This window comes from Nuphar pumila, chromosome 4 (genome assembly GCF_984573655.1).
Source record: "Nuphar pumila chromosome 4, dmNupPumi1.hap1.1, whole genome shotgun sequence".
NCBI lineage: Eukaryota > Viridiplantae > Streptophyta > Magnoliopsida > Nymphaeales > Nymphaeaceae > Nuphar > Nuphar pumila.
This window is the reverse complement of record NC_143252.1, coordinates 24,014,641-24,086,729: the sequence shown is the minus strand read 5'-3', so window position 1 is coordinate 24,086,729 and position 72,089 is coordinate 24,014,641. Positions and strand designations below refer to the sequence as shown.

The window sequence follows — 72,089 nt, the reverse complement described above, 5'->3', positions numbered from 1 at the left end:
TTACAAGTCTAAGATTTTGAGGGTGTTGCACTATATGTCATCTTTCTCACTAATAGAAGCTTTAGTGAGTTGATCCCATAGGGGTAGGTCACCCACATGAAAAGTTTCCACTTGATTCATCCAAACTCTCTCTCTCTCTCTCTCTCTCTCTCTGTTAATGCAGCATTAGTTGAGTGAGTCTTATTCTCGGCTGTTGCCATAATCCCCACCTTGATTTTCAAAAAGACAAGAAAAAATATAAAACGTATTCGGAGATAATTGTGTGTTACGCCAACCACGTGTATTATAGAATGGCTTATCATTGATTTATGATTTGAATTTTCAAGAACATAAGATTTCACTCTTGGGGCGTGGTTCTTGCATACCACACCAAGGAAAGGGGTTTCGTGCGAAACACCCCCTCTCATGGGAAATTACGCATGAATCAGCGTTTTGGCACAAAACATGAGCCCTACCATTTGAATCCAATGGGGCATTCATTTCAGCGCATACGGGAAAAAAAGGCTGTCGCTGTCTTCGTGTGAAAATGAGCCTCTTTCTCACGTTTTGGGGAATAAGAATAGTGGTCCATAAGAGACTGATCATCAAAGGCTGTTGCTCTATATGTGAAAATGAGACTCTTTCTTACGTTTTGAGGGAATATGAATAGTGGTCCATAAGAGGATATTTGAAAGAGAGAGAAAACCCTCGTAAGAAAAAAAAGTTTTGCCTATGAGAGTTTTTGATATGAGAAGTTTTTTTGCTGGTTTGTTAGGAATGAGAAAAACAGAGTGAAAAAATGAGGAGTTAGAGAGTGGTGGTGAGATGGATGGTAGCGGTGATGGTGTTGAGATGAGTGGTAAAGTGTAAAATAAATTTTTTCTTTGTACAAAAGATTCTTCCGACCCTCCTTTAATGTGTATTTTTTTAGAAAAACTCTTTCAACCTAAAAGTATCTCTCATTTGAAAGGGTCAATGTTTTTCTATTTTGCATCACTTGTCCTGCATCTTTCTCGCATCCAAAACGTGAAGAGAAGGTGCTCAGTAGAAAGCAGTTACAGCCATATGGTATAAACTTATCATCAGTTATGTTCAATGTTCATCACACATCTTATTTGAAAACCGTGAGATATGTGAGAGTAAAGCCCACAATACATCCGTTGAGTGAGATGTGCGGTGGTGATGAAATATAGCGTATGATTTAACTGGTCCAGCTCTGAGCATGGTACTCACCAACTAAACATAACTACCTGTTACCGCCCATCCATGCTGAAAGGCGCACACACACGCACATCTCTTGTAAGTCACCTCAAAGTAGGACCCAGCACAGTAACAATGCCAATTACCGAGATGATTTTGATGAGAGGGGTATGTATGCCTATTGGTGAATCTGACAAAGGGACAGGGTTTTATGTAGCAGGCAAGGATGGCTGTCCTGGCCAGACCTGTCTGCGTCCTGATGTCACATCTGGAGATTGCTTCTAAATACCAAGATTCCTCTAAAGAGAGAAAACGAGTGAAAGGAGGCTAAAAAGGTGGTTTCTTGTTCATCAACCCCCAACTCTCCACCAGAAAGCCCCAAAACGGCACCCCAACAATTCTCATACCCTCTGTCCGCCCTTTGTAGATCTCCCTGATAGTAGCCTGCAGATTTGCCACCACAAAATCCAGATTTTGATTCTCATCAGAGAACCCAGGATGGGCCTTTTCCATCATTAGATGACATGGGTTGTCAAGGTATGTTGTGAATCTTGCACACAAATTTCATCTTTTTGGTTCCAAGGGGATTTTCTGCCATTTTAACCCATACCCATATGTTCTAGCCCTGAGATTTGTTGAGATTGGGTTGAGATTCGCCATTGGTTGCATTTCCTATAAGTCTTTCTACAACTTGGGTGTGGTTTGAGCTTTGGTACAGCTTGTGTCTTCTTTGTCTCAGATACCCATCCGTTTCTAGTTCTCAGATTTGTTGGAATTGGGTCGGAATTCACCTTATTCTTGCATGTTGCCATGTGGCTTTCTGAAAGTTGGTTGTGTTGAATCTGGATGGTGGGATTCAACTCCTGTCTCTTTTCTTTTGAGAAGATTTTTTTTTTTTATAACTCCCGTCTCTTTTCTCATATACCATTTTTCTCTAACTCTCATTTTTGTAGATTAGGATACGATTCACCATATTCATGCTTTATAAGGATTTCTAGGACCTGGGTTGTTGTTGGATTTGGCTTGGTTAATTTTTCTGCTTTTCTTCTCAATTACCCATTTCTTCTAGTTCTGACAGCTTCTGGGATTGGGCTGAAAATTTCTAGAGCTGTGCTTCCCTAGGTGTCTTGCAGCGTTGGTTGTACTTGGATTTGGAATAAGATTGCTGGTTTGTTTGGTGGTTGATACATATGCAGGATGGTAGCTGCAGCGATGAGGATCGTAATGCCATGTTGGCAGCCTTCATCTGCCGACAGGGAACCACTTCGAAATGGAGATGTAGCGGGCACCAGTGCCGGCCGAGTGGATGGGCTACTGTGGTACAAAAATTATGGACAGCATGCGCATGGAGAATTCTCAATGGCAGTTGTGCAAGCTAATAGCGTGTTGGAGGATCAGAGCCAAATTGAATCAGGCCCTTTGAGTTCGTTCGATTCTGGTCCTCATGGGACGTTTGTTGGGGTATATGATGGACATGGAGGCCCTGAAACATCCTGCTTTATAAATGATCATCTTTTCCATCATCTAAAAAACATGTTTCATCTTTATCTCTGTTTTCTGTTTAATTGTTTCTGTGCTCTAAGCTTGTTTTCTTATTTAATAGATATGCTTTTCGTGTTTCTACATTGTAGCAAGTTTTTGGATCAGAATGAGTTCTTCTGTTTTCCCTTTTTTTTCTTTTTTGTGCATGTTTGCAATCAGAAAGCCTGGTTCTACATGTTCTAAGTGAAAAATTATACTTATTTGTGATAAACAACGTCTACGAAAGCAATCAATATCTTGTAACATCTCAACTATGTATCTGCTAGATCTGCTGCATGACCTTTTCGAACATAGAGAATAATACAAATTTTTATGCGACTTTTATACTTTGCTCTGAGGCTTGGATTTATAAAAGCAAGAGCAAGACTGAGCTTGCTATAGGTGAAAGTTCTTGTCTCTTTGAAACATATGGATGTCCTCTAATGGTAGCTTGGTCTTATTGGTTTTGCTTTGCTTTGTAAAGGACAAGCGAAGGATTAAACTTCTCGTACATGTGTTCTCATAGGTATCTAATGGCTAATTTTATTCTTTGATTAATTTCATGTTCTTAATAGATGTTTAGACCATAACATTATTCAGGAACTCTTGTATGATATTGAGCCGAGTCCTTAGTCAGACCATGATTTTAAGCTTTAAAAGATTCTGTTTGCTGCAGTTTATGAATGTGCTTAATTGACTTTGCTTGTTCAGGGTTCGTATCAGAGCAGCAGACCATGTCTGCAGAAGTTATACAGAAAGCATTTTCAGCCACTGAAGAGGGCTTTACTTCTGTTGTCACAAAGCAATGGGACCATAAACCCCAGATTGCAGCGGTTGGATCCTGCTGTTTGGTTGGGGTTGTTTGTGCTGGCATGTTATATGTGGCCAATGTTGGAGATTCTCGTGCTGTCTTAGGGAAATTGGTGAAGGCTACAAAGGAGGTTGCTGCAGTTCAGTTATCTGCAGAGCATAATGCTGGGATTGAGTCTGTGAGGCAGGAATTGCATTCGTTGCATCCTGATGACTCACAGATTGTAGTACTAAAGCACAAAGTTTGGCGAGTGAAGGGCATTATACAGGTAACTTCTTATTCCTTTTCCATCGATGCCATACTCTTAACGATATTCACCGTAAAACAAGCATATCTAAACAATGTTAAGATTGCTTCTTTCCCTTATAATATTCATTAAAAACTTAAAATTTCCTTCAATGGACTTTATCTTGAAATTATAAATGTCCATGGGATTCTCCTTGGGCTTGCTCTCTAGTGGACATCCTATTAGTGGGAACTTCTCCTAGCTGCTGATTAATTGCAAAAGATTCCATTCTTGTGAGTACTATTTCTCATGCACTTGCTAGGAGGGAATTATTTTATTGGTGAAATTCATTGACTTAAATTATACTGATGAGTCAATGTGCTGTAACGATTAGAGAGAATCACAAATTTATAATGTGAACTGCACACAAAACTTTGTTACATTCAATTGTATTTCACACTCATGCAACTTGCGTCCAAGTACTGTACCTCATAAAAAAAAATGATCCATATTTTACATGCTCTGTGAAAATCTTATTTGACACTTCCTAAACTTCTCAAGTCACAGTGCTTGATTGAGATCCCCTTGTTCTTGCTCAACATTACCTGGGTCAACTGTAGAAAAAAATAAATCATGAACTAAAATATATGATCCAACTTTCTGTTGCCCATGACTTCTGTCAGTTTTACAGGTGACAGAGTAATAGTCCTCTATGCTTGGAAACAGAAAGTACTGAAATTAAATTTTCCAGCGCTAGCTCTTGACATTATTGTGTGTTAACGACATATCTCTGATGTGATTTTTCTCATGTTGGCTCTCTGTCAATCCTTTCCTATCATTTTAGAATAACACATGTTTACTAGTGATTCACATAATGAGTTAATAGGATTAGATGTCAACATGTAGTAGTACATGACGTTCCTTGCCTAGTGACACTTTTTTAACCTAAGCTGTGCATATCTTGTGTCAAGCAACAACTTTATGGGTTGGTTTACTGGATATATTTTTGTCATCCAGGTGTCAAGGTCAATTGGAGATGTCTATTTAAAGAAAACAGAGTTCAACCGTGAGCCACTGTATCCAAGGTTCCGTTTACCTCTACCCATGAAAAGGCCAATTCTCAGTGCTGAACCATCAATATCAGTTCATAGGCTAGAACCAAGTGACAAGTTTCTCATATTTGCATATGATGGGCTGTGGGAGCACCTTAGCAATCAAGAGGCAGTTGATATCGTTCACAATAATCCACGCAATGTAAGATAATGGTTTATGTGTGCATCTGTTCTTACTGCTCTTATGCTATAAGTAATATTGACAGTGGGTGTAAAATTTTTATACAGGGAATTGCCCGGAGACTCATTAAAGCTGCATTGCAAGAAGCAGCAAAAAAAAGAGAAATGAGGTATTCAGACCTCAAGAAAATTGATCGTGGAGTAAGGAGACATTTCCATGATGATATTACAGTGGCGGTGGTATTTCTTGATCACCTGTTGATCAGTAGCTCGAACCACACACCCACGTTTTCCATTAGAGGTGGTTCATTTCCTTTACATGCCACCCAGTCCGCACCATTCTAAATTCATCTTTTTGACCCCTTGTGTAACAGAGAATTCTTTTATGTCGACTAACCTAGTTTTTAGGTAGCATCTTCCAATGGGAACAGCAAAAAAGTTTAGGTATTTCTAGGAGTTGCATAGCTTTCTAAGGAGAAAAGTGTCTGTAAATTGTATTAGCATTGAAATTTGAGAATTTGAGAATTTATCAAATTTTAAGTGTTGGAAGAATAAGACATACACCTTGTATCTGATTTGAGCAGAAATAACAAAGTTGATTTTGCATATTCCAAGTTTTATTTCTCTGGTCCTTTTGCTGCAGAAGCTTTTTGTTCCTCCTCATTCCTCTTATCTGCAGAAAGTCTATCTCAGATTTGCAGTTGGTAGTATCTTTTCTCTGTCCGAGGTTACAAGGAAGACCCATAAGCTACCAACATGTGCATATGATTGCTGTATTTTTTTGACTTGATCAAAACGAGCTGAAGCACCTGCTTCAGTGAATCACCAGAAAACATGAAGCCTGAGTGCATGCATAGTGGCTGGCTTGAGTGAAGCTTTATCAAACTATGGATAAACTCTGAATTGTTGAATTAAATTCCAAACTACTACTACCCCCTGTACATTTATGTATATTATTGCCTGAGAAATGCATCTTACACATGAAAGCCTGATTTGTTTAGGCCTATGTTACAGGGATTCGGAGGTCAGGGTGCGGTCAACCCGACCTTGGGTGCAGTCCACACTCAGGGTTATTTTGGTCCAATTTTTTGAACTTAAAAAAAATGCCGAGATTTTTTTTTAATATATGTCACAGGGATTCTCTAACTAGGTGCCACACCCGATGCGGTCAACCTGACCCTGGGTGCAGTCAATGCACCTAGGGTCATTTATGTCTAACTTTTGAACTATATATATATATATATATATATATATATATATATATATATATATATATATATATATATTTGCCGCACCCCGCACCCAGGTTTTTTTGGAAGTACCGCATCCCGCACCCATGTGACATAGGTTCAGGCCTTCTTTTTTGCTCTTTGTAACATGGCATTTTTTATGTAGCAGCGCTGCATGTTGGTCATGCAGCAGCATGTTGAGGGCCATCCATCCTAACATTCCTCGAGATGGACACCCCGCTTATCTCAAGAAATGTCGAGATGAATATCTCTCTGATGTGCCGCTGCTTGCCCAACATGCAGCCGCTGCACATTATGTAGTTAAATCTTGCGACAGTTTCTTGAATTGTCTTATGATCTTTGCCACTAATTTTTTGTGTTTTTACATAATTCCCCCTATACTCTATCCAGCTAACAATGTTCAGCCTCCATTAATATATTGATCCATTTACCTAGAAAAGTAGGACAAGTTGGTAATACACTACATTTTTCCAATTTATCCTACTTTTCTGGTTTAGTGGGTGCATCTAAATGACCCTGAAGACGGCCGTCGGGGTCACATTAGATGTACCTTTAACCTGTGGGCTCCGTAAGGGTTTGGGTGTCGGCAACCCCACTTGAGGTTTACCTTGCAGCGGAGCGAGCACAATAAATGACCCAGTTCTCGGTTAGGGTTCCTCGTCATAAAAAAAAAGCTTGAGGACCACCTTTCTCATGGGATTAGGCAAAAGGAACAGAACAGACTTCCCGTGGTAAAAGGAATACTCAGTTCAGACATTAGAGTGCAAAGGGCTAGCTGCTAGTTTGTAGCAAACAGGAGCTCTTGGATTCTGACTACTGAACCGCTGCATAAATTTATTTGAAATGAGTCGCATTCCATGTGCTGTATGTCTGCACCAAGGGGCCTCATCCTTGTTTATACTTTTCAACCCATGTGGTCAGCGGGGTCCTGTGTCAAGCTAACGACCCAGGATTGAATCCCACTGGCACATGGTGGCCGCTGTTACTTTAACACGGTCGGGGCATGTAAGGCTGGGTGATCGTATCCTCAACCCCGAGTTTTACCTTGCGGGAGGTGGGTCCATTGGGTGACCCAGTTCTCCGTGAGGGTTCATTCGACATCAAATATATATGGGTTGTCATGGGGAGCAGACCCTATCTTCAACCGCAAACACTCATAGTGTCTGGGTCATTTGCCTTGCCACACATCCCATGGGGCCCATGCCCCATCGGATGTGGCATCTGCCCACCTTGTTTATCCATACCTCTCTCTCTCTCTCTCTTTTCATAGGAACCATGGGAAACTGTGTGAGGGTTTTGTGCTCGAAGGATTCCAACACATCTCCCTCCTCAACCTCTCATGGTCAGATGACCTCAAGGAGAAGGATGGTTTCCTCAATGAACCACCTCTGATCCCTCCGACCTCCGCAAGAACAATGGGTGGGATGGCGTCTCTTTCTGTCTCTTCCTCCGTCTTTTCTTCTTGGCGCCGAGGTGGACTGCATTACCTTGCAATTACTGAGGCTGTGCATGCCACCTTCACTATGTTATTGCTCCCCTCTTTTGTTGAAACACTTCTACTACTCTCTCTCTCTCTCTCACACACACACACATATGACCTGTTGAAATAAATTAATCTATAATTAATTATATTAGGAATTAACTTGTATTTGTTGAAAATTTTATATGGCTTTGCATAACTTTTGATGAAATTTTTTAATATTCAAATATGGCCATGATTATGTTCATGAACGGTTGTTCTCGTATTGTATGAAATTATAACTTTTGCAAGATTTTATCATGGTTTTACGAGTTTTGATTGCAGGATGAACTCATCTGGACACTTATTTAAGTAGTGTCAATTTATACATAGGAAAAAACCCTATCGTCAAAACTTTGGATATACTTCCTTTAATGTCTCACAAATCAGGCTAGGAGTATAAGCCTAAGTGAGTTGGGGTAATGCAATATTTCTTATTCTTTTTCTACGGTAGGGTATTTTGAAGATGAGGCCTTCAAGAGATAGACCTATCCAAAGCACCAGCATAAAAAAATCACCTGAGGACCCGACAGAGACAGTGGAGCATATGACACACATGCTTGCAGTAGACCCGATATTGTCTCTCTGCTAGTTAGGCAATTTGATATGTGTGGGGACAACTAGCCCTGTTAAGAGATAATGGTTAATAACTACACTCATTAGTAGCCTTCGATATAGGATTGGTTATATAAACTTTGATATTGCATAATCAATTTATCTTATATTTGTGCCATATGTCCATGTACTTGGTGAGCAAAGCTTTTTCGATGCTCTTAGTGGTAACTAGCATGAGCGCATTATATTAAGGCCAGACCTCTAGTACGTCTTTCAATGTGATACGAGTTAGTATACTAGTAAATATGCATATAACGAGTCAAAGTTGTGATTTGCCAAACAAGTTTTTTTGTAAAAATTGTATTAGGAGAACGCTTGTAATTATTATGTTTGCTAAATTTGGTTTTGGTATCCCTAAAATCTGTACAACTTTTAGAGTCATTTTAATTAAAAATATTACCTAATGCGGGATGACTTTATTAATTAGGAAAGTGTGTGTTATGGACCCTTTTCTGCCCCAAGTCCGACCAGAAGAATTTGCCCTAGCCCAGGATCCGCCCAGCTAGAGTCCCGCCCAACTGAGACTGTACAAAGGGAGTCTCCTTTTTTTTCAAGATTCTCCAGAGAAACCTGCCCAGCCCAAAGTCCTATCTAGGCTACAACTCTGGTAGGATGCCCCTTTAGAATCCCATCTAGGATGGGATTGTGCATATACCCTTACCCTTTTACCTCGCTATATTTCTATAAAAATGCATGTATAGATACTTAATTTCTTAATGAGATTTATTGAGTTCAACCTCTCAAATTTGTTCTTGGTTCTGATTTGTGTGATTGTTTCCTGAGGGAAAGACATTGGTCCCTCACCCGTCTATCCATCCCTACTCATTGTTGATCAGTCAAAAATGTGTTTCTCCCTCTTAGCTGACACCCTTGCCACCCAATTTCGTCATCCACTTTGTAGCCCATGCCAGTAAGGTGAGACACTCCTCTTTGTGTATGTTGGTTTTCTACTTGGTCGAGTCCCTACCCTAGACTCGCCCCTCCCCTCTCTCTCTTCCCATAACTATGTCCCCCACTAAGACATGCCCTAGGTGTTTCCCTCTGTGATCATGTCTGTAATATCGTGTATTTTTCCATAGTTTTTAAATTTGAAACTCTGAAATTTTGGCCAAGTATTTTATGAATTCGATAAAAATTATGAAAAATAACCTCAAATATAGGTGACATCAGCCGGGTCTGGGTGTGGCCCAGGGCCCACTGGCAAGACCAAAATGAGATAAATAATATTTATAAAACTTTTTATTTTTAACCTTTAAATTCACATAAAATTTAGGCAAAATTCATAGGAAAAAATCAGGCAAGTATGTTGTTAGATGCATTTCGTAATTTTGAGAACATTGGTAGTTTGTTTTTCTGAAATTGGGTTACGGTTGGCCCAAAAATCGCATTTTTAAAAAATGACCCGCCTCTATTTTTAAAATATTTAGATTGAATCAAATCAGATCTGATCTATTTGATCTGAGTTAATATGGATCTAAACCAAGTCCAGGGCCCATATTAACTAAGATCTGGTTCAGGTTAGGATCCATATGAATTTTAGATATATATTTGGAGCTTAGATCTGGATCCAAAATCTAAAAGTAACTAATTTAAAACTTTAAAATCAATTTAAAAGTTAAATTAAAAAAGAATTCTACTATGAGAGGACTTCAAGTGGGGGGACACCCTTTAGAATATTCTTCAAATTAATTAATTATTAAATAATTATTAAATAATTAATAAAAATATATTAATTAATTAAATTTCAATTTTTTATTTATTAGATAAGGTGTAGTTCTATATTTGGTAGAACTCTACCTAGATAGTTCTTCTAGAGGGGGTGTCACCCTTTAGATAGACCTCTAATTAAAATAATAATAAAAAGATAAGATAATAAAATGATAAATAGGAGAGGTTAGAGAGAGATATAGTTCTACATTTGGTAGAACTCTATCTTCTAAAGGATAGAGGACTCTAGAGGGCATATCACCCTCTACAAGCATCTTTTAAAAATTAAAAAAAAAATAGAAAAAAAAAATAAAAACTAAAAAGAGTATATAAGGGGACTCGATTTCGCCCTATCTCTAGAATCTATATTCCAGAGAGAGGGAGCCCAACTCGTGGGAGAGAGAAAAGGAAAGAGAAGAAGGAAGAAGAAGAAAAAGAAAAGGAAGGATGAATTGATTCGTCCTTTTCACCCAACATCCAACGACTTTTCAGCCTATTTTCGTTTCTAAACTAAGGTACAAGTTTTTCTCTAACTCTTATAGAAAGAAAACGATGTAAATCAGGTTTAATGTTTACATATTAGAGGAAAAAGGAAAATAAAAAATTTAATACAAATATATATATATATAATGTCAATTATACATGTATATTGGTTGAATCCTTGGTGAAAATCAATTTCCTTATGTGCGCAAATCTAAAAATATATGTAAATATATTTTCAGATTTATCGACACCTATGATTTTCATTTATCCATGAGAAAGAAAACAAAATGTAAATATGTTTTTCGATACTTTGTTCATGAAAATATGCATGGAATCACTGATTACCGAGTGTATATATATATATATATATATATATATATATATATATATATATATATATATATATATATATATATATACCAGTCCACCGATTTTGGCAAGGTCATGTTTTAAGAACTCGTGTTTAAGGACAATGTTGACATATGAACATGTTGTTTATTTCTGCATGAGTTTGTTCCCTGCTGAATATATTTTTGCTCTGTTGATTTATCAAAAAAATATTGTTGACCGGTTTAATGAATCTAATTACATATTGTTCATAGTTGTTTTCAGGTTATAGCTATGCTATGTCACATGGGTGTGGGTGTGGGTGCGGGTGCGGGTGCGGGTGCGACACGGGTGCGGAGCAATTTCAAAAATTTTGGACACGGGGACTCGGCTATATATATATATATATATATATATATATATATATATATATATATATATATATATATATATATATATATATATATATATAGAAGCAATAACGTAGCAACAGAAAAAATTTATTAGCAATTTCATTGTCATTTATCAGTACATGAATATATGAAAATATCAAGTTTTTCAGTAGAGAAAATATGACTTGCATATGAAAATATACATCTTACAGGAAGAGGGCACATTCATGTTTCAGTTACCTTTGCTCTGGCTAAATCCTGGTTGTATTGTATTTATATTCCTTTAAATTGATAAATTGAAAGATATTTCAAAGTATTGGTCATGAACACTGAGAAGCAACTTTCTAGTAGGCAGCTCACCCTTCGTTGGAGGAATCACTCTTCCCCTTAAAGATCACACATCCCCAATCAAATGGACTGCAGTTGCATAGACTGCAGTTGCATAGACTGTGCAATGCAGTCTGTGACTGTGCACAGTCACAGATTGTGCAGTTGCAGTTGCACAGACTGTGCACAGTCACAGACTGTGCAGTTGCAGTTACACAATCTGTGACTGTGCAACTGCATTGCAGTCTGGTTATATATATATATATATATATTTTTTAAAAAGTTATATAAAAATGTTTTTTTTTGTTTTTCGTCTTAAAAATGGACATTTTTGGACTCGGTCAAAGTTGACCGAGTCCAAAATGTGGACGGACTCGGTCTTGACTCTTTGACCGAGTTTGACTCGGCGTTGACCGAGTCTGGGCCGAGTCCGAAGCCGCACCCGTGTCGGGGCGTGTCGACTCGGGTGCGGCGCCTCCCTAGTCGAGTCCGTGTGACATAGTAGCTATGTTGTTTCTAGACTGTTATTGAGTTCAATTTGATGGACTGAAAAATTAGATTTGTTAAATCCTATAGGGGACTGATAATAAATTTACTTTTCTGATTGAAAATCGAAAAGGTTATGCCACACCATGAACTATTTTTAAGCATGTACTTTTTTAGTGATATTGGTGGCTGGTTTCTGGCCCACTATCATTAGTTTGAGTCTCACTTTATGAAACTCTGTTTTGATATCCTATGTGACTGTAAAAAAAAATAAACTAGGACACGCCACTATGCTGATCAGATTATCATCATGTGATAGATATATTTTGTTTGGTTGGTTACACATAGCTAATTATTATGCTGATATATAAAATTTGTTTGTGTCGATTATGTATATCAAATTGGTTTACTGTTAAGCATATAAAAATCTATTTTTACGGTTATGCTCATCAAATTGTTTTGTTGTTAAGTATGTAAAAAGGTTTTGCTGTTATATATAGCAATCTGTTTTACTGTCCAAGATTGTTTATGATATGCTGTAGACTGTCCACCATCAGAATTGTTTAAGTGTTGCTATGAAGATTGTTATTACATTAGTATGTGCAGGTCTTGATGACGGTTTTCAAAACTGGAAATTTTTCTCAAGTCTTGGATGTCATCGGACCTGTATATGTCTGTTTATTTGACTAGCAGCATATCTGAACATATTAGAAACTTGTGAACTGTTAGCAACCTTGATTCTTTTTAGCCTAATGTAATTGTCATCAGCATTGACTCACCTTACAAAAATTTGTTTTATGCTGTTATTTTAGACTGCCTATGACTTTGCTGGATGCAGCCTATTTTCAGCTACATTTGGCAAGCTATTAGGGGCAGTAGTGTTGCACCTTTTGTGCAGCCACCTATTGTTGTTCGCAACACCTTACTATGCACTTTGGCAGCATAGCATGCTATTGTTGCTTGCTTTAGCACAGCAGTGGCATGCGGCTGACCGCATGTCATGGTGCTAGATGATACATATGTTGAATATTAATTGTGCATGTTATACATTCAATTAGTATGTTTGCATAAATATGTCATATGCATCAGAAATTTTGAAATTCATTTTGATGTTTGCATAAATATAATCATTTGCATATTTGAGAGGTTATGCATGAATTGGATCATGTTAATGTGTGTGGAAAGCATTTGTTTGCATGCGTATGCAAATTGATTTATATGTGCATTCTTGTTGTGTGTGATCGAATATTTATTGCGGGCATGTTTTGAACAAGTGTGTGCATGTTTACTAAGAATTTTGCATAAGATGCATATATCTCTTGAGATGCTTGTGTGGTCAATTATGAACCACTGCAGGCCTTGTGGGTCAAGAGCATGTGTTGCTCTAAAATTTATTTTTATGCATTGCAAAATTTGTCTCTAGAATTATTGACTTTTCAAATTAATTGCACTTTTAAAATATGACGGGCCAGGACCTGAGTTAGGTCTTGCATGTCGATTTGCAAAATGGTTTTTATGTAAAAAACTTGAATTTGTTAAAAAATAAATAAAAGTGACAAACAATGTAACTAATTTTCTTTCTAGATGTCTCTTCCACAGTGTGGGAATCTTAGATGACAGTTTTGAGCAAATTGTGAGGATACTAAAACTCTATGTGCATTTGTGCCCCTCAACCAGATGTGGTGGTTCACCTCTCAGCCACAATTTTAGAGAGATTTCAACCACTTTGCTTCAGGGTGTTGTTGTTGACATAACTGTTGTTATTAGTATACCAAGAAAGTGACATCAATGGATGCTAATTTTTCTGATGTCTCAACATTAGATGTTATTTTTTATTGTTCTGATGGATGGTGTTGATTTTTTATATCAGTCGAGAAACAAGTGTGAAACTCAATAATAAAATATAAATTGAGTGTTAAACTACAACTGAGAACCTAACTTGATCTTCAAGAATTATTGTGCCTGTTTTGAGTACCCATAGGTTTAAGAAAAAGTAAAAACTAAACTTGTATGCATTTAATAGGGATATGCATACAAAAGTAACTTCGATAATAACTTAATAAGTTATTCATGCATCTTTATTATTCTGTATTTGTTCATGCATTCATACTTATTCTGTTTCGTATGATATTTGTTGTTGCATGATACTTGTTAAATGTTTGAATGATAAATTGATTGTGAAATTGTTGTTGTTATATTCCTCTGAAATTGTGCATGAATTTGGTTTATATTCTTTCCTTTTTATTTGGATTTTTAGAAGAATTCATACAAAGAACTATGTTTCTTACCCTGTATTTCAAAAATATTTTTCAGGACTGGGAGCTGAGTGATGGGGTGATTTGCTACATGGAGCCTACAAGTTTGAGTGACATGTTCTAATGTTCTTGATAGAGTGGCTCAATGTGATAGGCTATTTATTTATTTTTGTTATTATAGCATTTATTCTATTGAGTAATAAAGTTGTTTATTCCTTCATTGATTCAATGACTATCTCGTGTACTTTGGTATTTATTAAATTTGTGACTCTGAATCCTTTGGTTTTGTTTCTGTAATTGTTTTAAAAAAATCACTTTTCAAGAAGATAAGTTGGGGTCGTTATAGTGTCCCTGCCTGATGACGTGCCTCAGTGTTCCTCTCTTCTTTTGTTACTGCTCAGCCAGCAAAGTGTCCCACTGCTACATGACACAGCACATGACCTGCAGTGTCTCCTCTGCCGCTATTGCACCATCACCTCAGACTGCATGCCCCTATAGTGCATCTGTTGCTTGGTTAGAGCCCAGTCATCTAGGTGTTGTCCCTCACTTGCATGCCTCTCTCATGAGTCATGCTTGCCTCATGTTCTGGATCAATAAGACTGAACCCAGATGGTCCCTCTCTATGAAGGAGATCTTCATGTCTCTCTTCCTTCCTTCTTCCTCCCTCACGCCCCTCTCTATGGAGGAGATCTTCATAGAAGTCTAGTAGGGTGGTCGCATCTCTTTGGTGTTGCATAATGTACGAGGAAGTCATTCAGTATAAACGATTTCATGAGGTTAAACATTTTTTATGTAGGTACACTGTAACTTTGTACATGCATATGTTGCTAAGATACATGTTGTGAGATGATACCCAGATACATATCAACCTAGATTTACATAGAAACTGATATTGTGTCGTATATGAAGTTTTTAAAAACCCAAATCCTTTTTAGAAAATTTGTTTTCTTTTGTAAAACAGTTGATTTTTTTATGTAGATTCATGATATATGTTGTGTTTTTGTACTTACAGCATGATTAAATGTTTGTATGCATGAATTTGATGTGTTCTTGATGGATCAAAATAATTATATATGTTTTCTTAATGTTTTTGTTGAAAATCATTAAGTTCTTATTTGATTCTTGAAAACTATATTTTATTCTGTGTTTTGTTTTGACCAGTCATAATAATAAATTTGGTTCTCCCAAACCATGAACCCATAAATCTTGATAAATTATAGAGATGTTTCATATATATGAAAGTAATCACAGTTCAAATCTGAAACTCAAATGGGTCATGGAATGGGAGATATGCTCTTTGCAAATCGACACAGAAAATATATCCTGATAGGGAGTCTATGGAGACAATATATTTTGTAAAAATTATCTCTCTCAGATTACTAAGGATCTGGGGCAAAGATTTTAAGGTGTATTAGTTTAGATACACAATTAAAATTTAGGAAGTTGATTCTTCATGGTTTGTAAATAAAAATTCAAGGAAGTTGCTCTAGAATCTGTAATTTTTTGGAACATGTTTTGTTAAATAACAGAAACAACAGATGTTACAAGATTTTTAGCTCTCTGTTGGTTTTGGGTTTTTGTGGGCTTGAATTAGACATATCAAAATACCCACAGTAAAAATCTTTATATTTAATTTATTTTGTATGATTAATGACTTTTTTATTAGAAAGACAAAATTGGACAAGATTGTTCTATTAATAGAAAATAGTCTATGTTACAGAAATTTTAATTCATATTCTATAATGAGTTAAGGTTTGTGTTTTTATCTGTATACATGTAACATATATAAGAATCCCTTAGTAAAATCTCAGACTCTAATTGGTCCTGAATAATTTATGACAGAATTTACAATAACAGGTAAATTTTGTGTTATCAAGATGGTTCTATAAGTGAACCAGATAGACATGTGATGGTTCCAAAAGTAAACCAGATGGACATATGCCATATTGATATACAATATGTGAGCTTATTAAAGCATGATGTTATCTTTTGTAAATTCTTTTTTAATATAAAAAAATAAATTCTCTAATGATGTTATGATATGCAACATTATATTTTGATATGCAGCATGATGTTATGATATGAAACATGATATTTTGATATGCAGCATGATTATGATGTAATTATAATATGCTATAAGACATAAAAAAATATGTATGCATATGTGAATGCTCATGAGTGAAAAAGAACCAATTTAGTGTCATAATAGTACAAATATCACTTTATGACATACTATTGAGCAACATGTGGGCCAATTGAGGTTGTGTGCTAGTGCAGTATTTTGGTAAAAAAATTTATTGAATGCAAGTTTTAAATTATGTTATGATGCATATGATTAAGGATACATACTTGCACATATTGGCACATGATGGGTATATTGGGTATACTGATGTGTCTAAGCGGGTTGATCCTACAATCAAATGATGCATGAGATGATATGCATGTTTGAGATGGATATAAAGCTCATGTGGCATGAGTGCATGTTACAAATATTATGGATCCAAAGCCATTCTAGGTAGAAAGAATATATGAAAATTAAAGATGTAAAAGGATACACAAACAATATGCTAATAATTTTTTCTTTTGGTTGCCCTCTAATGATTGTGGGATCTTTGGATGGTTGTCGTAGGAGATAAAGTGGTACTAAACTTTGTGGTGTTGTTTTCTCTAAGACCCTGATATGGTGGCTCGTGTCCTCAGCCACAACAATATATGACTTTCCACCATTGAGACCTGCAAATGGTGTGGCTGACTTCAGTGGTTAGCATCTTGGTATATCAAGCAGTGTCATTTAGAGTAGAGATTCTCTAATGATGACCGTTTAGAATGGTGATTCTCTAACGATGGCCGTCTAGGGTGGTGATTCCCTTACGATGACCATATGGTGGTGATGCCCTTGGTTGACTAGGGTTAGTTTTGTAATTATTGATGTTTTTCATGTTTTACTTGAATTTTTCTTCTTGCTAACAAAAATGATGCATTAAATTAGTTTGTTAAACTTTATAAACGCATTCAATTAGAAAAATGTTATTCTATTACAAACATTAGAAGTGATCATGGAGGAAAGTTTGAAAATTTAGAGTTTGCAAAATTTTGTGATAAGAATGGATTCTCTCATAATTTTTTTGCACCTAGAACTCCTTAACAAAATGAAGTTGTTAAAAGAAGAAATAGAACTTTAGAGGAAATGTTTAAAACCATGCTTTGTGAAAATAATCTTCCTCATTATTTTTGGGCTGAAGTTGTAAACACATCATACTGCATCATAAATCGGGTTATGATAATGCTTATCCTTAAAAAGACTCTATATGAGCTTTACAAGAGAAGAAAGCCCAACATTTCATATTTTAAACCTTTTTGTTGCAAATATTTTATTTTGAATAATGGTAAAGATAATTTGGACAAATTTGATGTCAAAAGTGATAAAGGAATATTTCTTGGATACTCATTGTCCACTAAAGCATATATAATTTTTAATAAAAGAACTCATGTTGTTGAATAATCAATTCATGTTGTATTTGATGAATTTAACCTCTCTTCAAATGAGAACAATGTTGATGATGAGATAGGTATTTTTTAGAGCAAGGAGGAAAGTGAAAACATGAACTCAGATAAAAGTGCACAAAAAGAGATAAACCCACCTTTGAAAGATTTGCAAGAGAAGAGAATTCAACACAATGATTTTCCCAAAAAATTGAGGTATGCCAAAGATCTTGCAAAGGAAAACATTATTGAAAATCCAAATGAAGATGTAAGAACTCAACTTTATTTGAATAATGTGTGCAAGTTTCTCGATTTTGTTTCTCAAATAAAACCTAAATCTATTGATGCATCCCTTAATGATGATTTTTAGATAATAGCTATGCAAAAGGAACTTAATCAATTTGAAAGAAATGATGTTTGAGATTTAGTTCTTAAGCCTAAAAATCATCATGTTATTAGGATGAAATAGATTTTTAGAAACAAACTTAATAAATCCAGTGAAACAATTAGAAATAGGCTAGACTTGTTGCCCAAGGGTAGAGCCAAGAAGAATGAATTGACTTTAATGAAACATATGCATTAGAAGCTAGATTAGATGCAATAAAAAAGTTATTAGCCTTTGGATGCACTCTTGACTTTAAATTATATCAAATGGATGTCAAAAGTGGATTTTTAAATAAATTTATCAAAGAAGAAGTTTATGTAGAACAACCTCTTGGTTTTGAAGATCCTCATTTCTCAAACTACAATTTTAAATTAAAGTTTTTTATGGTTTGAAACAAGCCCTTTGTGTTTGGTATGAAAGGCTTAGCACATTTTTGATAAATCAAGGTTTTATAAATAGTCAAGTTGATACTATATTTTTTATAAAAAAGAATGAGCTTGGCATTCTAATAGTTCAAATTTATGTAGATGATATTATTTTTTGTGCTACTGATGATGTCATGAGTAAAGAACTTTCTAAACTTATGCAAAGGGAATTTGAAATGAGCATGATGAAAGAATTAAGCTTCTTGCTCAGACTTCATATTAAACAAAGCAAAGAACGTATCTTTATTTGTCAAACTAAGTACACATTAGAGTTACTTATAAAAAATGGATTGCATAACTCAAAAGGAAGTTAAACTCTTATGTCTACCTCAACAAAATTAGACATTGATGAAAAAGGTAAGTCTATTGATCCTAAAATCTATAGAGGTATGATAGGTTTTTTATTGTATCTAATAGCTAGTAGACCAGACATTTTATTTAGTGTGTGTGTATGTGCAAGATATCAAAGCAATCCTAAATAATCTCATCTAAGTGTCGTTAAGAGAATATTTAGATATCTATTGCATACCTTAGGCTTAGGTCTTTGGTATCCAAAAGGATATCCTTGTGAACTTATAGCTTACTCTGATGCAGATTATGCTAGATGCAAAATTGATAGAAAGAGCGCAAGTAGAGCATGTCAATTTCTTAGTGGATGCTTGATTTCTTGGTTTTCCAAGAAGCAACATCCCATAGCATTATCTACCACTGAGGCCAAGTATGTGGCCATCGATAGTTGTTATGCTAAAATTTTATGGCTCATGCATCACTTATGTGATTTTGGTATAAATTTATATCATATTCCTCTCTATTGTGACATACTAGTGTTATCAATCTTTCAAAAAATCCAATTCAACACTCCAAATCTAAACATATAGAAGTTAGACATCACTTCATTAAAGACCATGTCAGTAAGGGTGATATAAAACTAAAGTTCATTGACACTGACAAGCAATTGGTGGATATTTTTACAAAACCCTTAAGCAGAGAAAGAATTTCTACAATTAGAAGAGAGCCTGGTAAGTGCAATTATTCTTGATTTACTTTGTGTATGCATACTCATAGAAATATGCTCTTAAATGAAAAGATTTCTTTTGAAATTGCTTGAACAATGTGATTGATTTGAATATAAATTATTATATAAAAAGGTGAGCCAAAAAGGAAATTTTGGTAGAATATTGGAAGGATCTCAGATCATCATCTCAATACATCAAGTTTTATCTTATATTTTCTCAAATCATATGACTCAAGTGTGCTTGAGTTGACTCCTTCACAAAGAAGAGTTGACTCCTCATCAAAATCTCACATTGGTATCTTTCATAATTGTTTATAAAGTGTCAATCCCTTCTTTTTGAGAGTCGACCCTCTCATTTCAAGAGTTGAACCATCCATAACCTATTTAAGGGAGAGTCAATCCTTCACCATCATATTGCGTTGTGTCTTTTTTTCTCCATTTTTCTCACTCAAACATTGTCTAGGGCATAGTCAACCTTGAACCGACATTGTGCCTCATCCTCTACTGAGAGCAGGTAATCCTCCTTCTAGCATGTGCATCAATTCCTTCACATCAACCAAGCAAAGCCCTCCAACATATCCCAAAAATGGTGAAGCAAAGCCTAGCTGAGGAGAAAAATGGCTTCTTCTTCCATCGGAGAACAAGAAGTCCAAACTAAGCGGGCTCAAGACACCCCAACTCCTCTAGATTTTCTCCAACAAAGCATGTCAAATATTTTATGAGGTAAAGTTTAGAAAAATAAGGGTATTGAATAACAAGATGATACATTTTGATTTTTTGAACGGCTTTTCTCTTCTATTGAGAAAAAATTTTGATGTAATGGGATGGACAAAGTTTCTATCTATTAAGAATCCCACTACCTTATTTTAACAAGACATTTTATGTGAATACAAAGATATCCAACAATGGATTCTCCACATTAGTAAAGGGAAAAGGGATCGCAGTAAACAAAGTTGTTCTAAGTAATTTGCGGCACATACCTAATAGGGGGGTTAATAGTATGGACAAGTTTAAGTGAAGTGTAAGTGAAGTGGTGAGGCTTATTATTGAAAACCCCTCTCCATCGGGTTCAGAAACACTTGTAGCCACCAAATTGAGACTAGAGTATCGTTTAATCCACTATATTGTTGTCACTATCCTCCTTTCTATCAGTGGCAAGCTTAGAGGAGTATCCACTCTTCAACTAATGTTCCTAGACTGCATTATTAGAGGACATCAGTTGAATCTGCCCAAAATTATTCTTCAGCATAATTGTATAAAGTTCCTTTATCAAGAAAAAAAGCCAAGAATTTGGGGCATTCAGATGTTTTTAGTCAAGGAACCTTGTCTGGAATGGGGTATATTTAGAAAGAAAATCAATGGAGCTCTAAAAAAACATGTATTTGTTGAGGAGGATGTCACATCCTCTGACTCATCTATTGACTTAGATGATGAAGTTCATGCCTCAGACAGTCCTTTCATCCCTGCATCTGCATCAGCTCCATCCTCTTTCAAGAGACTAGCACAAGCTGAGGGAGAGCAGGAGAACTATTGGAGATCATAGTTTGGATCTCTTACTCTTGAAGGAGTTCGAGTTGTGAAGACTAATCTAGCCAAAGTAAGGCAACTTCTTATTGAAACGCATGATCATATTTTTTATTTGAAAACTGAGATGAAAGAGTTTCAAGTTGAGATCAAGAATGGCCTTGAATACATCAGTCAACAGTACCAGAGGCCTCCTCCTTCATAGTGTCGTGTATGTTTTGTATGATATTGTTAGATCAGGTTAGGTCTTTCCTTTTGTTTTAACAAGACACTTTTTTGGCTAACCAAACTCTTTATAACATGTAGTTAGTGACTTTGTGCTTTTGTTTGTAAGCTCCTCTAGCATAAATATATGAATGCAAGATGTTTTACATTTGCTTACACATGATTGAATGGTTGTCTTTTCCATGTATGTCAAAAAAGGGAGAGAAATAGTAGAATAATGCATAAATGTATAAATAAGAAGGCATAAATGTATAAATGAGAAGCATTTTAAATGGTAAATTTATTAGTAGAGCAATGCATAAATGTATAAATGTGAAGCATTTTTGAAGTTGGTTTTCTTGTGTGATATCTTTTTGCATTATTATTGAAAAAGATTTGTCATCATAAAAAAGGGAGAGATTGTTGAGCATGTAGACTAATTTGGATGATTTCAAAACTCTCAAAGGACTAGTTATTGAACCTCAAGTGTGCATGGATTTAATATTACTTAAATTGTTTTTAAGGATCATATTTCAGTTGTAAATATCTCCCTAAAAGTGCTAAATGATTACACAATTTCAATGATATTTTTTGAAAATATACACATGCTTATAACGAAGAAGTGTCAACCCTTAAACAACAACAGTCGACCCCTAAATATGTTCAGAATCAACTGTTAAAGCCTCATATAATGGCATAGAAGAGTCGACCCTTAAACCAAAGAATCGGCCCTTGACTAAGTGGATATATCAAGTTTCAAAGCAATGTGAGTAGACCGCAGTCAACCAAATCCACAGTCTCTTATTTTGCATCAAAGAGTCAACCCTCAAGCAACCAAATGCATATATATTAACTAGCACTAAAAGAGTCAACCCTTGAGAAAAAGAGTCGACCCTCAAGAAGGAAGAGTGGACTCCTTGTGAAAGCTCAAGTGATGCTCTGTTTTAAAGAGTCAACCCTCATAATGAAAAGTCGACCCCTGAAGTTGCATAGTCGACTCCAGAGCATAACAAGTGGATTTTAATGGTCTTATAGCTATTGTAAAAGGTGTTTTTTTGTCCCCAACGGATCTCTAACAATCATATTTCATCTCTTGCTATAAAATGAAGATGGAGGAGTGCTTTGCAATTTTGAGAAATCACATACAACTTCAAGTACATTAAAGATTCAAAGCTTTCAAGCTCTTCAAAAATCTCCAACAACAAACTATCTTGAATCTCTTCGATTGTGTTGGATATATTTAAGCTTTTTGCTTTGGGTTTACTTCACTCTTGAAAATCATTGTTTGTAAATCTTGTAATTGTAAAAGAGTGACTTGTTTTCAATCTATTTTTATTGGTAACTCTAGAGTTGAGCTACGGTGAGTAGAAAAAGCTCATGATTGGTGTTTTACAAGTGGTGTGAAACAGTTGTATTGATTATTAGCACCGTCAAGCTAGTAGATTTAGTAGATTAAACATGAGGTTGAGAGGCCATAGGCCAAGATTGGTCAAAACTTTATATATTTAGTGTCTTGGACTATTTTCTTCTCCATATCTCTTATAATTTCTCGAGTTATTGAAAAAAAATTAATACCCAATTCACACCCCTCTTGGATGTTTCGTCATACCTAGACTCAACAATATGTGAATGAGTTGGAGCGATAGTGGGATGCTACAGGTAGTATCGAGAACCAACAATTTTAGATTCATGATTTGTTTTAGACAATAGTTTATGATTTATAAAGACATGTTAATTTGTTTTGACAATATTGCTAGCCTTAAAATCCAATATTTGCAAACAATTCATTTAATTGATGAATGATTCAAATTGGTTTATGAATTATAATTATTTGTTTCTATCTTGAATTTTGGATGCCTTGATTGAACCCGATTCATGACCTGGACTTGAACTCAAGTTCATACGAGGATTGGATTCAGTCCCATGTTGAGTTGGAATACCTGTAACTCGCCTAAAATTCTAACTGAAACAAAAATGAATGTTTCTATTGTATTTAGTTTTTTTTTATAATTGGTTCTTGACCTTGGTTGTATGTTTCACAAACTTAGTTCTAGTGGGCCAATATATGTTCTTGCTTGCACTCAGGCGGGCCTATAGTGCGTAGTTCAGTTAAAGCATTGCCATCGAAAAGGTCTAGTATCATTCACTATAATTTAAAAAAAAAAATAGGTATATTTTCAAGTTAAAATGTTGTGGTATTACACTCCTTTTTTAGGGCACATTTGGAAGTGAGAACGATATAGGGAAAGTGATATAATGTGTGAAAACGGTTCATTTATTTTGACATTTCGAGAGAGACTTTTTCTTTGGGAGAGTTTTTCTAAAAAGTATATTTTCTTGACAAGAAACATTCTTCCATGGGAGGGAGGTGAAAAAATGTTTCTTACCAAGAGAAAATGATAATTTACACTCCCCACCACCCATCTCACCACCACCCACCATCTCACCATCACCACCACCATCCATCTGACCACCACCAACAATCTCACCACCAACCATCCCACCACTACCACCACCCACCATCACCCACCTCCCAAAAAATCTCCCTCCCCACAATGATTTTCCACCGTCCATCACTACCATGCACCTCTCAAAAAATCATGTTGGAGAAGCTCCACCACCACCCCACAAAATGCAGCAAGAGCTTGATTCAAAAGTGGGTAGAATGAGTGTTGATCTGGCCTTGTCAACTATTGCCTCTACTGAGCATCCAAACCAGTTAGTGAATGACATCACCCATTCAACGTATAGTCACAAAAGCCCATCTCTTTTATTGTTCATGCGTATCACCGCTTGTAAGCAAGTTGTGATGGCCACGTCTCAGTGTTTTCATATAGCAATCATACAACCAACATGACCCCACGTTGTGGTAATATCTTACGCTCACACACTCCTGTATTGCTGCAATGCTTTGCATCATACACACCCTTGAATTGCCGCTATGCCCTTTGCTCATGCGTCCCTTGTCCTTAGGGATGCGTTTTTTTCTACGAGGCACCATAAGAAATCTGACCTTTACTAGTGCTAAAATAACATTGAAGAAGCCATTTTTCTGGCTTTTTTAGTACGAGAAAATTGTTTTTTGGGGACTAAAATAACACTTTTTTTTAAGAAAAAGCCCTTTTTTGCACTAATTTAGGGCCATTTTTTTTTTTTGTTAATTTAATTTTTTTGTCATGTAACTTTCTGGTGCATTCATTCAAGTGAAGTTGTTCATTTATTTTATTAATCATAAAATAAACCTGATCATACATTCATTTTTTGTATTTAATACGAAACAACTCTTATATTCATCCATCACCAAATAAATAGGCTTATATATACATTTATTAAAAAATAAACTTACTCATACTCCAACATTCATATTTATTAAAAAATAAACATGCTCATATATATATATTCAATCATTAATTCAAAAATAAATATACTCATATGTACATTTATTCATTTAAAATGTTGATTCACTTTATTCATTTATAAATGAATCTTCTCATACATGAGAAAAATTGCATTTAGTGAAAACTCTTACAGTCATTTATTTATTTATCATTAAATGAATATGTTTATATATTCATTAATTACAAAATAAACCTACTCATAAGTACATTTGTCGATTTATTTAAAATTTAAGTATATGGCTGCATTAACAACAATTGAACGTTTGATGCTATGATATAGTTGTTGAAGGAGAGGAAGAATCTGCAGAGCAAGAGAGGCAAACAACACTTGTTGCATTGCTTACATCATGTCCATTTGAGTCTTTGGATGTCCTCAAAATTGTTATATTCTCCGCATGTAGATATTGACATTAACTACATATGAAATGTTAAAATCTCTTTCCCATATTGTTAAATTGTCAATGTTAAAAGTCTCCACATGTACACATTGACATTCTCTTTCCAAGCATTGTTAATCATATGAAATGTTTTCATTGGCTCCGATGATGCCTGGAATAAAAAAATCAGATTTTCACTGGCGAAAATCTATGCCAGTGATTTTTTTTCTGGACCAAGTTTTGTGCCAGTGAAAAGTTTTCATTGGCAAAAATCTGCGCCAATGAAAATATTTTCATTGCTGCATACTTGTGCTAGGGTGCAATTTTGCGCCAGTGAAAACACTTTTTGTCTGCTTAGAGAATCTTCATTGGTGCAAGTTTGCGCGATGAAAAATTGTTTATTGGTGCAGAAATTGTGCCAGTAAAAATTTATTTTATTGGCGAATGTAAAGTGTGCCAGTAAAATATATTATCTATGAGATTTTTACTTGTGCACATTTGCGCCAATAAAAGTTTTTACTGGTGCTATTTGTGCGCTAGTAAAACCTTTTTTTTCTTGTAGCGAGTATTGATGGGTTTTTGAAATGATGTCTTTTAGTTTTTATGGTAGATGACACATTCTTAATAGGAAGATACACGAGTATATTGTTGTCGGCTTATAATATTGATTCTTGTGATATGTTTTCAGTAACATTTGCAGTTGCTTATAAGGAGTTCAAATATTTATGGCATGGTTTTTAGAGGTATTAAAATATAATCTCATATACTTCGATGAGTTTAGAGAGAAAAGATTATTAATAGTTATCTTAGATAGGCATTTAGGTTTAAAGTATGATGTCCTTCACACATGACCTATATGTCATGTTGGATTTTGTATAAAGCATTTGATGAAAAACTTTTTGAACAAATTTGGTTTATCATGAAATAATACCGCAATTATTTTCTTGACAAAGTTAAGGAACAAAAGTACAAACACATACAATTATATTATCATTGTTGTGGATCCAAAACATTGGGCTAACTATTACTTTCAAGCGAAAAGATATGTCTACTTAACATCTAATATAGCGAAGAACTTCAATTCAATGATTCTCTCTATACGTGACAAACTCCTAATTTCACTTATTAAAATTTTTTGTTTTATGCTAATAAAACTTTTTGAGAAAAGAAAGATTGCGGGGCAGCATATGACAACGTTGTGGTGCTGAAGGTCAAAGAAAAACTGAAGAAAAAAGGCACAATAAATACGTGTGCAAGTAGTAAGTAGTGCAATGCCTTTGACAATGATATGAAGCCTACGATCGATCTCACGATTACAGTATTGATATTCAAAGATACTTGTGCTCTTGTGAAGAGTGACATGTTAGCAAGATTCCTTGTAAACATGTGATCACACACATTTTGTACGAGGGTAACCGGATCACTGCAACAAGTTGTTCAAAGTTGAATCGTATCATGCTGCATATAATCAATATTCGTTATTTTCAATAGTGAATAATGTCTCACACATTGCTCCACCTACTCTTATAGTTGTATATCCACCAAAAGTGTTTCGCAAAGTAGGGCGACCTAAGGTTAATAGATGGAGAATAGAGCATAGGGATGTGCCATATAAGTGTAATATATTTGGTGAGGTTAGCTACAACAGGCGACACCACAAATAACAATATGTATATATATTCAGTGTTATTTAATAAATTGCTTATTTGTGTGCATATCCAATGTTTTTTAATTAATTGTTTCTTTGTGTGCATATCCAATGTTTTTTTAATTAATTACTTTTTTATGTGTATATCCAGTGTTTTTTAATTAATTGCTTCTTTATGTGTATATCCAATGTTTTTTAATTAATTATTTCTTTATATGTATATGTAGGTAGTTTGAGATGTATGACCGTACATATTCTTACAAAATAAGGATTCAAAGAGCCTAAAGTTTTGAAAAGCAACGAACAATTGGTTGTACATGTGCATATATTTGATATCAACCATATACAATTTGTTTTATTGTTAAGAATATGTTAATGAGAAAAAAAAACTATAAAAGAGAACACCCCAGAGCTGAAAGAGTATGAGTTTGGCAAAAAAACTCTCTTGGCAAGTGACATAAATGTTAGTTTTGCATGTTAATTTATCATATTTATACATAATTTTGTTTGTTCTTTTATTATCACACTGGATTTACTAGGTAGCATTTAGCAAGATTCATAGAAAGACTTCAAGTAGCTCACAACGAGGACAGGGAAAGCGACAACTTGTCGAAGACCCTTTACCTTACCCTGTATTTCTCTCTGAGTTATAAAAACAACGTTCATATTGTTTTACTACCGATTAATAAAAATAACTGGTAAACCTTGTATGTTCATAACCAAAGGGTAGCGAGGTGAGCCAACTGCCTGCTTGGAAAGCAACGACTTGCTGTATCATTTTCTTGATGCTGACAAGATATGCTTTTACATAACTTTGCATACTTACAAATAAATTTTTACATAATCTAGATTTATGTTGCAACTCTTAATTCATTTCAATTGGGGCAACGAGCATTGGGTTATTTGAAAAATGAACATGAGGGAAAAGGACTTCAGACTGTAAAATTTCACATCGAACATATATTTAACAGATAAAAACCTCAAACAAATAGTACGATAATATAACTTACTCAATAATATACTTTTTTTATATATTTGATATCTTTTTTTTTATGTACGTTTGTTATCTCCTTTTTGTGCATGTGTTGCAGGTTCATTTTTTTTAGCACAATTTGAGTTCAATTGTTACAAAGATTGGACGGCACAAAGGATGAATGGTATTCCTTTACAAAAGAACATGTAATTATTTTGCATTTATTTATCAACTCATTTTGCACATGCACATGTTTTTCACTTGGTATTTTCTCATTTTACAGGTATGATTGTGGTATATTTGTCATACAATATATGCAGTACTTGGACAAAAACTAGAGTTTGAAATTTATGCAAGTATGTATTTATATATCATTGTTCATTAGTTTGAGATATTCATTATAGTTAATTATTTGCTAATAAAGGGTTATTTCCAGCAAGATGTCACAAATATAAGGAATCATATGATCAAGTTCTTCAAGCACATGAAGAAAAGAGCTTCTAAGAGTACGAAAGACAATGAAAAGGTGAAAACATCGATTAAAAAGGTGTCAAAAGAGTCTGTCCAGCTAGCTGAGTTATAGATAATTATGCACCTTTATAATAGATCAAGTTAAACTTATATTTAATTGGATATCAAGTTAAACGTTATAGATCAAGTCAAGCTTTGACTATAACTTTGCAATGAAGCTCATAAATTGAATATAACTTTGTAATTGTTAAACCTCAAAGTTATTCGTATTTAGTTCTATATTAATCATATTGTCTTGTCTATACATGGAGAAATAGCTTTGCAAAACTGTCTGGTTTTTGTTGATTAGTAGGATTTTCGCAAATATACTTTACAAGATTTCATAACATATATGCAAACAAGTATGATATACACAATGAGTTGAAAATAGTTGTCGGAATTAGTAGCGAAGGGAAGTAAATTAGAGATAGTTGGTTGGAGAGGAAAAAAATAGAATATGCATAAATAAGTACGTTGGGAACTACAATGGGTTTATATATGATTCAAGAAATTCACAAAAAATAAGAAATATCGCATATTTGTCATAGTTTCATAAATATTTAAGATATTCATGACATTTGGAGAATCACAAATAATTTCGTGTGAGAGTGTGCAATATATGTGAAAACGTCAGCTATTTGCAAAATTAGTAGTAAGTGTTTCACACATAAATTTATGCAATTTCACGATATATGTGAAACAATATGTTATTTGAGAAAACCTCTCGAAAATAACTTCATGTGAGAAGTGTTTCGCTAATATATTTATGCAAAATATTTCATTATATGTGAAAGAGTATGATATTTGCAATTTTGGTGGTTTTAATCTCATCCAGATTTCACAAATAAAGTTATGTGAATTCATAAGGTCTAAATTCACAAAAAAAAACTATGATTCTGGATTTAAGTGGGTATTGGACATAGCCGATAGGTGGTACAATTTTATTGCAAAAAACCCTAACTTCTCAATTGCTAAGAGTAAAAGTGTTCTAACGATGTCGGATATTTGTGATTTTGGACATCGAGAGAATATAACAAATTGTAGAGTTTTTTATGAAATCACATAAAATTAGTAATTCAATAAGGTCATTTTCTATGTTTTTTTTCATCTTTGCATTGTAAATGAAAAACAAATAAACAACAAATCCAAATTTCTCTGTTGAGCCTTAACATAGGTATAGACTTTACTCCACTCAAAGACGAGTAAGATGATTCCTGCAACTAGCCTTATCATTTTCTCAAACAAAAGCAATAGAAAACCGCACCTCATATGATAACTCAACTACAGTAATCCAAGCTATGTTGAAGAAATCAAATTTCTCTCGCTTAGGGAAGGCATGTCTTTCTTCATCCCACTTTCGCAGAGAATGAAAGGCTTAAAGACAAACCAATTTATGCGATAGATTAGAGCTTGTAGATTCAGCAAAACAAAGGCATGGAACCTAGAGCATCACTTAACTTTTGAGATTACTATGAGAAATGAGCAATAGAAAAAGATGAAAACAATTCACTAGATCACTGAAAGATATAAAGGTCCGTTATTGCCAAAAATTTCAATTAGGATAGAATTGAAAAGCAGCACTGACAGCTTGTCATTTTTTATAAATTCCAATTTAATATGTGCATACCCAGATATTCATACCAGCAAGTAAATAATACTTCTAAATTATGTCTGCAAACTCGCTCGTTTCGTCAAGCTCTTTATGCTTTAAGATATCAAGGAACAAAAGAATTTCACCATACTCCTAATTGTTTGTGTTAAGTCCCACTCACAACATAAACAAGTTGAGCAGAGCTTGATTCTAATGTTTAGCATTCGTAGCAAGTTCTCACTTCTCAAAAAAAGTTCCATGGTCCAGCCATTTCGACCTCCAATGGTGCTGTAGCAATAGGAAATATCATGGATATTAACTGTTCTATCATTCAACACAGGCAACAAAGCGAAGTTGATGGCTTGGAACTAAGTATTTAGCTATCACCATTAATTTTCATCGGTATAGACAGCCTAATGGTCCCTAAACTGTTTATTTAAAAATAAAACTTGCCTATCAGAAAAACTTGCAGGCAATTGTAGAAAGATGACTTATTACTAGAACTAACATAACAGTAAGTCCAATAAAGAAAACTCAAACTGATACAACATGATGGCAATCCACTGGAAAAGAAAGTTGTTGGCCATATCATAGAATCCATATCCATTCAGTCTTTCCCTACTTTGTCATCTTTTGGCATGGGATATTACTAAAAAGAAATCACATGCCAGCCAGAAATCTCTAGTTCAAAACCTGTTGCAATTTGGCAGGAGTGTTTGGGAAGAATAGAAGACTAGACTGGAGCCACTAAACAAAGTTAACTCTCAAATGTACAAATGTTTAGTTGCTGCATCATCTCACGTGGTGTTCAACTTTCAAGCACTATTGAACAATGGATGATGCATGATTCCATTTACAAACATTTAAAATCTGAGTGACACTGTTAAATATGTAACAAAACAAGCCTGATAGCTGTGCACTTTGCGCTGATTTAGTTTTTAATGTGCACGAGAAATTACTTACATCAGCCTTGATATAAGCATAAAGACATGTTTTAAATCTCACAAAGAATACTAAAAGGGCTATCATAAATAACCATAAATTTGCAAGAGATCTTATGGAATGTAATACTTTTGATTAATAGAATGTTATCTGCCAAGACATCATACATACAAGGAAATACGAAAGGAACTTGAAGACAAATTAGCAACAGTTAAACCTGAACGCAAAATCACTTTATGACATAAAAAACATTAGATGTCAAAGCGCATGGCTGGTCTTAAGAGTGCAGCCGTCTTTTGATTGATTTCATTGTGGATCCTCAGGATAATCATGCAATATCGTGCAAAAGGTAAAATCCTTATACCATATCTCACTGATCCTAACATTCAGTCTTGACTTGGCCATTTGCTTTCGAGTTTCCACTTGATGCAGGGTTTGCAAACCTGAAACGTAAATATAAATCAGCTATAAATAATTAATAAAGAATCTATTTATCCACTGTTAAGTTCCAGAAACAAGATTCACTGAATTAGGTTGGCTACCATCATGGTACAAATCTTACAAAAAAAATAGCAGAAAAATAAAAGCATTGGAAAACAAGTTGCAGAACAGAAATTGGCCTGAGACAATAAAATAGGACTATAATATTCAACAAACTTCAATATAAGAATTAATAGTAAAACATTATATTGTTGCTACATAACAAACATAGCCAAGAATGCTGTTACTTGGAGAATTGAAAACCTGATTGCTCTGGCTTTTCGTTTATCTTCCTCAAGTGCATCTACCTTAGTAACAGGTGCAAATCTAGCTAGCCGAGCTTTCTTTTTTGCCTCATCATCAATTGTAGCATTTGCAGGAAGCCCAAATCTGGGAAACAAAGTAAAAAGTTTGAATTCAGAGCATGTCTAGCAGATTGCCAACGATAGAAGGATTAGAAAACAAGATCGTAAGCTAAGTTTGCAACAGATTTCCTTAAAATCACCACAACATGCTAGCAAGAAGCAAACATGAACCTCTCTGCCCTAGCCTTCCTCTTATCCTCTTCTGATTTTGTTGTTTCTCCCGGTCCATGCAAAGGTGAAGCACCAAACCTGGTCAATGAAAGCATCATGGCACCTTTTCAAATGAACAACTCCAGATATACAATCACAATCAAATTGCAATAAGTCATGAATCTCATGCGCTATATACAATATTTGAGTTATTCATCTTGTGAATTGTCAAAATAGAGGACAACCAACAAATAATTTATGACTTTTAACTAACCATCTCTATTTAACTGGCCATGAGATACTGGATCCAGCCAGCATTTCATCCATTGATAATATTGAAGATCGTCACTTTTTGTTCTATGGTGGGCCACCTGGGTCTGTCTTGTAGTTAGGTGGGATTAGTCTGCCTTTGGCAAGTTTAAGATTTGAACTAGAGGGTAAGAGGCAGAGGGTGATGATTGTTAAAATATATGTATACATGTATATATATATATATATATATATATATATATATATATAAGTCAATGCCCTAAAGGGGCATTTTAGTCATTTCACTTGTAATAAAATTGTTTATTAAACAGTTATTTATTTCTTATTTTAGAGTCGTTGGGGCTCCCAACGGTCAAAAACATGATCGTTGGGAGCTCCCAATGGCCCCCCTCTTCTCTTCTTTATTTTGTATATATAAGGGTGTGTCCCCCCCTATTCCTTCATTGGTTTTGCACTTTTATGATTGTGACCTTGTAAGCTCTTAGTGGCATTTGTTTTTGCATTTTCCGCTAATTTATTACATGGTATCAAAGCCATCAAATAATTGAGGAAAAACCTCTTCAAAGTGATTGTGTGTTTGTGTTGATTCAAAGTGAGGAAAAGCTTCTTCAAACATGCTCTTGCACACTATTTCCTCTTTCTATCCCTCTCTTCAAAAATGGAACATGAACAAAAAATCGATCTCTTCAAGTTAAATGGAAGTTACATGGTGTGGCATCCGCTATGAAAAACGATCTCAAAGAAAAAAAGCTTTGGAGATATCCGGAGCCGCAACTCAAGTGCACCAAAAGATAAGGAGATCAAGAGAAAGCCTTAGAAGATGATGCACGTATGAAAGTCATTCAAGACCACCAAACTAAGGTAGAGAATTGGAAAAGTAACCATACCAAAATTCTTGTATGATTTATGAACAATTATGAGCTCAAGATATGTGTCTACATTGCCAAATTTCGTAAAGCCAATGAGGCTTGGTTCTTTTTGAAGAGTATGTATAACCAAAAAGACCTCGCAGCAAAACAATTCTTCTTGCAAGAAAATATATGAACCATCAAACAAGATGAAATGAGTGTTCGTGATTATTTTAGCTCTCTAGCTCCACTATGGGATGAATTGTTTCTTTTTGACCCCAAGTGGGTTGCTAGTGAAGATGTCTAATAAGAGAACAAATGAAAATAAAAATTTTATTCCAATTTTTACATGGGCTTAGGCCCGAATTTGAGCAAGTTAGATCTTCTCTCCTCTATAGATCTAAACCTCTTCCTTTGAAAGATGTGGTTGCCGAAGTATGATAAGAAGAAACTCGTCTTGGTATGGTTAAAGAGGGAGATGAAGTATTTGTCGTTTCTAAACCCGACAATCATGTAAAATCTTACAGAACTCTACACTTTGGGAAGCAAAATAACTACAACAGTGGGTATAGGAAAGTCATTTGTCACCATTGCCATGAACTGGGACACATAAGGGCTAACTGTCCTAAACTCAATGATACCTCCAAAAACATAGTAGCTTTCGTCGAAGAGACTACACCAAAGATAAAGAAATCTATTAGAAAAAGAGGAGACACTTTTTCACGTACTCAACTATCGAAGGCACTCCAACAACTACTTAAATCTCCATCAACTTTGGGCACCACGATAGCATCATCCTCTCCTCCAGGTATGTGTTCTTGGATCCTTGATTCAGGAGTTTCTTTTCATATGACTCCACATGAAAATTATCTATCCAATATATATACTAATTAAAAAACTTCCTAAGTTTTCACCATCGATGGAACATCCTTATAAATTAAAAGTATTGAAACTTTAGATTCTTCTCCAAACTTTTATGTTTCAAAAATTAGAGTTGTTCCAAAATTAAATTTAAATCTTTTTTCGGTTTCTCAAATATCTGATCATCGATGTGAAATTTCATTCTCATCTAAGGATTGCTTTGTGTAAGATTCCAATTCGGGAAGCAGATTGGGCAATGTCATAGGAGAGGAGATCTCTATTTCATAGATTCTTTAAATCTCCCTTTAAAATCATTTTTTAACTATGTCCAAAATAAAGATATTGAAACTTGACATAAGAGACTTGGACATCTAAGTTATTCAAAGATGTATCTTTTACTTTTTGGGAAAAAATTTTGTAATGAAAAATAATTAATTTGCAAGGATTGTATTTTTGAAAAAAATGAAAGATATTTCATTTTTAAATAGAACATTTATTTCTAAAAGACCTTTTGAATTAGTGCATTCTAATGTTTGGGGGGCCTTTCCCGGTCATATCAAAAAGAGAATATTTATATTATATTATATTTATTGATGACTTCACTAGATATGTGTGGATTTACTTTCTTAATCTCAAATCTGATGTATTCTCTTACTTTAAAGAATTACATATGATTATTGAAAATCAATTTCAAAGCAATATTTTCATCCTTAGATCTGACTCGAGTGGTGAATACCTATCCAATGAATTTCAAAATTATTTAAAACAAAATCAGATTTGTCATAAAAATCCTATCCAAGAACTCCTCAACAAAATAGGTTAGCCGAAAGAAAACATAAACATATTATGAAAATCCTTAGGACCTACTTATCTCTAAAAATATTTCAAAAAGTTTTTGGGTCAAGGCCATTCTAACATCAACTTGATAAATAGCATGCCCTCTTCATCCCTACAAAATGTTTCTCCATATGAAAAATTATTTGAAAGAACCCCTAATTATAAATGTTTGAGAATTTTTTGTTGCAAGTGTTTTGTCCTCTTACATAAAAGAGAGAAATTATCTTCAAAAGCCATTGAATATGTGTTCATAGGATATGGTGAAAACCAAAAAGGCTGCAGATGTTTTGAATTCAAGAATAACAAACTTTATGCTTATAAGGATATCACCTTTTTAGAAAATGAAAATGGACTTGAGAAAACTAAGGAAAGAGATAACTTCCTATTTGATTTCTTGCCATAAGAAGAATTAACCTCTTATGATATATTTTAGATGATAATTCTTTGAGTGAGAATGGTGATAATAATGAGCATTCAAATCCGAATCACTATCAAGTAATAATGATATTATTGACAAACCAATACAAGTGTATACCCAGCGTGAGCAAAGAAATCCTCCAAGTGCTTTAGAAAAATACACACATGATTCCTCTATAGAAGAAACCTCACTTAGGAGATCCAATCGGGTCTCTATCCCACCTAGTAGGTTTGTATCATATGATACTTTGACACCAAATTATAGAGCACATTTAATAGCCTTACATTCCTATTATGAACCATCACACTATAATGAAGCTAAAAAACTTTCACATTGGGTTGAAGCAATGAATGTAGAATTAGATGCTATAAAAAAGGTTAAAACTTGAGAAGAAACTTCATTGCCTTAGAAAAAAAAGCTATAAGATGTAAATGGATTTTTAAGGTTAAAACCAAGAATGATGGGATATTCTCAGGAATATGAAATTGACTAATGAGGAAACCTTTGCACCAGTAGCTAGGATGACCAGCGTTAGGACCCTCATGGTAGTTAAAACCATTAAAAAATGCCCCATATGTTCTTAGACTTAAAAAGCCTTGTATGGACTTAAACAGGCTCCAAAGGCCTGGTATGATGAATTTAGTAATGTCTATGTACTCTTTGGGTTTTCATTTCTGTTATACTAACATTGCTCCTTTTGTTAAAAGTACAAGTACTAAAGTTGTCATACTTTACTTTATGTAGACGATATGATAATCAAAAGGAGTTAGTGATATTAAAAATATTTTAAATTTTTTTTTGACATGTCGGACTTGGGTTTTTTGAGATATTTCTTAGGCATTGAAATTGCCTACTCTTCTAGAGGGTACATTTTATCTCAGATAAAGCTTGTTGCTGACATTTGCGCTAAATCTGACATTTCAAATAATAAGAAAGTAGAAACCCCTGAAGTGATCAATGCTAAGTTAAGACTTGAAGATGAGACACTCCTTGAAGATCCTACACCCTATCGACAATTAATCGAGACACTCACTTACTTATCCATCATCAGACCAGATATAGCTCATGCAATTCATTCTGTCGGTCAGTTTCAGCAGGATCTAACCACTGTTCACATGAGTGTTGTGTTAAGAATTATCAAATAAAACAAGAATATCATAACAAAAGGGCTTTTCTTATGCTCACCTTCTTTAGATTTAGTTTCTTATACTGATGTTGATTGGAGAGAAAACCCCAATATTTGAATCTCAACTACAAGTTTTTGTGTGTTTTTAGGAGATTCTCTAATTTTGTAAAGATGCAAAAAGCAGCAAAATGTATCTTTGTCCTCAACCGAAGCTGAATATCGTGCAATGGCCACAATAACAATGAAAGTTGTATGGTTGTGAAGTCTTCTCAAAGATACGGGAGTAGTCATCTTAGCTTCTTCGAAGTTGTGTTGTGATAATAAGAGTGTGATCTACATTGCAAGCAACCACACCTTCCATGAGCATACCAAACACATTGAGATAGATTGCTATTATGTCAGAAATGAATATCTGAGAGGAACTATTATGTTGTCGTATGTCACATCAGAATACTATTTTGTGGATTTTTCACCAAAGCTCCTCCTGCACCTCATTTTATTTTTTTTCCTTAACAAAATTTCAATTATTTCACCATAAGTTTGAGGGAGAGTGTTAAAATATATGTATACATGTATATACCTATATATACATACATATATTCATATATATAGTTATATAGGTCAATGCCCTATAGGGCATTTTTGTCATTTCACTTGTAATAAAATTGTTTATTAAACAATTATTTTTTCTTTTTTTTGTGTAATTTAGTAAAATGACCATAGAGTCGTTAGGGCTCCCAATGACTCCATTCGGAGATCCCAATGCCCCCCCTCTTCTCTCCTTTATTTTGTATATATAGTGGTGTATTACCCTTATTCCTTAATGCTTTTTAGCTCAAGCATTTACTTAATAAAATCATATTTTTTACCTTCTTGTATTGCCCTTTGTTGGCTATTGTCCCATAAGTAGACTTGTGCTTGTACACATTGTGATTGTGATATTGTAAGCCCTTAGTGACATTGGTTTGTGCTTGTGCACTTTTGTGATTGTGGCCATGTAAGCCCTTAGTGGTATTGCTTTTTCATCTTATGCTATTTCATTACAATAATGATGAGAGCTTGACATTATGTGGCTCGCTAGGGGTTGAGGTAGTCCCTAAACTGCGACATGCACAATTTGATAGGCATTTTAGAAGAGCTGACTGAGGATCTCTCCCTTTGCATTGTGATTCCTACCAGGATAAGGGGGAAGCCAGCTTCTAGGGCTTGCACCAATGTCAATCCACCATGGTGAATAGCATGTACCTGTAGGGATTGGGTGATTGTTAACATGTGTGTGTGTGTGTATATATATATATCACTTGTGTATATTATACCTATGTATATAATGCATATAATACATACATATATATTGTTGTAACTATGTAAAATAAATTTTTTAATTTTTATTTTTCCTAGTTTGACTAGGGTTTGACTAGCCATTATGACTAGTCTAACAGCTAGATAATCTAGCCGTAGATTAGTCTAATGGCTAGTTGGTTGTGTCTCTTGTGTGTGTGTGTATATATAGGGGATTTTTGAAAAAGGTGTTTTAGGTGTGCGGATTTCGGGTCTGAATATCAAGGCCCGAGACCCGACCCACATCCACCTATTGTATGTATGTTATTTTTATTTCTTTTCTTTCGGGTCTGGATATTATAATAGATCCAGACCCATGTTGTACATTCAAATATAAATATAAAGTTTAGGTCACGATTTCTTTAACACAGAAATCGTGACCGTCACAGACTCCTCTTGCATTCCCTTCTTCGTTTCTCTCTCTCTCCTTTCTCAATACAGGTACCGGTGGAAATTCTAACATGGTATCAGAGCCGAGATCCATCTAAGGGCCGAAGAGGTTTCCGACAGGTGCGACGATCAGAGATTTGAGGTTTTTCGTTCCTTCCCTTTCTACTCTTCTTCATTTCCTTTCTTCTTCTCTCATTCTTCCCCTCTTTTCTGAATTTTTCTGTGTACCCACATCTCACGTGGGCTTGAGATTCACGTGAATCCTGTTCACGTGAATCCAGACTGTAAAAAGGGGTGACTATATTTCACGTGAATCGCTGAAATCGATTCACGTGAAACACCAAATCAATCACGAACCCTATTTCAGATCTGTCTTTTATTTGATATTGCCTGCTTGATCTCCTTTTGTTGATATTATTTGTTCGATCTTCCTTTTGCCCAATCTCCTTCACGCATCTACTTTTGCATATTCAAATATTCCAGCTTTTCTCATGATTTTTATTATTTTTGTTGTGTAATTTTCTTCCTGATTCTCATTTCCTCTACTTGTCTGAAAATATATCTAACGTGAGAAGGTATTTTTTCATCACATCAATCTCAATTTTTTGGAGTGCATAAAAAAAAGGGTTCAGTCTCCCTATTCTCTGAATCTGACAGCCTGCGATCTCCTGTTTATTATTAAAAAAAAAAAGGGAGGGCTGAGCATTTCATGAGCACTCACTCTTGCATTTCGTGAGCACTCACCCTTGCATTTCGTGAACACTCTTGTTGAATTTTACTCTCAATGGATCCTTATTCCTCTCAGTCAAATCTTTCTTCAAGTTTTCTCAACCAACTCGTTTCTGAAAAGTTAAATACCTCAAACTTCTTGATTTGGAAGAGACAAATTATTCCTTTTATAAGGAGCCAAGGTCTCTTAGGTCACCCAGATAGAACCACTCCAGTCCCACCAGAATTTGTCCCGAGAGAAGAGAAAGATGATAAAGGTGCGAGTTCGATCGTGTATGTTAAAAATGCAGAATTTCTCAGCTGGGAAAGGAAAGATCAATCAGTTGTTGCATACATCACTTCAACCCTGTCTCAAGAGGTCCTTGTTGTCATCCCTGACAATTGTACAGCATTACAACTCTGGGAGCGACTGGTTCAGACGTATTTGCAGGTTTCACAAGCGATGATGGTTTTTCTCAAAAGAGAATTTCAGTTGCTAAGAAAAGATTTCATGACCATCATAGAATATTTGAACAAGATAAAGATTATCACAGATCAGCTTGCAATTATACGATGTGCGGTAAGTGACATGGTGCAACAAACTCTGAGTGGATTGGGATCTGACTACAATATGATAGTCACTTCACTATTGTGCCTCCATGTCCTTCCTACATTTGATGAGCTACGAGCTAAATTGATTCAGTATGAAATGACTCTAAAGGGTTTCTCTGAAGAAACTCACATTCACACAAATTCTCAAGAAGTTTTTGCCACAGGAGTGACTTATGGTAGAGTACGAGGACGAGGAGGGCAAGGGCGAAATGGACACAGAGGACGTGGTCTGCTTCTCACTCCCAATATGTTAGCTCATGCGCAGGGACAAAGATCCATCCCCACTTGCTTCTTTTGTAACAAAAAGGGGCATATCAAGGCGAATTGTTGGCATAATCCAGAAAATAAAGGAAAGGGACCACAACCAGAAACCAAAAGAAAGTTCACAAATATCAGAGACAGTGGAGAGATTAAAGATCTGCTGATATCCGCCTTGTCAGAGTTGAAATTGAAGCAGAGTGACGAAGGCACTTGGTTTGTCGACTCAGGGGCAGCGACTCATGTGACAGACAATGCAGGTAAACTTTCTAACCCTATTCCTTATTTTGGAAAAAGTAAGATTGTCATTGGAGATGGATCCCACCATCCTGTTTCTCATGTTGGAAAAACTGTTATTCCCATGTCATATTCCACTCTTAAACTTTTTGATGTTCTTCACGCTCCCGACATCAAGAAAAATATTGTCTCTGTTTCCAAACCTATTGATGATAATAATGCTTCAGTTAAATTCACTCCCTTCTCTGTGCAGGTCAAGGGCCTACGCATGAGGGAAACATTCGCTGAAGGAAAGAGACGAGGCAATATGTATATAGCTCCTTGTCTGCCTTGTTCATCTGGATTCGAAGTCTTAATTAGAGTCGTGTTTATCCTCTTCTGCCAATGTTTTTAGTATTTCTGAATGTAATAAGCCTTTCTTATGGCATAGTCGATTAGGACATTGTGGGAGTCATTTTATCGAGAAACTTGTCTCTAATAATCTCATTCCAAAAGAAAGTCTCAATGGAGATGAGAGAAGTCAGAAGTGTCCCAGTTGTCTTTCATGCAAAAGTCATGTATTGTCTTTTCATTCCATTAATAAGAGAGCTTCAAAACCTTTTGAGATAATTTGTTCCGATGTATGGGGACCTTCCCCAATTGTTTCTGGATCCGGGAGTAGATACTACTTGATCTTTGTTGATAACTATTCTCGATACACTTGGATATATTTCATAAAGAATAAGTCGAAAGTCTTTTCTTTGTTTCAAAATTTTCTTTCCTTGGTTAAAAATCAATTTTTGAGTCTATCCAATTTTTCCAATGTGATGGAGGTGGAGAGTTCTCATCTCGTGATTTATTTCTTTTCTTCAAAATAACGGAATAGGAAGAAGGGTTTCATGTCCACACACCCCACAACAAAATGGCATTGCTGAGATAAAACATAGGCACATCATTGAAAGTGCCATGAGTATTCATGACAGTAACCTTCCCATCAACCTATGGACAGAAGCTTTTCATTATGTCGTACATGTGATAAATAGACTGCCTATGGTTGTTCTGGAAAATAAGTCCCCTTATTACTGTCTTTTTGGAGCTCACCCTAGTTACCACGATTTGCGTGTCTTCGGATGTGTTTGTTATGTGCATATTGATCAGTCCCTTAGAAACAAGTTTCAGGACAAGGCTCAGAAGTGTAGGTTTGTGGGATACACAGATGACTATAAAGGATATAAGTGTTATGATCCAACCAACAAGCGCATCGGAATCTCAAGAAATGTTGTCTTTGATGGAAAAAAAATTTGATCATGGTACCGACACAATGGATATGTCCCCTAACACAACTGAAGTTTATTATCCTTGGCTAAGTTCAGAACTTTTTGCTAGTTCCTATAAAGCATGTTCTCCAGATTGTGTGCAGCGAGAAGAAGAGATGTTTGAGAACACTGGGACATCGGGACCATAGAATGAGGAGGAAGCACCATCATTCGTACCGGGCAGATACAAAGGCATTTCCTATTCTAGACAGAGACCGAAAGCATCAAATCATCCAGATCATGCCTCAGTCACCAATCCTACTCCCTCTCATACTCTTGAGGTCAAAAAATCAAATCGCATACGACATCCTATTGACAGGTGGGTCAGCTATAACTTCTCCTTGGATTTTCAGCTCTTTTTAACTGCACTCAATAAGGAAGATGAGCCCATTATGTACTATCAGGCAGCCACTTCTACCAAATGGGTAGAAGCCATGAATGATGAAATGCAGGCATTGCATGAATGTGGAACCTGAGAAGTTGTTCCCAGACCACATGACAAAAATGTTGTCGGATGCAAATGGGTCTACAAAATAAAGTATAAGCCAGATGAAACCATTACATGATACAAGGCAAGACTTGTGGCAAAAGGGTTCACTCAAGAAGCAGGGCAAGACTATGATGAGACCTTCAGTCCGGTGGTGAGAATGGGAACAATTCGAATTATTCTCTCCCTGACTGTTGAATATGGATGGAAGTTGAGTCAGCTTGATGTGAAAAATGATTTGAAGGAGGAAGTCTATATGGAACAACCCCCTGGATATCAAGAACAAAATTGCAAAACCCATGTGTGTAGGCTAAAGAGAGCTATTTATGGTCTAAAGCAAGCATCTCGCTCTTGGTTTGATAGCTTCTCGCTTGAGATTCAAAAACATGGATTTTCTCGTTCCGTATTGGACCACTCACTATTTATTTTAAGAAGTCAGGATGTGACCACTCTACTATTAATTTATGTTGATGATATTGTCATCACAGGAAACTTTGAAGCTCACATCAAAGAAGTAAAAAACTTACTAGGTCAGAGGTTCAAAATGAAAGATCTTGGTGTCCTGCGTTATTTCCTTGGTGTAGAAGTTGATAACCAGTCTCATGGCTTGACGCTCACTCAACACAAGTATACCGTGGATGTTCTCAGCAAGGCAGGCATGAAAGACTGCAAACCTCTAGGAACTCCAAGTGTGCTTCACCAAAAACTTAGTGCTCATGATGGAAATCTCTGACGATCCCACCAGGTATCGCAGTCTAATAGAAATGTTGCAGTATCTCACATTCACTCGACCTGATATTGTTTATTCAGTCAATCAAGTGTCTCAGTTTATGCATGCACCACGTACTGGACATGTGGAAGCGGTTAAGAGGATACTTAGATATCTGAAAGGGACCATTGGGGACAGATTGATATATTCACAACAGTCGTTGGGCAAGAATGAGCGCGAACTTACTGTATACTGTGATGCAGACTGGGCAAGGGATCCCGATAAACGAAGATCTACATCGGGATATTTATTGGAAGGAATTTAGTCTCTTGGAGCAGTAGAAAACAAAAGGTTGTTGCTAGATCAAACACTGAGGCAGAGTATAGATCTATGGCTACAGCTACTACTGAAGCCACGTGGGTGAGGTATCTCCTAACTGAAGTAGGAGAAACGATTGCTCGCTCTATCTTGCTGTGTGATAATCAAAGTGCTCTCAACATGTCATTCAATCCAGTTCACCACAGTCGTGCTAAGCATATTGAAATTGACCAACATTTTGTCAGACAAAAAGTTGAAGAAAAAGAGATTGAGCCTGAGTTTGTCAACACTAAAAAACAAGTTGCAGACATATTCACAAAGGGCCTGACAAAAGATCGTTTTTGGATGCTTAAAGACAAGTTGTTCATGGTTCAAAACCATGATCAACTTGAGGGGGGTGAAAAAAGTGTTTTAGGTGTACGGATCTCGGGTCTGGATATCAAGGCCCAAGACTCGACCCACATCCACCTATTGTATGTATGTTATTTTTGTTTCTTTTCTTTCGGGTATGGATATTATAATAGATCCAAACCCATGTTGTACATTCAAATATAAATATAAAGTTTAGGTCACGATTTCTTTAACACAAAAATCGTGACAGTCGTAGACTCCTCTTGCATTCCCTTCTTCGTTTCTCTCTCTCTCCTTTCTCAATACAGGTACCGGTGGAAATTCTAACATTTTTCCCCTCTTGTTTGTTATGCATAGTTTGTGCATTATTCTGATTAATAAAATTAATATTTTTTGTATTGTAGTGTGTGCCTTTGTGCATTTGTGAGTGTCGTAGTGGCTATTATGATTCTTTCCCTTTGTGGTATTGGGATTCTATTTCTTAGCAACTCCATTGCATGGTATCAAAGCCATTGGCTTGGATTCAAAGTTCATGGTCCACTTGGTGCAAGTTTGTACTTCAAGAGATCGTGATTCAAGGTGGTCGTGGTGCTTCCATCTCTCTCTCTCTCTCTCTCTCTCTCTCTCTCTCTCTCTCTCTCTCTCTCTCTCTCTCTCTCTCTCTCTTTTCATCTATGGAGCACAAGGAGACCATTCTCGTCATTCCTATCAAGCTCAATGATTTTAATTATGTGATATCGGATTCCATCATAAAGCATCACATATGGAGGAAAGGTTTGTAGGCATTGATGCATGGTTCTGAAAAAGAACCTAAACTAATCCTTATAAAGAATGAAAATGGGATGGAAGTGGCTCTCCAAGGAGATGAGAAGAACAAAGTTGTATCCCACTATGAAAAAAATGGAAAGAATAGAAGATGGACCCCTCAAGGATCATGTAGTGGCTTATAAAGACATGAAGATTTGTTTTAGTTTGGCAAAGTTTAAATATGCCAATGATGCATGGAACTACCTTCATTATATGTATATTGACAAAGACAGTGCACATGTGTGCAATCTTTAAGACAAAGTTAGAAGGATACGACCTAAATTTGAGACTATTAAATCAGCTTTATTTCATAGAAAAAGCATCCCTACTACAGTTGAAACATTAGAGGAATTTGGTATAGAAAAGAAGCTAGGACGAACTAACCTTACTTGACCCAAAACGGCATTGTCCCTTGGTTATAGAGCTTTGTGAGAAGCAAATCAAAGTGGAGCATTTTATCTTGGCAATGACTAGGCAGGAAGCACCACATTTTGAGAGGCAAGGAAATAAATATGAGACTAAGAAGAAGATTATTTGCCACCTTTGCAATGAAATGGGACATATTAAATTATTTTGTCCCAAAAAAGAAGGGATGAAATGAAGGATGAGAAGAGGGTTGCTTTTGTGAGACACTATCATGATGATAAGGATGGATCCGATGAAAGTACAAAATCTATTGGATCAACCACTTCTCAAAGGCCAATCATCCACTCTATCTGAAGTCGGAGTTTCTACCTATTCAGATCCTAGTATGATTTCTTGGATTCTAGACTCAGAAGCATCTTTCCACATGACACCTAATGAATCTTTTTTGTCTGAATGTCGCACTAATTCTTGTGTTTCCACCCTAGATGGAACATCACTCAAAATTAAAGGTTTAGGGGTTTTGAAAAAAAAATCCAAAAATTCTCAAAACTTTCATGTGTTGAATGTTAGAGTAGTACCTAAACTCAATTTAAACTTGCTTTCTGTTTCTCAAAACTTGGACCATGGATGTAAAATCTCCTTCTCACCTAATGGTTGTTGGGTATATTTGCCAACCAAAACATTTTGTAATTACGTTGAAAAGAATTTTATAGAAGTATGGCATAGGAGATTAGGATACTCAAATATAACAAAATTGTATCTTTCCTTTTTTTGAAAAGGCTTGTAATCAAAGGAAATTTTCGTGTAAAGATTACATTCTTGGAAAAATGAAAATGTTGCCTTTTGATTCTAACAATTTTGGTTCCAAAGAACCATTTGAATCAGTGTATTCGAACGTGTGAGGACCATATGTCTAAACCATGGTTGTCAGTTGAGGAAGCAGGAGCGAGAAGCGATACGGGAAGCGGGAGCGGGAAGCGAGGCACTTTCAAAATTTTAGGAAGCCGGAAGCGTGAGACCACTTAGGAGCGAGTCGGGAATCGTCTCGAAAGCGACCTAGGAAGCGAGGGGGAAGCGAGGGGGAAGCGAAAAAAATAAAAATACAAAATACAAAAAAATTGGAAAAAATTGGGGAAGCATGGGGAAGCGCGCTTCCCATTTAAAAGTGGCGCTTCCCCGCACGCTTCGAAAGCGCGACGTTTCGCGCTTCGGGGAAGCGCACTTCCCCTTTTACCTAGGCGCTTCCGGTAACTCGGGTCTAAACATAGATTCTCTTATTATGTGATATTCATTGATGATTTTAATACACACACTTTAATAAACTTCCTAAGACTCAAATCCGAGGTATTTTCTTGTTTTTCAAAAATTTCATAACTTAGTAAAAATCAATTAGAACTAACATTAAAATATTTCGTTCAGATTCAGGAGATGAATTTTTATCAAATGATTCAAAGATCTTGTCCCAAAACTCCTCAACAAAAGGGATAAGCCAAAAGAAAGCATCTTCATATAATTAAAACTATAAAAACTTTACTTCTTTCCAAAAATGTTTCTAAAGGATTGTGGTTCGAAGCTGCCCTTATGGCGGTATATCTAATTAATAGAATGTCTTCATCCATGTTAAATAGCATATCATCCATTGAAAAACATTTTAAAATATCTTCCTATCACAAAAAATCAAGAGTTTTTTGTTGTAAATACTTTGTTCTTTCCGACAAAATTGACTTTCCCAAAAGCTATTTCATGTGCCTTTTTGGGATATGCTGAAAACCAAAAAGGGTATAGGTGTTTTGATCTTAAGAATGATAAATAATGTGTTTAGGAATGTAATTTTTCTTGAAAACGAAAATGGGTTTGAAAAGAAAGCGCAAGGAAGATTATGAATATTCATTTCTATTTGATCTACTACATGATTGTAAATCTTGTGATATGAATGATTGTGATGTAAATGATGATTGTGATCAAATGTCTAATAATGATTCTCCCCCTATTACAAATGAAAATGAATCATGTCACGAACTACAAGCTTATACTTGTCGCAATAACGAAAATCATTCATGTGTCCTTTGAAAAGTATTCTCAAAACCAAGACCTAGGAGAATCTATTGTTAGACGGTCCACAAAAGTGTTTAATGCACCTAGTAGATTTATCTCATATGAATCACTCAACCCAAATTATAGAACTTGTCTTATTGTCATTCTTTCATGTTTTGAACCTTCTACATATCGACAAGCTAAGGAACATCCAGAATGATTGAAGACATGAAGCTAGAATTAGAGGCCATAGGATGTAGATGGATTTGCAAGTCAAAACTAAATGTGATGTAACCCCCACATGGTTATTTTTTTGTCACAAACTAAGTATGCAACAGAGATTGTGGCCCGATCAGGAATAATTGATGAAAAGAAAGTTTACACTCAAGAGGTCCTAAATGCTTAGATGAAAATAGATGGAGTTCATCTTAAGGATCCTACTCCCTATGGATAGATGATTAAGGCTCTTACGTATCTTTCTATTTCTAGACATGATATTTCTCATGTTGTGTATACTGCTAACTTTTTACAACCACTCGGGTTACTTGAGTGGTAGCAACAGGCCTAAGGAGAAGGTGTTGACACCTTCGTCTCAGGTTCAACTCTTGTTGGGTGTGCAGGTGCCTTTAACTAGTGGGCTCCATAAGGGCTTGGGTGTTGGTAATCCCACATGGGATTTGCCCTTGTCAAAAGTTGTGCCTAGGCTGGCTAGGCGTAGGGCCACCGCCTAGGCTTATGGGCTTAGGCAGTAGGGCCCTATTTTTTTACCTAGGTTGTCCATGCCTAAGCCGTAGGCTTGTAGGGACATAGTTGTCATGTTTTTTTTGTCTCTTTTCTTTCTTTTTTCTTTTTCATCTTCCTCTCTCCCCCACCAAAAGTTCTTTTTTTATTCAATCCTTTTCTTCTTTTGCTTTTTTTTTACCTTATTTTTTTCTTCTTCCTTCTCCTTTCACCCCTCCCCTCGGTTGTCAAAGGCAAAGCCTATCCGATGTAGTCTCTCGGTTTGATGCGCAGTTGCATACACATATATGTTTTCTGTGTGATTGTATATAATTATATATATTAACATATCATAAACATATATTATAAATTTATAATATTATGTGTTTATATTATATATATAGTTATATATATATATATAGTTATATATATATATATATATATTTATTTATATACATATTTGTGTACTTAATTCATATATAATCTATAAGCGTATGAGTTATCTATTTGGCTGTTTTTATGTAATATAATTGCCTTATAGTGTTCAAAAATATGTTATTATTTGTCTATTGCTTATTGTTTATTGATTTATATTGTATACGTGTTTGTTATTAATTTTAGTGATTTGTTTATGTATTTTGTATGTGTTTTTTTGTTTTTTTATTTGGGGTACCGCCTAATCCACCTAGGCTTCGCCTAGTCTTTTTAGGGGCTCATCGCCTAGGTTCCGCCTAGCGCCTTTGACAACTAAGCTTAGGATTGATTGTGTTTTCAGATTCTACCTGAGGAGATCCTAACGAGAGACGCTCAATCATAGGTTTTTGCATTATTTTTAGGTGACTCGATCTTGTAGATATGTAAAAAGCAACATAAAGTATCTATCTCATCAAAGAAAGTTGAATATAGAGCCACGACGACTACAACATCAAAAGTTGTGTGGATAAAGCAATTGCATAAAGATATTAGCACAAGAGAAATAAGAGCTATAGAAACGAACAATTAAAATAGAGGTTTCATTAACCAGAGAAAAGAGAGAGGCTTACAACATATAGGGACGTCCCTTTTTGGATACACTACAAGACAAAAACTATTGACTTTCTACCTACCTAGCTAAGTACAAAAATGCCCTTCTAAATAATGATATATACAAGATTAGAAGGGTAGCAACAATAATAGTAATATATATTACAACCAACACAAGAGTTACACCATTCAACACTCCCCCCTCAACCTTGAGAAGATGATGCACACAAAATCATCCCAAGTTTGGAAAGAAATGACTGAAAGTGTAATGGAGATGGACTCTTAGTAAAAATATATTTAATTTGCTCTTTTGAGCCCACATGCTCCAAGGATATGATCCTATACTCATGCCCTCCAGGTAAAGTGACAATTTATCTCAATATGCTTCGTTCTTTATTGGAATTCAAGATTTTTTGCAATGTGAATGCCACTCATATCGTCACAATACAAGGAGGTTCTCTCAAATACTGAAACACCAAACTCTCCCAGAAGCCACCTTATCCAAATGATTTCAGTTGTAACTTATGTCATAACTCTATATTTTGTCTCATTTGTGGATAAAGCAACTTGTTTATTTTTGCTCTCCCAAGAGATTAAAGAGCTCCCAAGAAAAACACAAAACCTGATAGTACAGAAACAACCTCTAGTCGATCCCCCGAAGTTTGAATCACAAAAAGCTCTAATGCCTATAGAGGAAGAAGAAAAGAACATCCCAAAATTTATGGTGTCTCACATACATGATCCTAAGCTATGTCACATGGGTGCGGGTGCGGGTGCGGGTGCGGGTGCGGGCGCGGGCGCGGGTGCGGGCGCGGGTGCGGGGATTCGACACTTCCAAAAAACCCGGGTGCGGGGGTGCGGCAGGGGCAAAAATGTAAATATATATATAAGGGGGTCGGGGTTTCCCAGGTTTTTCTGCTGTCAGCAGCTGCCTGTCAGCCCTGACAGACAGCTGCTGTCAGCAGATTTTTTTTTAAAAAAAAATCAAATTCGCAGCCAATTTTTTTTTAAAAAAAACAGTAGTTGTCTGTCAGCTGCTGTCAACCCTGACAGACAGCTGTTGTCAGCCCTGACAGACAGCTGCTGTCAGCCCTGACAGACAGTTGCTGTCAGAAGATTTTTTTTTAAAAAAAATTCAAATTCGCAGCCCATTTCACAGGGCAATTTTTTTTTTTTTTTAAATCCAAAAAACAAATGGACCTAAATGATCCTGGGTGCGGTCAACGCACCTAGGATCGGGTTGACCGCACCCGGTGCCGCACCCGAACCCGCACCCGCATCGAGTCGCGTCGACGCGGGTGCGGCACCCTGCTAGCTGAATCCCTGTGACATAGATCCTAAGCAAAGCAGCGAGGTGAACTGAAATAGGAGAGATCATAAATTGACTAACAACATGAACTGCATACATGACATCAAGCCTAAAAATAGTCGAATATGTCAAATTGTCCACTAATTGCCTGTATAGCACTAGATCCTCAAGCTTTTCTCCATCAGTAGCTCTCAACTTAACATTTGCCTTCATTAGAGAAGCAACTATTTTATAGTCATATGCTAGTCTAGCCTTTACCACAAGATCATTTGCATACTTATGTTGTGACAAAGGCCTCTCCTCAAGTGTGCAACTTCTAGACCAAAGAAATATTTCCAAATTCCCAGAACATTCATTTCAAAGAAGTCAACCAGTCTTTACTTGGTGTCTTCTATTTTCTGCACATCATCCCTTTCTAACAATCATATCATCAACATATGAGAGTAATATGCACTTCCCATGAATAGAAGAGGATACAAATAACTCTGCTCAAATCTGAGCGATTTCACTACAGTACTAAAATTTTCAAACCATGCTCGTGGTGCTTATTTGAGCTCATACAAAGCTCTCCTTAATTTGTATAATCTGCCTTGAGAATCTGAGTGCCCATGTGGCAACTCCCAAGTACACTTCCTCAACTAAATTCGCATTTAAGAATGCATTTTTCACATTTAACTACCATACACTGCCTCATTGTAGCAACGACAAGCAAAATCCTTATGGTAGTCATGTAAGCAATAGGGACAAATGTCTCAGCAAAGTCAATTACAAGCTGCTAACTATATCTTTTGGCAATCAATCTAGCCTTGTACCTCTCAATTGACTCATCTTCCTTAGTCTTAATCTTATAGACCCACTTACACCCAACCACATTTTTAACAGGTGGGAGTTCTACAAGATCCTAATCATGCATTTTCTCTAGTGCGCTTAACTCATCAACCATTGTTTGCTTTACTCCTCTTTAAAGGCGACCTCTACATAAGAATCAAGCTTAAGATAGGAGTGGATTAGTGCCAAAAAAGCACGATGTTGAGGAGAAAATGAATCATAAGACACAAAAAGGGTAAGAGGAATAAAGACTCTAAAACTTTGACGTACCGAGGAGGTGAAGAGGGGGGAGGCGATTATAGACTTGTGTGCTATAACCAGTTGGAAGGGGATTAGAATTGACCTCTAAGTTACTTTTTTCCTCTATCTCTATTTGGTCCAAAAATGGTATCTCAACTATATTCTCTCGCCTCCTCGTGTAGGTTTGCCTAAATCTACTATCTCTCCCTTGAGTGACCTCCTCCTAAACCTCAACACTCTTATCGATTCTCTCTATCCCCAACAAAAGGCATCAAGAAAGAGAAGTCGGCCATATCTTTTTCTTTAACCCCTAACTTATCAAAATAAGGTATGTCCTCATGAAATATGACATGCACAGATATCCAAATTTTCTTCTCACTTGGGTCATAACACTTATAGCCTTTCTGACCATTAGCAAATCCCAAGAAACAACATTTAACATGTGGTGAGAGTTTGTGTCTACATCATATAGGCAAAATCACAAAACAAGTGCACCCAAAAACTTCCATCATCTTATAATTTGGGACAATACCATATAATTTGTGAAATGGAGATATACCTAAAAGGGGTTTGATGGTGTACAATTGATTTGATAGATGGCCATACACAGTGCATATGCCTGATAAACACACCCACCAAAGAGCAAGGCCTAAGTAGTTTTCAAAATATGCCTATTCTTCCTCCACACCATTCTGCTCAAGGGTATACAAACATGATTTTTTATGAACAATCCCCCTCTCTTGCAGAAAACTCTGAAACACATGATTAATATATTCTCTCCCTGAATCTGAGTGAAGGGTTCTTATCTTAGCAGAAAATTGAGTCTCAATCATATCACAAAACTTCTAAAAGATTTCAAACAGCTCATTCCTATTCTTCATAAAGTAGATCCAAGTGAATTGTATGTAATCATCAATAAAGGTAACAAAATAGCTAGAACTACACTTAGACAAAACCGGTAAAGGACCCCAACTTTCGAATGAACAAGATCAAAAGCTCTATCTGACTCTATCTTTCTGGATCCAAAAGGTAAGGCATGACTCTTTGCTAGTCTGCAACTCTCTCATTCCTTTACATGATCGGAGACAACTTTTAGATCCACCTAGACTGTTTGAAGACACAAGATACTGTAATCTAGAACTAGAAATATGACCAAGTCGTTGATGGTATAACAGACTCATCCAAAATTGGTGCTCCTAAACCACCTCTTCCTTCTGACAACTCAAATCTAATGAGTCTAAGAAATACAGGTCCTCTCCTATGGACAATCTCAATCATCCTTCTTGAAAGTTGATCCTGCACAATACAATCAACAGGAGAGAAGATTACATTACAGTTATGTTTAGTAATTTGATCAACAAAAATAAGATTCATAGATAAAGAAGGGACATGAAACACTTGAGACATATTCAAGTTGCTCCCAGGACAAGATATGAGAGTAATAGATCCAACCTTTGAAACTTTCATCAAGGACCCATTTGCAGTGCAAAATGGACCACTGCAAGGATGACAATTGACTAGAATAGATTAGATCCAACCTTTGAAACTTTCATCAAGGACCCATTTGCAGTGCAAAATGGATCACTGCAAGGATGACAATTGACTAGAATAGATTCTTGTGCAGTTATATGACATGATGCACCTGAGTCTATTAGCTAACCTAAGGTAGCACTCGGAGAACGAATAAAAGCAATACCAAAAGAGATAGACGAAAAAGAAGAAAAAACTGAGTCAATAGGAAGTTGTTGAATCTGCTCAAAGGTATCTGACTTGGCAATAGGCACATGGTTTGAAGAGCCTCTTGCAAAAGAAATACAATGCACAATGGTCATAGGAAGCAAATTATCCTTGGACTTTTCAGTCACTCTAGCACAAGGAACTATGAAGGCCCCATACTTCTTTTTCTTCGAAGTAGGACATGATTTCTTCATGTAACCTCCACCCCACCTCCGGCCATTTTCTGGTCGACACCCTTGGTTGTCAAAGACAGTGCCTAGGCGTAGCCCCACTGCTTGGGCGATGCAATTTAGGCGGTGGGGCCCTAATTTTTCACCTAGGAACCGCCTAGGTGGTTTATAGTCGTTGACCAAGTGTCAACGACTATAAAAGGGGGGCCAGTTTTCCTTTTTTATCGTATTTGACTCTCTTAGGGCACGATGAAGAAGTTAAAAAAAAAGGTACGCTCTCTCTCTCGCTCGGTCTCTCTCTGTCACTTGCCTCTCTTGCTCGGTCTCTCTCTCTCTCTCTCTCTCTCTCTCTCTCTCTCTCTCTCTCTCTCTCTCTCTCTCTCTCTGTGTGTGTGTGTGTCATCGCATTTCATGGAACATAAATTCGGCATTCGCATATTTTGTTCTTTGAAATTCTTTTGCGAGTATGCAATCTTAGTAAAGTTTTATGTAATTTTTCTGTAATGTTCCACTTATTGCACTTGGGTTTTTTATTCAATAAGGTTAGATGCCTTTTTTTATTAATTTACTTTTTTCTGGCTATTTAAGTGAGCTTGCAACTATGACTTATAGTTTGTAGCATCTGGGAAATTGGCATGGTTTGTTGTAAATTTAACTTTGAAATTTGAAATGATTTTCATTCCAAGTTTACAATTTTGTATGCTTTTTTTTATTTAAGGTACCACCTAGGCCTAGTCTAGGCTTTTTAGGGAGTTCACTGCCAAGGCTCCGCCTAGCACCTATGACAACTAAGCGGGCACCTAGCCAGAAAATGGCCAAAAAATATAGTTTTTTTTTTCATTTTTCCATTTTTTCATTTTTTATGGTATTTATGGCCAATACAAGCCCAGCCATTTTCCAGCTAGTGGAACTAATCTATATAGATGGGTTTAATTTCTTTGGGGTAATTATTTTGGCTCCATGAATGATGGGTGCTCTCTCTCTCTCTCTCTCTCTCTCTCTCTCTCTCTCTCTCTCTCTCTCTATATATATATATATATATATATATATATATATATATATATATATATATATATGGGTTTAATTTCTTTAGAGTAATTATTTTGGCTCCATGAACGCTGAGCGCCCCCAGGTACCTCTCTCTCTCTCTCTCCTGAACCACCACTACTTTTTAGTTGAGGAAGCACTAAGCTTCTTCGAGGTTTAATCTGCTTTTGGTCTTTTATTTTTTGGGCCCTTTATCCATTCCTGATGAATATGGTTAATTGTTATAAGGTGTTGTTTGATGCCACCATTATGTTAGAAGTAACTTTTTCTCAAGTCTTAGGGACTTCTCTGCTTCTTAGATCCAGGTTAAGTGTCTTGCTTTCCAACTTTCTTTGTGCTTAGCTCTCTATTACTTGTATGTGGTAGCAGAAAATTGATTTGGCTCTGAAACATTCACCCATTAGTTTTAATTCTATGCAATAGTGGGTTCGTTAATTTTTGTTACTCTAGCATTCATTAGGTCATCATCATTTTGTTACTTGTTAGGCAACATTCAACTATATGCACACACATGCAGCTGAACATTTATTACATGTGGAGATGTATGAATTATGCACACAAGGATGAGCTTTCATGTGAGTTTGTCCCTATTGAAAATAAAGATTGGTTATAGCATAAAAAAATGACTTTTCTTTCAAGTAATGAGCATCGTTTATACTTTGGCTCATTTGTTGAATATCTTTAGAACCTGTTAAGCAGCTAAAGCTTGGGTTCTTGTTCAGTTTGACTTGGCTCATTTGTTGAATATCTTTTGTTCTATGTCACAGGGACTCGGCCAACTGGGTGCCACACCCGCGTCGATGTGGGTGTGGCACCCGGTACGGTCAACCTGACCCTCATTTATGTCCAACTTTTGGACTTTATATATATATATATATATATATATATATATATATATATATATTATTTTTGCCGCACCCCCGCACCCAAGTTTTTTGAAAGTGTCGCACCCTCACCTGCACCCATGTGACATAGCTTTTGTTCCATTGCAGATCTTAGCTTCTATTTGTCTATGTAGTTTTTTACTCGTTGATTATGATCCAGGCATATTAACAGCCAAGCTGCTTGAAAATCTTCCCCTTAACGTTGACCTTCAAATTCAATGTTTCATTTTCTATATATCAGTAGTATCAATGTAGAATGTGCATTCATTTTTTTAATTAAGAGAATTGCTTAGAAGTTAGAACTCTTTATAGTTGCAAATGTAATTAGTTTATACTTTATAGATTTGTGGTTGCTTTTTCACTCAATAGGTTGTTGGTTTGAAGTTTGAATGTTGAAGTGAAGTAGTGAATTATGTTAATTTTAAAGTTTAAAGTTTATACTTTAAATCTTGAAATGCTTGAAATTAAATTATGTTTTTAGTGTTTAAATGCATAATTTGTTTTGTGCATTTAAAATTTAACCATATCTTCATGTAATCTTTTAGTTTATTGATTTTTTCTATCTTGCAAAGATCACAACCTCCAATAGCAAGTCATTTGACTCATTTCTTGAAAAATGTACCTTTTTTAATCAAATTTATTAGTTTTCTTGATGTATTATCTATTAAATGCTTGCAACATGATGCATTTGTTAAATGGTTGCAACAGAAATATGAATTTTAATTCTTCTTGATGTATTATTTATTAAATGATTGCAACATGATGCATTTGTTAAATGGTTGCAACTTGCAACTGGAATATAAATTACAAATTTTTCTTGATGTATTATTTATTAAATGCTTAATACCGGATGCATTTGTTAAACAATTGCAACTTGCAACTGGAATATGAATTATGAATTTTTCTTGATGTATTATTTATTAAATGCTTGCAACAGGATGCATTTGTTAAATGGTTGCAACTTGCAACTAGAATATAAATTCTGAATTTTTGTTGATGTATTATTTATTAAATGCTTGCAATATGATGCATTTGTTATATGGTTGCACTTGCATATATAATTCAATTTTGAGATTAATAGATCAACTTTAATGTCATATACTCATGTTTTATTTTGTCAATGTATTTTGGTAAATTTAAAAGATTATAATTACATTTTCGCTTTCCTTTCGATTTATATTCGCTTCCCACTCAAATCCTAAGTCGCTTCCCTCTTTGTTTCCTCTTCGAATCCTGATTCACTTCTGGTTCTCTTTTTTCTTGCTTCTGAGACGATTCCCAATTTGCTTCCTAAAATTTTAAAAGTGCCTCGCTTCCCGAATCACTTCCCACTCTTGCTTCCTCAAGTGTTGTTTTGCCCCATAACATTGGTTTGCCAAAAAAACTGGATTACAGGGTGTTTGGGTGACAAACCCCCCAAAAAAAGAAAAATGAGGTGTTACCATTGAGCAGCAGCATCCCAACCATTTTCCAGTCGGTGGGTGGTCAGAATATTAAAAAAAAGCTAAAAACAAAAAAAAGAAAAAAAAAATTAACCATGCAAGGCATAAAGTTTTTTAATATATGGAGAAGGCCAAAAAAGGAGAAATGTAGATTATTCTACCTCAAGACATCAACATGTGGCCAGCTATTTATCGTGAAAAAATCATGTTCTTTTATTAATATTTTCTATATTTTTTATATTTTATTTATTTTTTATTTATTTTTTTATTGCCAAGATTTTGCAGAAAAAATGCAAGATTTATGAAAAAATTTAAATTTCTGGCAAGTTTTTGAAAAATGAGATTTTGTCGTTTTTAACTTTTGTCACTATCAGTGTTATTAAAAACACGCCTCAAGGCGCAAAAAGCGCGTCTCGCCTCACGGCGAGGGCCTTTGTGCCTTGAGGCGCAGGCATAAAGCGTAAAAGGCTCGAGGCGTACGCCTCATATGCCTTGAGGCGTACGCCTCGAGGCGAAATGCGCCTCAATGTGAGGCGTTCACACCTCATTTTTTTGGTCAAATGAGGGCTTGAAATTTAAAAAAATCAGGCCCCCCAACCCTAATTAGGGTCGGGGGCCCTAATTTTTCAGTCTCTCATCTCTCTCTTGTCTATCGCAGTCCCTCACGCTACACTCGTCTCTCTCCATCTCTCTCTCGTCTCTCGCAGTCCCTCACGCTGCACTCGTCTCTCTCGTTTGTCCCTCACTCGTCTCTCACTCATCTCTCTCTCTCTCTCACAGTCCCTCACTCGTGTCTCTCTCGTCTCTCACACGTCTCCCACCTCTCGTGATCGAACAAATTTGTTTGGAGAATCACAGAAGGTAGGTTTTTCTTTCTCATGAATTTATCAGAATACATCAACCTTACATGTCTGTACATTTATATTTATTTTTTCATTCTTTTTGGTTCTGTCATCTAATGAAATTTCAATTGCTTGAAAAGATATTTTCATTTTTTCTGAAGTGCATTAGACCGATACCACTACATAGATTGTGGAGGAGATTAGGAGCTTAGATAGATAGAGAAAACATTACATTACTCAATTAATTGGTGCAGCCTTGTCCCTCTCAACATACAATGTGTAAGTATATGAGTTCATTCCTCATTTTTTTTTCTATGACAACCTTATCAGCATCATTTACAGATATGTGCAACAAAATTTACGATGACAATCTGGAGATTCCAGGGGAAAATTGCAGGACAGGGAAATTTGGATTGTTTACCAACAGAGATATCAGTTAGCAATAAATCATACTAGGATGCTCCTTGAGTTCAGTTTTCCAAAGCAACAAATATTAAACATGGAGAATATAAAAAGACCATGAACTGTTTGTGAAGAAAAACACGAGCATGAAACAATCAAAGGAAACAACGAACCCAAAAAAACTTTTGTTCTGGGGGGTTCTGCCCCCAGAGACCCCCGCCAGGGGCGGGCCCCCCTAGACCCCGCCCGTTGAACGCGCAGCGGGACCCGCGCCGGGGGAAACCCCGGCCCCCCCTTCTGTAAGGGCAAAAACTTTGAATCAGGCTCCACAACTCATCACTATTATCATTCACATTGAATCTTTTCCCCCTTTTAGATCATTTTTTAAGTTAAAATTTCTTTTTTGAGGCTTACGCTTTGCGCCTCGAGGCTTACGCATGGCTTGGATTTTGGTGGAGCGCCTTGCTACGCCTCAACGCTTTTCACAACATTGGTCACTATGCATCCCACACACCACTCCCTGATGAACAATTTGCAACAACTATGTCTTTGCAGATCATCACAGCAAAAATCAATGCAAACCTAATCAAATAACAGCTTGTTCCCATCAACAAGTTATTCTAAAAACTGGGATAAACCTCTGACTTTCATTGACGGATTTTAGGTCATCTAGTGTGATGCCTACAATCTTCTATGACGTCAATCAATTAAAACCTTGGCATCCCCCCAACTCTGCAGAGAGCAATCGAGCTTATTCAATCAGAGCCACATTGCAAAGAATCTAGTTCACAACAATTAAAGAAACCCAATAAAAGAGAAAAAAAGACAGACCCAGTATCTACAAATTTGTGAAGTTCTTGATCAAAGAACTATTTGCATCATCCATAGAAATGCAACAGCAGAAAAGGTACTGTGACAGCAACAAGATACAGCGAGAAATCAAAAGCAAAAAGCCAACCAGGAAGCCTAAAATTTAAGTTCATGACGAACGCTAAAAGGAAAAAAAATCTGAGACCCTATACACAGAGAGAGAGAGAGAGAGGAAGGGACACCGGAAAACCCTAGCAATAACCGATACCTCTGGGCTCGCGAGCTCCGCTTCTCCTCCTCGGAGAGCTGTACCGGCAACCCGAACCTCTCAGCCCGGCGGAACTTCTTCTGGAGCTCGGGGGAAGGGGGGAGAACGGCGGCCGAAGAAGAAGCCGAAGCCAAAGCAGAGGAGCTCGGAGGGTTTACCACCATCTTCAAGGTGGAAATCCTGCCCGCCTTGGCGGCCGCCCCTTCAGTCTCCGAAGCGTTCCCTTCTCCCTCCTTCGCTCCCCCGCCGGCCGACTCCACAAGAGACGAAGGAGGAGAAGAAGACTGAGGAGGAGGAGAAGGGGCTTTCACAGAGGGCTTCGGGAGCCAATCCTTCTGATCCTTTGCCTTCGTCGTATCCATCTCTCTCTCGCACTCTCTCTCAACGGAGAAATGGCGGAAATGCGACGAAATTCGGCGCTTATGAAAATCTCGGCATATTTTAGCAAAAAAGTTGTTTTTTCGGTGATTAAAAAAACAAAGAAAACAAAATAAAATAAAATTATAAAAAGTGGAAAAAAAAACTTAGGGTCCGTTTGGAATCTCGGCGTTCGAGTGGAAAATAAGTCGCCCGAGTGGATTCCCTTTTTTTCTCCATTTGGGATGGAGGGAGAAGATGGAATTTGTGAAACTGGCGTGGCATTTGCCCAAGCCAGTTCTATGTTTCTAGTACCACCATCGGGAGGTCGGCAAATCCCACGCCGACTCCACTCCCGATGGTGCACTCGGCTGCCTTCGACGCCCTCCCCAACTTCTGTATTGACTCCCATTCAGATTCCCTGTTTCCATTACTTTAGTATTTATTGCTGGTGAGGAGTTCGAGAAAGCCTTTGGGGGAATCGTTATCTGAAGGTTGTTGCAGAGAGATGAGAGTGAGAGGGAAAGTTGGGAGGGTGTTGTGTGTGCTTCTAGGAATACAAATTCTAGAGTGTTTCGGTGTGTATAGAGGAATATCTTGTGACCCGCGATAATTCATATGTCAATGTTACCCACGATGATTTTATAATAAAATAACATATAAAAAAAGTAGATACGGTTTTGATGAAAATGTTTTCCTGTCAGAAAGATATGTGTTGGACAAAAATGTCTTCTCGCTTCCTGTATATAGATTTGCACGTTCCGCCTTTGTTTTTAGCTTGTGTTACAACACATGGTTGCCTTCTCGTTCCTGCCTTGTGTTAAATAGAAAACTTTTTCGGGTTCATTCCTACCTCGTGGAGATAACTATAAATTGAACGATCGTATTTGATCATTGATAGGCGTCATAGGGGGATTTGTCGGCCATCTCTTTTTACAGTCTTCTCTTTTTTTTCAGTTTCGTTAGGCAGTATGGAAAAAAATAATGATGCACAAACATTCCAACAAGTGCCATTAAAGCGTGATGAGTATCTTTCCATGCCATCATGCTATTGTTGAATAACGTATATCATCATGAGTGTCATTAAGGCATTGTTTTGTTATTGCGGGTAGATTTTATCATTTCAATGATTGAAAACTTAAAGATATTTGTAAGGTGGTGGGATCTGTTGACAATAATGCTTGGTTACAAATGCGAGCAAGAGCCTCTATCCCATCCGGTATTGTCCATTCACTCAGTATATGCAATGTAACGCAAATCGCGGTTGTAGTAACATGTATATCGATTTGTGAGATATTATTTTATTTATTAATATCGATTTGTAATATATTATACTGAATTGTTGTATATCTATTTGTAAGATATTATGTGTTTTCTAGTGTCGATTTGTGAGATACTATTTTGTTTGTTAATATCGATTTGTAATATATTATGTTGAATTGTCGTATATCGATTTGTAAGATATTATGTGTTTTCTAGTGTCGATTTGTGAGATATTGTTTTGTTTGTTAATATCGATTTATAATATATTATGCTGAATTACCGTATATTGATTTGTAAGATATTATGTGTTTTCTAGTATCGATTTGTGAGATATTACTTTATTTGTTAATATCGATTTGTAATATATTATGCTGAATTGTCGTATATCGATTTGTAAGATATTATGTGTTTTCTAGTGTCGATTTGTGAGTTAGTGTTTTGGTTGTTAATATCGATTTGTAATATATTATGCTGAATTGTCGTATATCAATTTGTAAGATATTATGTGTTTTATAGTGTCGATTTGTGAGATATTGTTTTGGTTGTTAATATCGATTTGTAATATATTATGTTGAATTGTCGTATATCGATTTGTAGGATATTATGCTGAATTGCCGTATACTGATTTGTAATATATTATGTTGAATTATCGTATATCGATTTATAAGATATTATGTGTTTTCTAGTGTCGATTTGTGAGATATTGTTTTGTTTGTTATTGTCGATTTGTAAGCTATTATGTTGTTGCTTTGATATTGTGATTCATTCAATCGTTTCTTTGACTTGCTTAACTAATCGGTAGTTGTTATATGCATCATGAATAAATCGTAGTAAACGTATGTGTTGGCTAACGCAAATTGATATTTTGCTCATGACAGTGTTGAGCATATCAACTAGTTGTAGTAAAGATGATGTATCTCAATCATTGGAAAGTCATGGAGTAACGAACATCCGTACTATTGACGCACCTGAAGAAGTGAATATATGCACTAATGATGCACATGATAAGAAGGGTGCAAGCACTTGATTCACTCTTGACTTAAATATTCCAGCAGACGAAATGCAATTTGATAATAAGGTAGACGATCATGACAGTGTACTTGACAAAGGTGCATGCATCTCAAGTCTAGATGATAGTACACTTGACTCTGTTCCCAAAGAGAGAATGCAGTTTAATAATGAGGAAGCTACATACAAATTTTACAATGATTATGCCTTAAAACTTGGCTTCAGTGTTAGAAGGTATTCTTGGGCAAAAAATGCACAGGGTGTCGTGGTGAGAAAGGCATATGTTTGTTCTAAGCAAGGTTGAAAAAAGTCAAGTGGAAATCCAACAAGGAGCAAGCCAGATTCAAGATATGGCTGTCCAGCGAGAATGGCACTAAGAAGATTTCCGAATGGGAAATATGTAGTTCATACTTTAATCAATGATCATAACCATGAATTAGCCGTTTCATTTATGACTCCTATGTTAAGGTCAGATCGTAAAGTAACTGAAGTGCATATTGTAATTGCTGAAATAGCTGATAGCGCCGGCATTGCACCAAGGAAGACATACAATTTATGCGCGCACATAGATGGTGGTCGCGAGAATATACCATTTACACCTATGGATCTAAGAAACCACTTGAGAATGAAGAGGTCAGACAACATGAAGAATGAAGGAATATGTTCTTTGATTGATTACCTACAGAAGAATTCAAACAATGACCCTAGATTCTTTATTGCAATGCAACCGGATGAAGATGGATATGATGTAAATATGTTTTGGGTAGATTCAAAGTCAATAGTAGATTATGAATGCTTCAATGATGTGGTTGTTTTTATATGACAGTGAAGATTAATACGGAATAGTAGCCATTTGTGCAGTTTGTCGAAGTGAACTATCACTCACAGAGTTGCATATTAGGCAGCGCTTTTTTGTATGACCAGACCAAGGAAATCTTTGAGTGATTGTTCATAGTATTTACACAGGCAATGAATGTGAAGCACCTTGCAGCTGTACTTACAGATGGTGATCATGCAATTGTGGTTGCAGTGTCTCATGTATGACCATATGCACATCATCGCCTATGTTTGTGGCATATTTTTCAAAATGCAGCAAAGAACATAAGACACATTTTTAATCAGAAGAGAGGGTTTGATAAAAAGTTTAGAAAGTGTGTACTTGAGAGCATAGACGAGGTCACCTTTATGTATGATTGGGAGCAAATGATTCAAATGTACGACATTGAAGACTGTGTGTGGTTACAACATTTATATGCAGACAAAGAGAAATAGGCATTGACATATGGAAGGCAATACTTTTGTGCAGGTATGATAAGCACACAAAGAGCTAAATCTATGCATATCACACTGAAAAAAACATTGTATTCATGTTTAACAATGTTTCGCTTCATGGAGCAGTATAAATTATTTGTAGACGATCTTAGACAGAATGAGCTTGAACAAGATGTGAAATGCTTCAACATTTGCCCTATAACTTTGGGCATGAAAATATTGACGCGACCTGCAGATCTGTATACATTAATTGTATTTGAATGGACTAAGAAGAAGGTTATACAGGTCATGAATTGCAATATAGAAGGACGTATGCAATATGAGAATATACATAAATACCATGTTGTATGGAAGGGCGAAGAGCATCCAAAAAGGAAAGAAGCACATATTACGTACAATGTTGACAATAGAATAGTTGAATTTACGTGCAAAATATTTGAATTCAAAGGTATTTTATGTCGTCATGCATTAAAGACACTTAATCAAGAGAAGATGCAAGAAATATCTGAGTCATATATAATGCGAAGATGGACGAGACAAGCAAAGATTGAACTGCTAGATACAAATAATGTCAGTCCATTTAGTGTTGATGAGAAGTGCCACATAGCCTCCCGTTACCAACAACTATGTATGTCACTTATGCAGGTTACAGATTTAGCATCGAAAAGCGAAGAAGCCTATGTATGTATGAGAAAAGTGTCAAGAAAATTACTTGAAAAAGTGCAGTTAATTCACGATGAGTCTGTTATAGCTCATGAAGACCAATCTAAGAAAATGAGATCGAACAACATAGGTGAAAATCATGCTTCCTCTGACCCTTATCAGAAGTTGCGTTGAAGCGTAAATATCATCTTCGACAAGTCAGGAGTAAACGTTGTAGATTATGATGGAAATATTCACCTAATGAAGGGTATAAAAAAGAAACATGCCTCTTATTGCAGTCGGAGGAGGACAAAGGGTGCACTAAAATTGGTTGGCAAGAAAATGTCTAAGAAACAACCAACCCCTAAGCAACCAAGCCCTTCATATGAATATGTATGTAATACAGTATATTGTTTTCCATATAAATTGTATTAAGTGCAACTTATCAATATCTAACTTGTATAATTTCTAACATGCAGCAATACCCTACAGACGTGCACTACAACATTGGAACCTGCAATCCTCCCGACCTGTTTGAGTAGAACTATGACATGAGTTTGACAAATCTTTTGGTATGTAACAATTTTGAGAGGATGTTTGCATTTCTTGTTGAACTTAATGTAGTGTCTAATATTGTTCTGTTTAATGACAGACTCAATTCAATTCAAAAGTGAGCAACGCAACACAAGAATCACGTGTGGATTCTTCAACTATAAAATAGTTGTAGTATTTAACTTTGATTAGTGTAAATCATTTTAATGTTTAGCATTCTATAATTGTTTGTTGTAAATCGATAATTCTATGTTGTAATTATATAATTATTTGTTGTAAATCGATAATTCTTTGTTGTAATGTTATAATTCTTTGTTGTAATTCTACAATAGAAATCATACTACAAATATCATAAAAACTGACACTATAAAACATATAATATCTTACAAATCGATATACAACAATTGAACATAATATATTACAATCGATACGGCAATTCAACATAATAGCTTACAAATCGATATTAACAAACAAAACCATATATCACAAATCGACACTAGAAAACACATATTATCTTACAAATCAATATACGATAATTTAGCATAATATATTATAAATCGGTATACGACAATTCAGCATAATATCTTATAAATCGATATACGGTAATTTAACATAATATATTATAAATTGATATTAACAACCAAAATAATATCTCACAAATCGATACTAGAAAAAACATAATATCTTACAAATCGATATACGACAATTCAACATAATATATTACAAATCGGTATACAGCAATTCAGCATAATATCCTATAAATCGATATACGGCAATTCAGCATAATATATTACAAATCGATATTAACAACCAAAATAATATCTCACAAATTGACACTAGAAAACATATAATATCTTATAAATTAACATACAACAATTCAGCATAATATATTACAAATTGATATTAACAAACAAAACAATATCACACAAATAGACACTAGAAAACACATAATATCTTACAAATCGATATTAACAAACAAAATAATATCTCACAAAAATTGATATAATATCCTATAAATTTATAGTAGACATCGTGTTAGGAAGTAATATCTGCAAATCAATGATAAAATATCATAAAAATCGAGAGAGAAATTCCAATTAATAGCTTAGAAATAGATATTAAGAATAAGCATACACATTGATATTAAGAATTGATTTGTAATATATTATGCAATATTATATCAATTTATAAGATGTGTCCATTTTTAAGATATTTGTATTATGATTTTGAAACGTGTGCCTGCAAAATTTATATTATTGCGATTTGCGTGCTTGAGGTGGCGATTTGTGTATTCAACACACATGTGCCAGATTCGTAATTTTGGTTTATAGATCAATGTGAATTTTGTACACAATCTTACAAAATTGTATACACAGTCTACAAAATTTGTTACAAATGTTTGTACACAAAAAATTGTAATGTTCGGGAAATTGAATGTCGAACCAAAAATTGCTCTCTCTCTCTTTCTCTCAGCAGTAGAACGTAACCCTCTTCACGTTATCCTTAAGAACAAGTAGACGTTTAAAACGACTTCCTCTTAGTCCTAGGGTCCTTGCATCCTTCATTGCTTTCTAGGTAATTTTGCAGTCTGAGTTTTTGCATTTTCCACAATTAGAAAATCCATCAATTTTTTGCATAGTTTTGTGCATAATCTAGGTATATCATCCTGAAAAAACCCCCAAAAGTCACACCAATATAGAAATGTAGTCACCAACAATATAGGATAATAAAACATGTTTTAGTGTACAACATACAACGGTGAATTCTGGTGCTCGTCTTTAGTATATTGCTTCAATATATTTCATTACAAAGACACCACAATCGATGCCATTATTTTGTAAAGGAGCATCCTCTGCGACGTGAAGCCTCCACGGGAGAATGACGACACCCAACATGTCTCTGAAAAATCCAACATGTGGTTTATGCAAAAGCAAGTAAATTTCGGGCCATGGTACACGATACAGTAATCTTATAGATATAAACTTACCAAATACACAATGTCACGGTCTACACCAATGTTATAGTCCAAGGAGTTGTATAACCATATTTTTTATTTTTGGACATCCAACACGTATAAGACCCAATGCTTTTTCGATTGCCACAATGTAGGAATCAATATCTGCAAATCGATTATAAAATATCTTATAAAATCAATATGGAAATCCATATTAATAGCATAAAAATTGATGTTAAGAATCAACATATAAATCAATATTAAGAATCAAAATAATATCTTAAATCGATATTAGGAATCAACATAGAAATCGATATTAAGAATCAGAATAATATCTTAAATCAATATGAAAATTCCTATTGATAGCTTAAAAATAGATATTAAGAATCAACATAAAAATCGATATTAAGAATCAAAGCAATATCTTAAATCAATATTAAGAATCAACATAGAAATCGATATTAAGATTCAGAACAATATCTTAAATCGATTTAGAAATTCGTATTGATATCTTAAAAACCGATATTTAGAATCAAAACAATATCTTAAATCGATATTAAGAATCAAAATATCTTAAATCGCTATGAAAATTCCTATTGATATCTTAAAAAATGATATTTAGAATCAAAACAATATCTTAAGTCGATATTAAGAATCAAAACAATATCTTAAATCGATATTAAGAATCAAAACAACATCTTAAATCAATATAAAAATTCCTATTGATATCTTAAAAATTGTTGTAATGTTTAGTCGATTTGCCTTTGTTACAAAAATATTGTCATAGTATAACACAAATCGATGATCAAATATCATACAAATCGATATGGAAATTCCTGTTGATAGCTTATAAATCGATATACAAAATCAACATATAAATCGAGGGTTTAGGGTTTACAATTGAGGTTTAGGGTTTAGGGTTTTAGGGTTTAGGGTTTTAGGGTTTAGGGCTTAGGGCTTAGGGTTTTAGGGTTTGGGGTTTAGGGTTAAGATTTAAGTTTAGGGTTTAGAGTTTAAAGTTTAGGGTTTAGGGTTAGGATTTAGGTTTAGGGTTTAGGTTTAGGTTAGGGTTTAGGTTTAGAGTTTAGGGTTAAAGGTTAAAGGGTTTAGGGTTTAGGGTTTAGGGTTTAGGGTTTAGGGTTAAGGTTTAGGGTTTAGAGTTTAGGGTTTAGGGTTTAGGGTTTAGGTTTAGGTTTAGGTTTAGGTTTAGGTTTAGGTTTAGGTTTTAGGGTTAGGGTTTAGGGTTTAGGGTTTAGGGTTTAGTAATATATTAAGGGTTTAGGGTTTAGCGTTACGGTTTAATAAGATATTAAGGGTTTAGGGTTAGGGTTTAGGGTTAAGGTTAGGGTTAGGGTTAGGGTTAGGGTTTAGGGTTAAGGTTAGGGTTAGGGTTAGGGTTAGGGTTAGGGTTAGGGTTAGGGTTAGGGTTAGGGTTTAGGGTTTAGGGTTAGGGTTTACGGTTTAGGGTTTAGGTTTAGGTTTAGGTTTAGGTTAGGGTTTAGGGTTTAGAGTTTAGGGTTTAGGGTTTAGGGTTAAAGGGTTTAGGGTTAAAGGGTTTAGGTTTAGGTTTAGGGTTTAAGGTTTAGGGTTTATTAATATATTAAGGGTTTAGGGTTTAGCGTTAGGGTTTAGTAAGATATTAAGGGTTTGGGTTTAGGGTTAGGGTTTAGGTATTAGGGTTTACGGTTTAGGGTTTAGTAATATATTATGGGTTTAAGGTTAGGGTTTAGTAAGATATTAAGGGTCTAGGGTATAGGGTTAGATATAATAATATATTATGGGATATATGTATCAATTTGTAAAATATTAAGTGCTTTATAGTGTCAATTTGTTAGAGATTGTAGTATGTAATTGAAAACTGTGCGTGAAAAATTTACATTATAGCGACATGAGGTGGCCATTTGCATATTCAAATTGTTGCTCATTTAGCGATTTCTATGAAAATCGCTTCAAAGCTTCGTACATGTAATTAAATAGCTGTCACGTGAATCGCTATCGTCAACAAGTATAAATCGCTATTTCATTAAACATATAAATCGTTCTTGCTTTAAACATACAAATCACTGCTTCAAACGTACAAATCGCACCCTTCATAAGTATATATCGTTATAACGTTTGAGTTTCAACAGTAAACATCGTTCCACATCCTGCTTGTTGTCAAAAATCGATATGCCTTGTGAGACTTGGATTCCGGTTGACGATTTATGCAATTTGCGCAATGACGTATATGTCGGCCACAACGATTTGCCTTTATATAGAAAATATTGGAATAGTATAACGCAAATCGCGGTTGTAGTAACATACTATCGTTTTACGAGATATTGTTTTGTTTGTTAATATCGATTTGTAAGCTATTATGTTGAATTTTTGTATCGATTTGTAATATATTATGCGATATGTATATCGATTTGTAACATATTATGTGTTTGCTAGTGTCAATTTGTAAGATATTTGTATTATGATATTGAAACGTGTGCGTGCAGCATTTACATTGTTGCGTGATTGCGGTGCCGATTTGCGTATTCAAATCGTTGTTCATTTAGCAATTAAAATTGAAATCGCTTCATAGTGTCGTAGCTTTCATTAAATCGCGGTCACGTGAATCGTTATCGTCAACACACATATACGATAAGTCATTTTTTTTATTGGCACAGTAAATAACAACTTGATGCATAGTATAGTGTGATGCAACTGACGATCATGACAGATAACATGAAGAATGATGTGCATGTAGATTTAATTTTGCATGGTCGGTAGGAAGAAATCCTTTTGCCTCATAAGTGCGCGTAGTTTTCATTCTCCTCCATCTTCCTTTGCTTTTCCTTCTCTTCGTCATCCTTCTTCTTCGTCATCCTTAGTTCTTCCTCATCTTTCTTCGTTTGCTTTTCATCTTTAATATCTGATGGATCAGGCTCCACATAATAAATATCTAACAATTTGTTCTTATCTTTTTCATTTTCAATATTCATTATATTTTGGTACTTTACATAACCCTCATATATATCGGATTGGAGGATGATTTCTCCAAGAGTCATCCCCTCCAACAGCGAAGGCTTTCTTGTCTTACGAATTGTAGTCATTGCTAACCTGCACAATACATAAATTTAACCGCACCATTATATGTTACAACTGACTCCCCAAGTATATATTATTACAAATTATCACATTCGTTACACAATCACCAACATTACAAGTAGTCACAATATTTGGCATCATAAGTAAATATTGTAGTACGATTTAGCAAAATTAAGTACAAATCGAGGTAACTTCATAATTACACATCGCTACTGCATCAAATGTATAAATCGTTGCTGCTTCAAATGTACAAATCGTTATACAAATCACACCCTTCATAAGTACATATCGTTGTAGCATTTTGGCTTCATAAGTAAACATCGTAGTACGATTTAGAAAACTTAAGTACAAATCATGGTAACTTCATAAATCATAAATACACATGTCTACTACTTCAAACGTATAAATCATTGTTGCATCAAGCGTACAAATCGTTGCTTCAAACATACAAATTGTTGTAGAAATCAAACCATTCATAAGTACATATCGTTGTAAATCATAAATCGCTACTGCATTAAATGTATAAATCATGGTTGCTTTAAATGTATAAATCATAAATCATAAATCGCTACTGCTTGAAACGTATAAATCATTGATGCATCGAACAAGTCGCTACTGCATTAAATGTATAAATCATTGTTAAATTCAAACTTACAAATCCTTTTAGAAATTTAGCCCTCATAAGTATATATCGTTGTAATGTTTGGCCTTCATAAGAATAAATTGTTCTAACTGTTTTTCGGCGCCCAGAAGGTGGATAGGTACAAATCGATTTGTTTCAGTATGAAAATAGGTGTTATTTAGCATGAATAGTATAACCAATTGGAAGATTTAGCATTTAGATTTACAAATCGATTTGTTTACATAACGAAACCTTACACAAAACTCATCGAAAGGACACAAGTTTTGTTAATCCAACAGTGGAGGAGAAACACCTAGAAGGTAGATACAACCGATGGTGGCAATGGTGCTCCGGCTACGCTTTGACGACAATAGACGATGAAAAGGAGTGCTTCGGTGGCAACAGACGACAACAAAGGGGTGCTTCGGCGACAACAAATGATGGCAAAGGGTGATCCCACAATGCATTACTTTTGAATTCTTCACAATTGCACATTCATATATGCCATGTAAAGATGTGCATAAAACAATGATATGCATATGCATGTACATGGGTTCACCACTTCATATTCATTGCATGCTCTCATTTAATTCGCATATTCATGTCAAATGCATGAATTCATTCTCGAATCCTTTCAATTAAACCATGTGAACACTCATGCAATTGTTTACAGGCAACAACATATCAATTTTGTGTATGCTCATGCATAAGAAAACAACCTTGTATTAACACTTTAATTTCAGCATAGAGTATCTATTTTGTGCGATTGCTTATATGCAAAACATATCGATTACATGAATGCACGTGCACATAAGAGCTATTATGCATTCATACTTCAATTAAGCATGATTCACTAATATGCAAACACGCAATAGGCCAAGTAATGATTCACTAATGTACAAGCAAGCAATAGACCAAGTAATAATTCATGCACTACATGAATTCAATCACATAACAAGTCTGTACGTGTAATGACAATTGAAAATAACATGCTAAGTATATTATATAATTTACCCTCGTGTGAAACTTATCAAGATTTTCGAATACCCTGCCAAGTGAGGCCATATCGGGCCCATAATAAATGTTCAGCCGACATGCAGTCGGCTGGGGCTAATGGCCAAATAATGCTCATAACAAGGTCCAAAAAAAATCTGTATACATGTTCAACTCAAATCACTGATTTAAAACACATCCAGTTTTAAAAACATATACTTATATCTGTAAAAAAAAAACAATATATATATATATATTTGAAGGGCTTACACTCAGCCCACCTAGTTGGTTGGGGTCCCAAACAGGCCCAGCCGACCAAGATCGGTTGGGTTTGGTCTGGGCAGACAGGACCCTGGTCGGGCCTGGCAGTGGATTGCTAGGCATGTCCCAGTCCTGCCCAAGGGTCAGACTGGGTCTGTTCAGTCCCTGACAGCCCTAGGTTAGCTGAGCCAGCCCAGCCGAATTCATCGGTTAAGCCTGGCAGCTCATGCACAGGCCCAGCCCGGGCATGTGTGTGTGCTGTCAGGACTGGACAACCCACCAACGTAAATATATATATATATATATATATATGTTTTTTTTACCTGAGCCCTGTGGCTGGGCAGGCCTTGTCAGGCCAGCTGAACTCAGTCAAGCCGAACCTGGCAGACCTGGCCAGCCGACCCATGCTTAGCTGGACTGGTCAACCTGACCGTGAGGTCCAAAAAAAAAATGCAAGGGTCCATTAATGACCCATTTTTCTACTTCTGTAAAACTATGCATGAACTGTGCATGTTTATACAAATGAAAAACATATATTAAACAACATCAGAGGCATTTACAGATTCACTACCCAAATATGCAGGTTTAAGCTATGATCTTGATCACATAAGCTTACAAAACAAATTACAACCTATGCATGTTCAGAAATATAACATGAGCACTAAGCTTACTCAAGAATACTCATTCAAGAATATATGCATAATCAATTTTCCCAATAAGAGTACCGCTATGCACATTTTTTATGAAAAATACATGCATACAACATATTTTCAACATATATTCACATGCATCTAAACCACCCATATCAAGATCTATCCATGGAAATCAATATCCATCAAAGCGGTTTCTAAAAGAACCATTTCTACGTCAAATAAAATTCGGTACAATTTTTTTTTTCATGAAAAATATAAAAGAAAAACAAGCAATTCAGCCATGGAGGAAGATCCATGGATCATCCTCCATGCATTTTTGAGAAATCAGCCATATAAACATTTTTTCATGGATCTCCATCCAAGATATTGCATAAAATCGAACAGGCATTTGATTTCTCACTTGAATCCAAAAAAGGAGACCCGTACTTTTGCGTGAAATCGAAAAAAAGAGCCAAAATTAATGGTAGAAAATATCAGACGGCTAGATAATTGAGCTCCTCCTCCTCTGTCTTCTCTCTTTTCCTTTCTTCCCTCCTCTCTTTTCTCTTTTCTCTCTTTCCTTTTCCCTTTCTTTTTTTCTTTATATAAAGTGAGGGAGAGGGGGTGACGCCCCCCCTTCTCCAGCCCTCTCTAAAAGGGCTGGAGAAGGAGAGTTTCCTAAATTTGAAACTCTCTCTCTAGTTTCCAAAATTTTAAAAATTCTCATGTTGACTTTTTTTTTTTAAACTTTCTAATTCTTTTAAAACACTCTTTTAATACTTCTTAGGTAAGTAGGAGGACTCTTTTAAGAAGTCCTACTCATCCCTAAACCAAATTTTTGGAATTAATAAATTTTAATTTAATAATTGATTATTTAATAATTAATTAAATAAATTTTGAATTTCAAAGTTAGTTTAACTACTCTAGGAGTATTTTTAACCCTAACTAACTTTATTTTAAAGCTTTAAACTGAATTCAAAGCTAAGATGTTTTTGGATATAGATTTGGATCCAGATCCAGATCCAAAAATCCAAACCCATATCCAAAACAAAATTGGATCGAAATCTGGATCAAGCCTAGATTAAAGTGGGTCTTGAATCAGATCCAAACTCATATTAATTCAGATCATAAGCATCAGATCCAACCCGATCCAACTCCGGATTCATTTCGATAAACTGCCCAATTTTTGAAAAATTTTGATTTTGGGGCCAACCGGAACTCGAATTTAGGAAAGTAAAATATCATTGCGCTCAGAATTCCGAGACGCATCCAATGACATATTACACGAATATCAAATTCTAAATTTTGCCTGAAAATAACTCAAATTTTGCTTGAATTTAAAAGTTGAAAATAAAACTTGTTCTCACGCTTCGATTGGCTCGTCTTGATCTTGTCGATGAGACCTGGGCTAAGCCTAAACTCAAAAACATCGGTCTAATAATGAGGTTCAAATAATTTTTCTTCTATACTTAGCCAAACTTTTGAAAAAACTAAAAATGGCTAAGTATGAAAATACGTGATATTACAGTATACATGAATATGATAATGTGTATGTTTGAGAGCTTATGCATAAAATAGATCATGATAATGTATATTGTAAGCATATGTTCGCATGTGTATGCAAATTATTTTATACGTGCATTCTTATTGTGTGTGATCGAATACA

At 35.5% G+C, this 72,089-nt stretch overlaps 2 protein-coding genes across 5 annotated transcripts; one reads left to right on the top strand and one right to left on the bottom strand.

The window, feature by feature from the left end:
• The first annotated feature begins 1,503 nt into the window (after positions 1-1,503).
• On the top strand, positions 1,504-5,575 carry LOC149839667 (putative protein phosphatase 2C 79). Of its 2 annotated transcripts, none has more exons than XM_090002726.1 (4): positions 1,504-1,716; positions 3,412-3,779; positions 4,755-4,991; positions 5,078-5,575. In XM_090002726.1, exons 1-4 carry the CDS (start codon positions 1,704-1,706, stop codon positions 5,312-5,314), a joined length of 855 nt encoding a protein of 284 aa, XP_089858852.1. In that variant the 5' UTR covers positions 1,504-1,703; the 3' UTR covers positions 5,315-5,575. The 2 variants fall into 2 exon arrangements, with proteins under 2 accessions (XP_089858852.1, XP_089858853.1); XM_090002727.1 differs by lacking the exon at positions 1,504-1,716 and adding an exon at positions 2,561-2,640.
• Positions 5,576-30,923: 25,348 nt separating this feature from the next.
• Positions 30,924-58,172, bottom strand: LOC149839666 (uncharacterized). 3 transcript variants are annotated; one of them, XM_090002723.1, is made up of 4 exons: positions 57,793-58,172; positions 31,822-31,899; positions 31,534-31,675; positions 30,924-31,248 (listed from the first exon to the last, which is right to left on the bottom strand). In XM_090002723.1, the coding sequence occupies exons 1-4, from the start codon at positions 58,152-58,154 to the stop codon at positions 31,192-31,194; spliced, it is 639 nt and encodes a 212-aa protein (XP_089858849.1). In that variant the 5' UTR covers positions 58,155-58,172; the 3' UTR covers positions 30,924-31,191. The 3 variants fall into 3 exon arrangements, with proteins under 3 accessions (XP_089858849.1, XP_089858850.1, XP_089858851.1); XM_090002724.1 differs by having other exon boundaries at positions 31,550-31,675; XM_090002725.1 differs by having other exon boundaries at positions 31,052-31,248; positions 31,594-31,675.
• Positions 58,173-72,089: the final 13,917 nt, after the last annotated feature.

What these genes read in the sequence shown, in the direction of transcription:
- LOC149839667 (XM_090002726.1), top strand. An exon ending in GAGTGAAGGGCATTATACAG is followed by an intron (nt 3,780 to 4,754) that starts GTAACTTCTTAT and finishes TTTGTCATCCAG; the next exon opens with GTGTCAAGGTCAATTGGAGA. An exon ending in TTCACAATAATCCACGCAAT is followed by an intron (nt 4,992 to 5,077) that starts GTAAGATAATGG and finishes ATTTTTATACAG; the next exon opens with GGAATTGCCCGGAGACTCAT.
- LOC149839666 (XM_090002723.1), bottom strand. Translation starts at nt 58,154, where the DNA reads ATGGATACGACGAAGGCAAAGGATCAGAAGGATTGGCTCCCGAAGCCC. An exon ending in CGGAGCTCGCGAGCCCAGAG is followed by an intron (nt 31,900 to 57,792) that starts GTATCGGTTATT and finishes TTCATTGACCAG; the next exon opens with GTTTGGTGCTTCACCTTTGC. An exon ending in TCAGGTTTTCAATTCTCCAA is followed by an intron (nt 31,249 to 31,533) that starts GTAACAGCATTC and finishes TTTACGTTTCAG; the next exon opens with GTTTGCAAACCCTGCATCAA.